This window comes from Apium graveolens, chromosome 2, assembly GCF_009905375.1.
Source record: "Apium graveolens cultivar Ventura chromosome 2, ASM990537v1, whole genome shotgun sequence".
NCBI lineage: Eukaryota > Viridiplantae > Streptophyta > Magnoliopsida > Apiales > Apiaceae > Apium > Apium graveolens.
In genome coordinates, this window is record NC_133648.1 from 243,908,339 (window position 1) to 243,980,427 (window position 72,089).

A 72,089-nucleotide genomic window follows, 5' to 3' on the forward strand; every position below is an offset into this window, starting at 1 on the left:
CAGCCTCAGCTGTAGAAGTAGAGACTGAATTTTGCTTTTTGCTAAACCATGATACAAGCTTGTTTCCCAGGAATTGGCAGGAGCCTGTTGTACTTTTCCTGTCTATTTTGCAACCTGCATAGTCTGCATCTGAGTAGCCAATTAGATTAAAACCAGACTCTCTAGGGTACCAAATTCCTAGATTTGGAGTCCCCTTGAGATATCTGAAAATTCTTTTAATAGCTACTAAGTGAGATTCTTTAGGGTCAGCTTGAAATCTAGCACAGAGACATGTAGAAAACATTATATCTGGTCTACTGGCAGTTAAATATAAAAGTGAACCAACCATGCCTCTATAACTTGTAATGTCCACAGACCTTTCAGTCTTATTTAATTCAAGTTTGGTGGCAGTGGCCATGGGAGTTTTTGCAGATGAACATTCTATTAAGTCAAACTTCTTTAAAAGATCATAAATATATTTAGTTTGACTAATGAAAATTCCATCACTAACTTGTTTAACTTGTAAACCAAGAAAATAGGTTAGTTCTCCCATCAGGCTCATTTCATAATTACTTTGCATTAGCTTAGCAAACTTTTTACAAAACTTATCATCTGTAGATCCAAATATTATGTCATCTACATAAATTTGAACAAGTATACTAGAGCCATTAACATTCCTAAAGAAGAGAGTTTTATCAACAGTACCTCTAGTGAAGTGATTCTCCAAAAGGAATTTTGATAAGGTTTCATACCAGGCTCTAGGTGCTTGCTTCAGTCCATAGAGTGCTTTCAACAGATAATACACATAGTCTGGAAAATTTGGATCTTCAAACCCTGGAGGTTGACTTACATAAACTTCTTCCTCCAATTTCCCATTTAGAAATGCACTCTTGACATCCATTTGATAGACTTTGAAATTGGCATGGGCTGCATAGGCTAGAAAAATTCTGATGGCTTCAAGTCTTGCAACAGGAGCATATGTCTCATCAAAATCTATTCCCTCTTGTTGAGAATAGCCTTTAGCAACCAATCTAGCTTTATTCCTTATGATAATGCCATTTTCATCCATCTTGTTTCTGAATACCCATTTTGTGTCAATAGGACTCTTGTTCTTTGGTTTGGGTACCAGCTTCCAAACTTTGTTTCTCTCAAATTGGTTCAGCTCTTCCTGCATAGCTAATATCCAATCTGGATCCAATAAAGCTTCTTCCACTTTCTTAGGTTCCTCTTGAGATAGAAAACTACTATACAGACATTCATCTTGAGTAGCTTTTCTTGTTTGCACTTTAGATGATGCATCACCAATGATCAGTTCAAAGGGATGATTCTTGGTCCATTTCCTTTGAGGTGGAAGATATACTCTAGATGAGGTGGCCTCAGTATTGTCATGATGTGAGACAGAGTGTTGATTAGTTGAAACTCCCCCTGAGTTGTTGGTCCTTTGCAGGGAACTTGGAGTTCTATCAACTGATGATGTAAATCGATTATCCGTTGATGAACTATGATCAACGGATGTTTCATTTTGTACTTCAACGGATGATGCACTATGTCTTTCAACGGATACTGCATTGCCTCTATCAACTGATGCAGAATTTTGTGCATTATCCAAGGGCATGTTTTGAATCCCTTTTGAAGTGTCATCTCCATCAGTCTCCTCTTCACTATCATCACAATATATCTCAATGTTGTCAAATTTGAGTCTCTCATTGTGTCCCTCATCTGTTAGTCCATCAATCTTTTTATCATCAAACACAACATGCACAGATTCCATAACAATGTTGGTTCTTAGATTGTAGACCCTATAAGATTTTCCAGCTGAGTAACCAACAAATATCCCTTCATCAGCCTTTGCATCAAACTTCCCTTTATGGTCAGATTGATTTCTCAGTGTAAAGCATTTACATCCAAAGACATGAAGAAAGTTTAGAGTTGGTTTTCTTCTCTTGAACAACTGATAAGGAGTCATGCCTTTAGCTTGATTGATCAAAGAAATATTCTGCGTGTAGCAGGCACAATTAACAGCTTCAGCCCAGAAATATGTTGGTAACTTTGATTCTTCAAGCATTGTTCTAGCAGCCTCAATTAAAGATCTGTTCTTTCTTTCAACTACCCCATTTTGCTGAGGTGTTCTTGGAGCTGAGAACTCATGCATGATTTCATTTTCTTCACAGAACAGCCTCATTGTCAAATTCTTGAACTCAGTTCCATTGTCACTCCTGATATTCCTAACCTTCAAGTCAGGATGATTATTGACTTGCCTGATGTGATTGATAATGATTTCACTTGCTTCATCCTTTGATCCAAGAAAATAGACCCATGAAAACTTTGAGAAATCATCTACAATCACTAAGCAATATCTTTTTCTTGCAATTGACAATACATTGACTGGTCCAAATAAATCTATATGTAGCAGCTGTAATGGTTCATCAATTGTTGTTTCAAGCTTCTTTTTGAATGATGCTTTCCTTTGTTTGCCTTTCTGACAAGCATCACACAAACCATCCCTTGAGAATTCAACAAGAGGAATTCCTCTAACTAAGTCCTTTTTGACTAGATCATTCATTGTCTTGAAATTCAAATGGGATAGCTTCTTGTGCCATAACCAACTTTCAACTGGACTTGCTTTGCTGAAGAGACAAGTAATAGATTCTGCATCAGTAGAGTTGAAGTCAGCTAAGTACACATTTCCTTTTAACTCCGGTTAGAACCACTTTGTTGTCTTTCTTACTGGTGACAACACAGGCTTCAGAATTGAAGGAAATTGTATTCCCTCTATCACATAGTTGACTGATGCTCAGTAAGTTGTGCTTGAGACCATCAACTAATGCAACTTCATTAATGATGACATTCCTTGTTGAAATCAAGCCATATCCTATAGTAAACCCTTTGCTGTCATCTCCAAAGGTTATGCTAGGGCCAGCTCTCTCCTTAAACTCTGTGAGCAGGGAGAAATCTCCTGTCATGTGTCTTGAACAGCCACTGTCCAAGTACCATAGATTTCTTCTGTTTCCCTACACACCATAAAATCAATCAAGTTGATTTTGGTACCCAAGTTTCCTTGGATCCATTCATGTTAGCCTTTCTCCTAGACTTCATTCCTCCTGCATCTTTAGACTTAGGTAACTTTGAGTCAACCTTGATCTTAGATGTAGTTGGTTGAGGTGTAGGGTTAGTCACAGAATCATTTAGCACATTTGGAATTTGATAAGGCATGGATTGTGCAAACATGTTATTCCACATAGGCATATTGTATGGCATTTGAGGCATACTAAATGCAGCAAGATAAGGATTGTTAAAATATGGCATATTTGCAAAATGTGCATAAGGATTCTGTTGAGACATAACAGGCATAGCATGCAGAGGTGATGCAGACATATTAGGCAAGGAAGAGGGCACAGGTATGGGAGTTTTCTTAATAGATTTGCAATTAGCAGATAGATGATTAACACTACTACAATGCACACAGCTTTTTCTAGGAGCATACTTATCAGGTGTGTAATTGTTATGTTTGTTAACCCCTACCTTCCCATTTCTATTAGATTTCCTTTTAGTTTCCTTTTTATCCTCAACCACTTTGAGCCTATTCTTTAACTGTTCTCAGGTCATGTGTCCTATATTCACCTTACTGAAATCTTTGGATGTGCTTGCTTCTTCTTTGACAAAGTTCTTGGAAGTTGAACCAAACTTTTTGTTGAGTTTCTTTAGATTTTCACTTTTAGAAACATCTGCCTATTTTAATTGAGGAACCTTCAACGGATGCTCCTTTTCTTCCTTCAACAGATAATTTTCATCATCCATTGATTCCACATCCGTTGACAGCCCATCAATTAATTCCATTTTCTTTTTGTTTTTATCCCAGGCAGTCTCACAAAATGATTCAATTCCTTGGACCTTGACAATTTGAGCACTAACATCCCTAGATGTCTTCCAGGCTTTAATCACCTCTTGCTCTCTCTCTAATTGATTAGAAAGTATTTCTACTTTCTTAACAGATTCAGCTAGTTCATTTTCAACAGATATACAATGTAGCTTAGTTTTCTCTAGGTCAATCAACTTATCTTCTAACACAGCATTTCTATTACTTAAAAACAGATTGTTCTCTTTAATCCTACTATTTTCTTTAGCAAGAGATTTAAGAGACACACGCAAGTGATACAACTCAGTAGACATGTCATTAAAAGCATCATTGCACTCTTCTTTAGTAAGCTGTGTTAAATCAGTTGTGATTACCTGGTTGCTTGATGAACTAACTTCATTTTCCTCAGAATCAGCCATGAGAGCCAAGTTGACATATTCCACATCTTCATCCTCTTCTTCTCCATCAGCTGCCCAGTCTTTTTCTTGAGTAATGAAAGCCCTCTCCTTTTGCTTGAGCAGATCAAAATATTTCTTTTGGTAATCTACTTGGTCAAATTTCTTCTTTTCAGAAGTTGGCTTTCTGCACTCACTTGCAAAGTGTCCACTTATACCACAATTGAAACACTTGAACTTGGATTTGTCCACCATGTTCTTATGAGGTTTAGTGGCTCTAGTGTTTTTCTTAAATTTCATCTTTGCAAATCTTCTGGACAGAAATGTAAGATGCTCATCAATACCATCAGAGTCATCTTGGCTGGAGTTGTCTTCATTCTCAGCAACTTGCTCCTTACCCTTGCTTGATTCTGATTTGCTTGTGCCATCTTTGGAGTTTAATGTTGATCTCACAGTTTCTTGTCTGCATTCTTTCTCATTTCAGCTACCAAGGAAACTGAACCTCCTTTCTTTCTTCCCTTCTCCAATACCTCATCCTGTTCCAGCTCTAGTTCATAAGTCTTCAAGATTCCATATAATCTTTCAAGAGTGAAGTCCTTATAATCTTGAGAGTTTCTCAAGGAGACAGTCATGGGTTTCCATTCCTTTGGCAAGGATCTTAAAAATTTCAGATTTGAATCCTTCACCTGGTACACTCTACCATACAGCTTCAGTCCATTCAACAGCTTTTGGAATCTATTGAATGTGTCATTTAAAGATTCATTTTCTTCAAAATGAAAATACTCATACTGTTGAATGAGAAGTTGTATTTTGTTTTCTTTTACTTGTTCTGTACCTTCACACAGTAGCTGAACTGTGTCCCAAACCTCTTTGGCAGTTGTGCAATTTATCACATTATCAAACATATCCTTGTCAAGACCATTAAACAAAATGTTCATAGCCTTCTTATCCTTGTGGACTTCTTCTGTGTCTTCTATTGTCCATTCTGCTCTAGGTTTTGGAATGGATTGACCAACAACAATTGTGGCTGTAGCAACTGTGGCTACTTTGTGGGGAATGTGAGGACCATTCTCAATGCAGTTTACATAATCTTCATCTTGGGAGAGTAGATGAAGGTGCATTTTCACCTTCCAATGGTGATAACTGTCTTTGTCAAGAACTGGGATTTTTACTCCAATATCCTTCTTACTCATCTTTGTTAGTTTCCAAGAACTTTAAACTCTTTGTGTGTCAAGAGCCTGCTCTGATACCAATTGTTATTCCTAGTGAACTAACAATGAGATTTACAGAAGGGGGGTTGAATGTAAATCTCAAAACTTTTTCAAGTTTTGAGCAGTTTCAAAGGCTGTGTGTTTAAGATAAACAAGTGTGTGAATTGCTTTAAGCTAATACAGATAGATATATATTCAAACACAAAAGTACAGAACACAACAGACCTTAAAAACTTTTCTGGTGGATTTGTTGTTCCACCAGAGATGGTATTTCAGAAAATCTGTGATTCAAGAAGTTGATCACAGTTGCATCCTAGTACAAACTAGATAATTTTTCTCTCAAAATTTTTCTAAACAGCTCTTGAAAAACTCTGTTCTAATTACTAGCTGCTACTTGGTTTATATAACACCAAGTTTACAAGTGAAGACAAAGATAAAAAGTACAATAATAAAATAAGTTCTCCACTTGTTTCTTCTCCATTTTACTCCAGTGCATTGTTGACTATTGCCTCTTTATACTAGAGTAGAACGGCTGCTTTTTCTGATGTTCCTGAAATAGGCTACCACATCTCAGTTGTCTCTGTCAACCCATGTGCCTCTGTTTGTAGGTACAACTACCACTTGTCAACTGCTATTTAACAGAACATCCGTTGAAGCCTTCATCCGTTGATGGCTTTATCCGTTGATGTGTTAGCAGTTGAAGCTCTATCCGTTGATGCACTCATCCGTTGAAGGATGTTATCCGTTGAAGCTTTAGAGACATCCGTTGAAGCTTTGTTTCTCATCCGTTGAAGGTCTTTAAGTTATCCGTTGACACCATTTCATTTATACAAAATTACAAGGCATGAGATATTTACAATTGGCCTTCCTATCTGCATATCCTTTAGTAGTCAACATGACTTATAATTTCCCTCAACATTTAAGAATTATATCTCAAATTCAGAGACTGAAATGTGCTACAACACTAGACTTATTTCTAAGTAAAGCTACACCATCAACGGATAGCCAAAGTGGTCTTATCCGTTGAGGCTACAAACACTAGATTTCTACTTAAGTGTTTTGTTAAACATATCATCAAACTAATGCACATATATTCTTAACAGCTGCCAAAATTAAATCAGTTCGAAAGCCATATTTATTTATATGGACTACCATAATCAGCATAACATGATAAACTTGGCACAGTAAATAAGCTAATAAAAGAATTCATATGATATTACATAAAAAAAAATCTATTTCCTACAGAGAAAAGGGCATGGATGTATACGTAACAATTATGTAGTCCATATTTTGTTGTCACTTCCCTCATGTCCACAACATGACTAATTTCACGCACCACTCATGTCTCTTTCTAGATTGGATCTAGCTAGCTAAGGGCTGTTATTTCACATTGTCTACCTCCCCTCAAATACATTACCCTGTCATCTCCTATTAAAGTAATGGAATCTTGTATTTCATCACAACATGTAAAATTATCTATAACAAGCTTGCATAATACTACTCTATTAAACAAAGATTTTATGACAGAAATAGTTATATTAGTAAAACAAACTACCATGAAAACAAGATTGTAAAGACACAATAACAATTTGTACATTCCATTTTAATTAAGTTCACTTACATCTCATAGTACAAAAAGATTGAAGTATAATCTACATATGGAAGTCAACTCTTACTTTCACCAAATAACTTTTTAATTGCAAGTGTCTACAAATATATAGCTAGGCCTAGGCAATATAAAAATATATAAAAACACTGCTAATTCATAACAATTATTTATTACAGCAGATTGTGTAGACAAATAAGCAATGACAATTACTTATGCAGAGCAATAAATGCTGATTTTTGACAACTGGGAGTATCTTTGCTATTGAACAGATTGAATTATTATTCTAAATTTAAGAGAATCTGGAGTATCTAATTAAGTATATTGAGTATTATAAAGTATCTTGCACGTGTCATTACTCAATAATGTACAGGACCAAGCAGTTAGAAAGTATCTTGCACGTTGTCCCTCATATGCTTTCTAAAATAAACATAGATATTACACTTGAGCCCTTTTTGATTAATTTAAAATATTTACAACTAAAATCTCTTAAACCTAAATTTTTTATAGGCTATACGGGAATGTGACATATTTTAATTTACTTGATAATAATAAGCGAAATGACTTGACCTATATTGTATCAACAAATCAACTCTAGGGAATTGATAAAATTGAGATAATGGGTATGAAAAGTCCAAAATAGTACGTTTTCGCTTTTATGTAGTATGGTAAAATATTCTCAACATTTGAGAAATTATACTAGCTTATAGTATATACCTTAGCCTAAAACTAGCTTTGTAAAAAATATACCATTAATGGACCAGTGCGGATAATTGTGTACCCTCGGCTTGATATTCTCAATGAATCTTCCCCAACCTTCATATAATTGAAGAGTATCAATTTTCTGGAGACATATATAGTCTTCTAGAAAATATAATAATGGAGAATGATAAACCTTTTTGGCTTTTAAAACTTGCTCCCTCCTGTTCGGTTCTATCATGGAACCTGTACATGAGACTAACATTAAAATCTGTTTCTTTTCTGGTATGTAAATATTTGATTAACGCAATATTATCATGCACGCAATAAGGTACACAATTACAAATGTAAGGTGTAAACTAACTCACATTACCGAAATTTTCCTAGTTGTAGTTAATCTAATATAAGGTACGCAATTACAAATGTAAGGTGTGAACTAACTCACGTTACCAAAATTTTCTTGGTTGTAGTCAATCTAATGGTACTAAACATAAATTGAACTTGTCACCTATTACATATATCTCTATCAGATATATCTTATGGTATTAAAAAAGATAAGCAACTTTAATTTGCAGTATTATTAACATGTGAAAGATATATGCTTGACTGTTTACTAGTCATCCTATGAATATTTTTTAGCAGAATTGCCTCAATTGAAATCTCTATTCCATATTTTTGTAACACTACTATACAAATTCATTCAAGAATCTCTGCAAGAGACTAAAATTTCTGATGTTTATTTAATATATTTCTAGAATATGGAGTAGAAAATGAAAAGTTCACTATTATTGTGTTAAGGTGTGTTAGTTTTATGTTTACATTTACATAGTAAGGACAACTAGAAGTGGTAGATGCATATTGTATAAATATTCCTGAGCTGCACAGATGCATATTGCAGGCACAAAATACGAATTGAGAACGCTAATTATAAAATCGGTATAATTAGAACAATCATAATTAAACAACATACTTGCAATGCTTTTATATTAGCTGAAAGTTTCTCAAGTCATGAAACATGCATACACACATAAAACAAACATACATGTAGTTTAATAATACAATCATAGTCAAAAGTATTTGATGACACCTAATATTATTATTGATTGGTATAAAAAAAATTTAAAAGTCATGATTATATTAAATACCTACTTTTTCAAGTGTTTATTAAATAGTTTATCAATGTAAAAGTTGAGTTATAGATATCTGATAGGCTAGGTACTAGTTGTACTCTTTATCAATTATAATATATAGCTGAATCATGATACACACATACCCTCAAAAGCGATTACATTATTTCATTTATTAATATTAATATTAATATCCTATCAAGGTTAACATATATTTTATCAAGGGCAGACTATATTTTTCTACTATTTGGAATCGTACAAGTTATTTATTTAAAGAAGTTATTGATTTATCAAACTTTTTTCTACTAAACTTCATTTAAAAAGGGTAAAATTTAATAAATTGTAAAAATTTATAAATATCAATTGAAAAATTATAAAAAAAAAACTTTAAAAACAAGTTAAGTTAGTGTTCTTGGTCTCACACGAACTTTTAATATTTAAAGAAAATTTTCTCAACGAAGCATACCTCTATAAGGCTCACTAATGATAACGTTAAACTCATCATAATTGTTGAGTTATCTATTCACTTTAGTTAGTGAATATACTCCTGTATACAAAATTGTATTTGACAAAAGAAATGATGAATTTATTCTCAAATCACATGCAAAAGATAGTGAAGCAATTTTAACTTATGGTACTGTAACCACAAAAAATATTATTCAACTATAAGTGATGAATTATCAAGTCTAAAGGTGAAACGAGTGATATTTTTGCCACAAAAGTTAGATTCACTCGTTCAATTACTGATAATTTAATTATTTGATATTTTCAAATATGAAAAATATGGAGGAAGAGAACGAAAAACAAAGAATACTTAAAAAATCTTAAAGATCAGAATAAAAGATACATAAGAGTTAAAAATAGTATCTACAGACCTAGAGGCGCAAGGCCTTGGAAAAATTTCTAGAAAACTTACAAAGGCTTGTGATTAAAATCTGAATGAGAACCTAAACTCTCAAAATGGAACATTTTGAAGGCTATTTAGTTTCAATATTGAAAATTATTATTAATTAATAAGCTAAAGGTCTTTTAACATCATTGTTGAAGAATTGAAAATAAATGTTTGGTTTGCAAGTGTTCTGTTTTAAGATCAACAACATTAAAAATTACCATTATTAATATGAAAAATACTCGAATCAGACTATAAATTATCAAAAGATTTAACAAATTTGATCATACAAGTTTGATTAATTATGAAAATGTAATTTTTAACGAGTGTTGGTAGTCTAAGATTAAACGGGGAATGGGGAATATAAAAAGACTGAGTTAATTTTTTTATGATAAAGGTTAAGATTGAGTATTTGTTTTTATATTAAAGTGGTTCTCACTTAAGCTCTTGCCTAATCTAAGAGAATTTAACATAAAAAAGTAACTAGAAACCTAATTTATAAGTATTACTAATATTTACTTTTTTAATTTACATTAAAATAAGTGCTAGGATTTACGTAGCGCCACATGGCAGGTGCTCCTCACACAATAGTGGACATACTAACGTGGAATTGATATGGCAATGGGGACATGCTGACGCGACTGTGGGACCTGCTAACGGTGACAATGTGCCTCATATAGAAGGGGCACCACGTGGCATGTTGGTCCCACATGATAGTTCCCCCTATGATAGAGTGACGATGATGTGGCATGGGCTCCATGTCAACAGGGTGACATGGCACTGACGTGGTAGTATGACTACGCCATTTTTCAAGAGACAACATTCTTATATGGATATTTGTGAATAAACCCTTAATTTTATTATAGAATTTTATAAAATTGTAAATTTTTTATTTTTTAAATATAAAATTCGATAATAATGTAGAATAATAGTTATATTTGAATATAATAAAAAAACTAAAAAATAAAATTTGAAAAATAAAATTAATTTTAAATTTGATTATACTATTAAATACTTTTTGATAAGTGTGATTCTATTGCGATTCTACTACAGAACTACTTTAAACTTTTTCTTCAAATTTTAATGATTTTTAATAAAAAAAATTATGCAACTTCAATTTTTAATTTGATAATTAAAATTTGTAACTATATATGATAAAAAATGAAATAAATTATATATTTTAAAATTTTTAAATAATGGTTCTCTATGAAACTTTATATATTGGAGTCCTTTATGAATTGCCACATAATATAACTATTATATTAAAAATGAAATAGTGTAAGTTTCTCTATTAGTATGGTCACTCCATTCCTAATTGTTGGATTATTTTTAAATCAAATTAATAATACTCGTTAGATATAATACTAAAAATTAGTTTATGTAATAGTCCAACTTCAAATCTTATAATAACCTAGGTAATAATACATGACCTATTTATTTGGGCGCGTTATATATTTTTCAGAATATGTTTACTTTGACGAGTTTATCAACCTACTTATACTAAAATCTAATTTAGTGGTTTTAATTGTTTAAAAAAAGACTTATTGACATTTTGGCCCCTTAAAAAATATGTGTTTGTACCGATGAACACCTGAACTCTGCATGCGTATCCTTTGACTCCCAAATTATGTATTTTCGTACCCTTTAGCCATTTATACCGTGACAGTAAAAAATCGGAGGGGCAAAAAAGATATTTGATCCTCGAGTTGTACCGTTATAAGGGTTAAAAAGGTACATATCTCGTACCTTGAGGGTGAAAAGGTACATCATAACATACTTCAAGGGCTAACAATTATTTATCTGTCATATAGATGATTTTGTACCGGATTCAAACAAGAAATTTCCAGATACACAGAGATCATTGTAAGTATTGTTATTACAATTGTTGATGACCAAAAGAGAGCTAAATAATAGCGTCTTTGAGACATGATGCAGATATCCACCTTGTTTCTTCTTTCCTCAATCCTTTTATAACAGTCCTAAAGTGTGTCTCCCAAGCATACAATTTCAGTATTTTCATGCTTATCACTGCCTCCGTAATAGCCCCGAGCCTTCTGTCCCGTGTTATCATGAGTTCTGTCAGATATTTGTGTTGAAGTTTGACCAATGGAGAATTTCCTATCACTATTAAAATCACTGCAAATAGAGCTGCAAGCGTTGCTTTGCCTACAAAATAGTAAATGATGAGAAGGGCAAGACATAATTGAAGTCTTGTTGCGCACATCTGATGAAAATAGTATGGAAAATCGCCAATTTTATAGGCATCTACAATGACATAATTTATTATCTGGCCCGGAGAATGAAAGGCTTTAGCAGCATTTAATAATCTAAGTTGCTTCTGATAAATAACAACATATAACATAGATCTCACTTGAAGTCCAATTAATCTAGTTCGGAAGTTCTATTGTCTCTCTGATAATGATTCTATACATTTGGCCAAAAAGCCAGTGGATATCCCTCCTACTTAAATTTTTTTTGCCTTGAGCAACCTGAATGAAAGCTTTGAGTAGGAGGGGGGCCTGTAGCAAGTGCAAGTACCTTGGTCAATGCAAAAAGACCTAACATTAAGATATCTTTACGCTGCCAGATAAAAATACTTGACAAAACTAGAGGAGATCCAGAAGTTCCATTTTGTGTCTGGGTTGTCAGATGTTTCATAAACAGGGAGTAACAGGTCTCTATATGATCTGTGTGCTGTAATTTTGGAAGATCTCCGTCCCCAATAACTTTTACTTTTCCCTTCTTCAGGATTGGGTTTAACCACCAAAAGGACATTCTGCTCAAAATTCTTGCACAACTGAAAGGAGTGACATCTTCATCCTCACTGATTTTACTTCCAACATTAACCCCTTCACCTTGCAAAGGTGCATACAGGGTTGTGGCCTTGTCGATGACTATTTCAGGTTGTTCATGTTTAAGTTTTGCCGAAACACATAACAAAATTAAAACTGCTTTAGGTGAAGTTAATATATCAATAATGCTTTTCAAAGATGTTTTGTTGTAAACAATGACTTTACAACCAGATGAGATGCTGGTAATTAACCAATTAATATCTTTCATTTCTTGTGTTCATTGTTTATTGTGGTTCAAGTTTATCATGGCGAGAATGACGCGACCCAAGGTGCAATGTCTCGTCAATCTTTTGATGAATATCTACTTTTTGCGCTAATTTTGATCAATTCTTTTATTTGTCAAACATGTACCTTTTCACCCTTATAACGGTATAACTCGAAAGTCAAATATCTTTTTTGCCTTTTCGATTTTTTACTATGACGGTAAAAAAGGCTAAAGAGTATGAAAATACATACCTTGGGGGTCAAAGAGTACGATCGCAGAGTTCAGGGGTTTATGAGTATAAACGCATATATTTTAAGGGCCAAAATGTTAATAAGCCTTAAAAAAATTATTCATCTATTTTTAAATATCTAATTATTATAATAACTATTTTGACGAAAGATATATTCGGTCGCAGTTATTCAAACATACCAACTCTTCTTAACAAATTCAATTAACAAAAATAATTATATTAATTAATCGTGCATCACAATTTGAATGTAATCTCACCTTCCCGTTATTTGTAAAACAATACAATTTCAGATTCAAGAAATAAAGTAAAAATAGAAAAAGAAACACACTTTACCGCAACAGTAAAACCCTTTCTCCCCAGATTTAACTTTCTGTATCTCTCCCAGATACACACAACACAACGCACGCACACCCGATTCATATAAAATTAAAAACTTTTATTTATAATATCTTCAAGATTATTATTAATATATTAATTATTATTATTATTATTATTATTTCTTTTTAGTATCTCGACCTTTTTATCGCATACATAATAAACAAAAACCCTCATCTTCGTGCTGCTTAAATTTTCACTTTGAGCTCTGTTTGTTGATCCAAATTCAAGCTTCGCAGATTGTTTTGTAAGCCCTTGTTGCTTATTCATTACGGCTTCTCAGGTAATTTTTTTAATTTTATTTGAATTTTTTTATCAATTAGATGGTGTTGAAACCTAGGGTTTCGTTTCAATTCAGGATGATTCCTTGTGTTAATTATCTAAATTTTCATTTTTTATGTTTTATATTCACTAATCTTGAGACCCCATCTGTGTTTTTCTGTGTGTAAAGATTGTATGTATAGACAATGTTAAGTGTTGGTAATGAGCTGATAGTAGATTTAATTTGTGGGGTTTGTTTGGGATTGATTTGAAGTTGTTGGGTTGTTGAAAGATTGTTTAATTTAGGGGTAGGAGTGAAGGTAAAGGTTTTTTGTGTGTCTCGATTTTAAAGATTGTTAAAAGGTTGGGAAGTAGTATTACATGATTGTGCTAAGATTGCTTGAAAGTTTGGAAAAGTATTTCGAGAAAGGTATTTAGAGAATTGGATGTCTTGGTGGTTAGATTTGGTAAATGTTGGTAGTTGGTATTGGTATTTTATGTGTTTTATGTTTAGCTTATTAATCTGATATAGTAATTGGTTGCAGTGCTTGTGTTCCCATTTCTCTGTTGTTTTAGATAGGCAATAAAGAGGGGTTGAACAACATGGGTAGTCACGAGGGATTGTCTCAGCCAGATGTGTTTTATCCTAATGGTCTTTTAGCGGACGAGGCAGCTTCTGTGACCAGAGTTCTTGATTTGGAGAGATGGTCGATAGCCGAAGAGAGGATTGCGGAGCTCATTGGCAGCATTCAGCCAAACAAGCCCTCAGAAGACAAAAGAAATGCAGTTGCAAATTATGTGCAAAAACTTATTACTAAGTGTTTCTCATGTGAGGTGTGTTTTTTTCACTATTCTCGAAATCTCGGTTCTCCATTTTTCGAAAGCTGTTAGGCATTGTTCTCTGTGAATGTGCCTATTTAATTTGCAGCAACTGTTAGTATCTCCGTTAACGACTAACGTAGGAATTGATAATATGTTTCGAACTTTTACTATATTTTCCCTGTTTTTGTTTTGACTTTATGCGAAATAATTTGCTCTAAGAGGTAGTTTTTGTGCATTGTGTGCTGTTTGATCGTTTTATACTCCCTTTCTCTCACTGAAGTTACCTCCAATTAAATCTGACTGTACTACCTTATTTTGACAAGTACATTTTATACATTCAGAGGATATATAAAATAAAAATGAATATATTTAAGCTGCCTGTTTCCCATAAGTTTGTGCTTATGTGGAAGTGCATCATGAAGGTGTTCAAGGCTTCTATAAATCAAGAATATTATTGAAAACTTCAAATTTTCTTCAATATATTTTATATGATTTAACATAAGGGTAAGACTATACTTTCTGTTTCATCACCTTCATATTCAGCTGGTTCATTTTTCCGATTAAAAAGTGATATGAGCTGTGGATTGAAGTTCAGCTAAAAGTATATGTTAGCCACTGCAGTTACAGGAATTATGACTAAAAAAATACACTAGAGTGAGCAGATAAAAAATATTCATGGCTACGTAGTACAGACCTTGAATTTGTATATATCTCTTGGATTTCTTTCATTAAAGAACATGTTTATATTGAGCTATTCTTTTTCATATGGTTATTTGTTTGTCGATAGCAATGAATTTATGTTTAGCCTGGTTGATGTCATGTTGGATAAGATATACCAGCCATTTGTTTTGAAAGTTCCATATTTAAAGTCACAATTTGAGTAAAATGTTTGCAGATTGCTTCACGTAATTTCTCTGTGATAAGAAGTTTATTTTAACTTTATTTATAATATATTATAGGTATTTACCTTTGGATCGGTCCCTCTCAAGACTTACCTACCTGATGGAGATATTGATTTAACTGCATTCAGTAAGAATCTGGATCTGAAGGACTCTTGGGCTACTGAGGTACGTGATATGCTTCAGAATGAGGAGAAGAACGACAATGCTGAATTTTGTGTGAAGGAGGTTCAGTACATTCAGGCAGAGGTTGGACAAATTTCACACATCTTTTTAAATATCATCTTGCATCAAGTTTATGAACATATTCTGAATATGAGTCGTGGGTTTTATAGATGCATTTTGAATAAATAACACTATCTGTGCAATTACGCTGACAATTTACTTTCTTTATATACATTTGATATATAAATAATTGGCAGGTGAAACTTATAAAATGCCTCGTAGAAAATATTGTTGTGGACATATCTTTCAATCAGCTCGGTGGTTTATGTACACTTTGCTTCCTCGAGGAGGTAAGTCTGTCACCACGTCCAAACAATGCTTTAAAGTATGAAACATATGCACGTGTTAACTGTTATTGTATTACCTTGGTTGGCTTTCTCACATAGTTCTCATTCTGTTAGGTTGATAGTTTGATAAACCAAAATCATCTATTCAAGCGCAGTATCATATTAATAAAAGCTTGGTGTTACTATGAGAGCCGAATACTCGGTGCTCATCATGGACTAATTTCGACTTATGCTTTGGAAACATTAGTGTTGTACATATTTCATGTCTACAACAGTAACTTTACAGGACCACTTGAGGTAAATGTAATAAAGATTTGCAGTCTTTAGTAGTTTTGCTTTATCTTTTTGACAGAAAAAACTTACTTGAGAATGAACCTGTAGGTACTTTTTCGTTTCTTGGAGTTCTTCAGTAAATTTGACTGGGAGCACTTTTGTGTTAGTCTCTGGGGTCCAGTACCAATTGTTTCACTTCCTGAAGTAATAGGTAAGAGATTAGGATGTTACTCATCTAATATGATATTTATTTTGTAAGACAACAGCTATGATATGACAGATACATTCTATGTTTTCAAGAAGATAGTTGCCTCTGATGTGTTCTTTTTGTCAATTTCTTACAGCTGATCCTCCTCGAAAAGATGGTGGAAATTTATTACTCAACAAAGTATTTCTACGTGCTTGCAGCACTGTATACTCTGTTTTTCCTGGAGGTCAAGAAAACAACGAGCTACCCTTCATCCCCAAGCATTTTAATGTCATCGATCCTTTACGTGCAAATAATAACCTTGGACGTAGTGTGAGTAAAGGTATTCATATTACTAACTCAAGATATAATTGCTAGAGTGTTATTATTTACTCTGTGTGTGTGTGTGGCTGTGCACACACACACAAGTGGTTATGTATTAACAATTTTTCTTGCAAGAAGGTTCCACTTTTATCAAATTTTTATTTATATTTATATTTTGGCGAGATATTGAAAGTAGTGGCCAATCGAGAAGTCATTTTACTGCTGATCGTGTTACTATGATGTAGTAGCCAAATCATGCTTGCAGATTTTTCTTGAAAGATCTCATTGCTTTTCCATCTATGCATAGTGCAACGCTGAAACTGCAAAAACTTTTAGTTGTCTTCTTGCGGCCTTTTCTTTTAAGGTTCTGCCTATTTTGTATTAATGTTGAGTTCTGGTATGCTTGTTGCTTATCATAATTGATTACTCTTTGTCTAAGTTTTGAATGTTATATGAGCAATAAGGGTTCTATTATGTTGATATGCAATGTATGAGTTTAGAAGTTAGTTTTTCCTTTCGTTGATCCATTATCATATATCTGCTATTAAATTAGCAAGAGCTGAATTTAAGTTGGTTAGAAATATAGGTTTGATAAGCCACCAATAACGTACTGCTGTATAATTATTTTGTTTGTACCTTCTACAGAACTGAATGTTGGTCTTCATGTATATTATGTTTTACATGTTACTTGATGAGCACTGTGTCACTTAAGTATGCTTCTATCTGTTGGTAGGTAACCTGTTTCTTCTTGTTTTTGACAGGTAATTTCTTTAGGATTCGTAGTGCCTTTGCTTTTGGGGCCGAAAAACTAGCAAGATTGCTTGATTGTCCTAGGGAGAGTGTGATAGCAGAAGTCAATCAGTTTTTCCTGAATACATGGCATAGACATGGCAAAGGCCATCGCCCTGATGCACTGAATTCTGGTCTTCGTAGTCTACGACCTCTTAATCTGAATCAGGTTAATGGTTCTAGTGATGTTACAAATCCTTTAAACATCAAAAAATTTCAATCTGCAGGACGTGAAGTTAAGCTTCAGAAAAGTTCTCATCCATCTAATGGCATACTTCCGCAAAAAGGAAATCACCTCTTCAAGACCAACTCTAGGACGATTAATAATACTGCTGGGCTACAGAGCCAGAAGACATCCCCTAACTCAACTTACTCGGTCTCATCTAATCAGAGCCATCATACACCACCAGAGTACAATGGTAAACATAATGCACATATTGACAATGGGAGAAATAACAAATTAGATCACATGGGAAACAAAGTGAATTCAAGGTATCAGTATGAAAGGACAAACTCAAACACAGAGTCTGTAGGAAGAGAGAGCGAAAGTTTATATCGATCCAGGCATAACAGAACGTCAGAATCGATAAAAGAGCAAGCTGCTGCATCAAGATTAGATTATGGCAGGAAATATTCTAGTCATGAAGCCTCAATAGACAACAGTGCAAGATCCAATACTTCCGTTTCTTCAAACACTTTTCCAAATAAATATCGCAGTCAATCTGCTTCAAATGCCAGGCAAGAAGACGAAAACTCTGCTACTGAGACACTGCAAATGCATCAGGAAGAACAAGATCTTGTAAACATGATGGCATCGTCAAGGGTTCATAGTCTTGAGGGAAATTATCAAATGCCAATAAAGTTCGCTTCAAATCATATGCCTCTTCCATTTCCACATTCATATTTAGCTTCAATGGGATATCCTAATAGAATCCCGAGTGGCATGGGTCCCAATGGCTTTAATCCGTATGAGATGCCTTGGGCAATGCATGCACACTATGCTCAAGGTTTAGTGCCTATGCCACAATTTACTTCAAGCATAAGAACTGCTTCACATCATCATGAGGAGATTGTTGAACCAATTGAGGATTACTTGTCATACAGGGACATTCGTAACGATGATGTTGATCATAGTCCATGGTCAGAGCAGAACGAGAGTTCTGTGCAAGGATGTGACCCTGATGATGAAAGTCGTCAAGTGCAACAGCTGGAAAATAAGAAACTGCCATTATCTGGAGGATCTATGGGTGTTAATGCAACTCACCTACCAAGTCCTGAGAATAATTTGATGGAAGGCCACGGGTCAATATATGAAGAACGAAGTTCGATGGAAAATTTAGGTGATAATCATCGACATCATAGACGAAGTGAGGTTTATTCTTCAAGCCAAGGATCTCTGCCGCCCGCACGTACAACTTCCTCAAGATCTAAACTATCTTCTGAAGGTTCATGCGAGGGGTCATCTTTGAAGAGTTCTAGGTCCGTAAGGGAAATGCGCGAAAGGGCGGACAGGAAATCTGTTCAACCTGTTGACCATTCTCATATTTATAAGAATGAATTGCAACACGAAAGCGATACCGTTGACTTTCTTTCTCCGCGGGATGCTAATGACACTCGAGATTGGATCCCACTGTCAACTGTCGATTCTGAAGTTGCAGAGGACATGGTACCTAGAAATGTTGCTCCTTTTCTCCGCTTTCATCAAATGCCTAGTTACGGAACAGCACAGTTGAGTGGGGCAAATTCATTATCTTCTGGCGCTCCAGTTCCTGTAGTTAATGAATCATGGCAAAGACCATCTGATGACAATGGTTCTCTGCCCTTTGCATTTTATCCTGCAGGACCACCTGTACCTTTTGTAACTATGCTTCCATTCTATGGCTTTCCATCTGAGACGGAAGCCTCAGATGGATCTGGAAATCATTTTGAGAGGGACGAGGAGTTCGATTTATCCAACATTAATCAATCTGGGCAAAGGTTGACCGAAAACCGTGATCATATACAAAATTCTGGTCAATCAAATAAGAAGTGGGCTACCTCGGAGGAGCTTGCTCCAGAGAAGTCTGATTTTCTAAATGGTGACTTCATCAGCCACTGGCACAATCTCCAGTATGGACGTTCATGCCAGAGTCCATCTGACCAGGAGCCCGTGTTCTGTCCTCCTCCAGCTGCACCTCCAATGTATGTTCAGGGCCATATGCCCTCAGATGGCCCTGGAAGACCTTTATCTGCTAATGCCAGCCTTTTTACCCAGCTTATGGGTTACGGTCCTGGTACTGTTCATGTCTCACCTGTCCAGCCTGGTCCTAATCGACATGGAGGTGCTTATCAAACCTCTGGTGATGAAATTCCTAGATATCGTGGTGGAACTGGAACATACCTTCCTAATATGGTAATCTAGCTTTTTTGGTGTAAGAAAGTTGTTTCAAATGCATTTACATCTGATCTGAATCCACATCAACCAAATTTAATAGGCTAAAGCATTTGAAATGATAGATACTGTATATGAATTGTTTATACCCATTTAAAGGCTAGATTATGCGTAGATGTTTAGGAGGTATTTATTTGTCACCATTGCATGTTACAAAGTAACACTGTTACTTAAATAACTTTATACACTGCTCACTCGACCATCTTTGGTGCAACGATTATTTCTTAAGACTCCTAGGTACAAACTTAGTTATATTTGAAGGCTGCACTGGCAGTTCTCAAATATGTACTACTGCATACTCCCATGAAACATTTTAGCACACTAGGAAAATTGATGAACCCAGACAAAAGTTTATTTACTACCTTTATCTTCTTGTATATGGCCGGTGAAATTCGGCCATCAAAGATAGTTTGTTTCTTTTCGAGGAATTTGTTATTCCATAGTGTTTCAGATGAAAAGGTTACTTACTTCAGTGGCCACCTTGTTGCTAGTGTTTACAGAATTTGGTTGAACTTGCAATGTTTCGTTTTTCCTTTGTGTATTTACTATATCTGTTCCTACTTTTTTCAGAAAGTTCCGTTGGACCGACAGTCTTCAAAGGCCAGGAACAACAAAGGGAACTACTGCAATGATCGCAAGAATCAAAATGCTGATAGAGACCCGATCTGGAATGTTGACTCAAAACAACAATTCGCTGGTCGTGGCCAAAGTCGAAACCAAGCTGAGATGTCAAATACAAGAATAGATCGACATGTTGCAAACAATAGTCGACCTGATAAGAAGTTGTATACAGTTACCCCTTACTCAATGCGTTCAAACCATCTACAGAATGGCCAAATCAGCTCTTCCCAATCATTTGTGCAAGCTTCTAAAAATGTTCCATATGGAATGTATCCTGTGCCAGTAATTAATCCAAACGGAGCTGCTCCCTCAGGAACCTCCGTTGTTATGTTATACCCTTATGACCAAAACATGGGTAGTGATTCTCCTGCTGAACGACAACTCAAGTTTGGTTCAATTGCGCCTATGCAATTCTCTAATTTAAAAGATGCAGCACAGCTGGGTAGAAATTCATCCATGGATGCCAGACAGCAGCGGAATTATTCAGTAGGTTCTGGCCATTCTTCACCAGACCTACCCTCTTCACCAATGCATCGCAGGTAAAATCTTTGCTGCATTTGTACCTACTACTTCTAAGATTTCAAATAATTTTATCTTAGTTTTCACATCTTGTAGAATTAATTGATTTACCTGGATTTTGTTGTAAGATTGATTTGTTTTTACTTACCATGCCTTTGGAATTTTATAAATGAAGCTGTTACAGTAAAAGTAAACCATCCCAGTTCAATACTATAAAATATAAATTCTTTCTAGATTTTAAAGGCTTAGCCTGGCGGTTGCCCCTCCACTCTTGGCAGCAAGAGGTTGAGGGTCCAAGTTCCGGTCTAGGCATATGTGTTTGTGGTTATTTGAATTTCTGTGATTGGCCAAAGAAAAAAACTATTTACCAGCATCTTTAATCAATTAATCTTTGGTGATGAGCTCTAATGATAGCAATTGTTGCTTAAATTGACTTGATTTTTACTTTTATGCTTAACAGGGGAGTATGAACATAATCCCAGATTTACAAGGCAAAAGCACCAGTGAAGCGATGCATCTTTCCTTCTCTTTGAAGATGAACCAGAAAGATCACTACCATGGCAAATTATTACGGTGCCATGATCGATAAACATATCCACAGGGTGCTATGTTTTTGACCAGTGAAGTATCAATGTTCTTGTGGTCTGTGTATTCCTGTTTAGCATGCATGTTTTGAAACTCTGTAATAGTCGTGTTCATCGGCGGCAGGAGTCCTTCCGCTCGGACAAGGTACAAGATGCTTGGGAATATGCTGGGATCTTGTTTGGGCTTTTGGGGGTGGGGGAGGGGAAGAGAGAGGAGTTGTACCTTGTAAGTTTTATGCTTGCGAATTTCTAAATGTTTTAGGGATTCTCTGCGGAGATCATTTTGTTAGGCCTACCTTTGTATATAATACATACAACGTAGTCCAGAAATTTATTAGTTCACTATATTTTTTAGTGACTATGTTAGTTTACTATATTTTTTAGTGACTTTAGTTTGAGGAGCTCTTGTTAACGTAATTCGCTTTTGCCTAATAGGCGGTTTTAACTTGGTTGACATCTTTCACCTGGTTATACAGCTTTGACAGACCCTGGGATTTTTATGCACTGTAGTCGATAATATTTCAGGGAGGATTTGCCAATCTATGGGATTGGGACCTGATAATATTGTCCGGGAGGATTTACTTTTGAATATGATTTTTTTTATGCAAATACATAAAAGCTATTCCTGTGTTGTTTCTATATTTGAGTTTTTTGCATTTATATTTCTTATACATCCAATATAGTTGCTCGACTACAAACGAGTTAATTCTTAAACTCGAATTAGCAAACGAAGATTGAAAAGAAACTGTACAATGTATTATTCTTAGGCTAAACAATGATATTGGCGATCAAGGGCCTAGAAGATGTAGATATTGCATAAGTATAGATTGGTTAAGAACCCAAGTACTAGTAGTAATGGGCAGATTTCCATCTTGCCAGTCGTATCAAGAACGATAGAACTTCTGTTGGATCGCGCAAGGAGTACGAGGCTGCAGTTTCCCTTGCCTTGGATGTTACTATAATCGGAAATCCTGCACATCTGCTCTTTAAAACCTGCACATATCCACATCTCTCCGTTAATAACTACAAAATTTCCTACTATATTCTGTGAATCGCACGGTATTAGATGGTACCTTGAAAGCATCTTCATCAGTTTTATCATCGCCGATGTAGAGTGGTACAACATCATCTCTTCCTTTGGGGCTGGGGCTTGTAAAACCAAGTGTTTCCAGTAGATATTCAAGAGCATGACCTTTGTTCCACTTTATCGATGGCCTGATTTCTAATACCTTTTTACCCCTTGTCATGTGAAATTTCGGATACTCTTTTAACACCCTCTCCACTTGTTTTTCCAGCATCTCATAATCCTACGCACAATTATATAAACTGTTCAGTTCATGTTAAAAGAAAAAGAATAAATAGAAATCTGCATGTAGATTGGCCTTGTAAAGACATTGTATACCTGTTCTTTGACATGGCGGTAGTGCACAGAGATGCAGAACCTGTTATCCTCGATCATTACTCCTTCGATTTGAAAAGTTTTCTTCTCCAGCTTCTTCAACATCTGCATTAGTTTACAAACAATACATTTTGTAACTTCTTGAGCAGAGATGCAGAACCTGTTATCCTCGATCATCTATATTTGTTCACAAACAATATATATGAAAGATAATTAGGTTTTCTTACCTTCTCGATTTCAGGCAGAAACTCTTGAGCAGGCTGGAATGTCACGAATTCTTGATCCTAAAAGATTAGATAATCGATTATTGTACGAAATATTTCCAAATGGAATATTAAAAATAAACGCTAGCTTACGTTTTCATCGACGGTTCTGGTCTGATACTTTCCAGCATAGGAAGAGTTGGCTTGTTGCCGGGGTGCCATAATGTCCATCCCATGGCTTCCCGCATATAGTACCTCCTTCAACTTGACAAATTCGAACACCTTCATTTTAAACCAAACATTAGTTAATAGATGACATTCAATTGGCTTATCAGATTTATAATTACCTTCAGTGATGATTGTGAAAAATATAGCAATTCAGATACTAATTTTATCGGATGATCATTGATGTGCTACATACCTTGCTCCGGCTTCTGCCACTAATTATAGCTGTTGGAAAGTGCCTGGAGACTTCCTGGACTGCAGAACGCATCTGCGTAGTAGTTATTGTTTAATGTGAATGTGGTCAGTGTGCAGTATGCACTTGCCACCAAATCAGATACAAAATAAAATTTATATGGTACCGGATTCGACATAAAGGCACGATCAGGATCACTAACTATAGGGGAAAGAGTTCCGTCATAATCCAGAAATACAACGATACTCTTCCCTCTTGCAGCGTTCATGATTTCTTTAAAGGATGACAATGCAGAAGGATGTTCACCCTGTTGCAATGTACGTAACAGACAATGAGGAGAAAAACAAATATATAATCTTTCAAATATATATATGAAAAATTAACTCACCAGCCAAGAAATATTATAATCTGCATCCGCAATGCTACCAGAAGAATTTTGAGTGATCGGGACGTCACGGCTGCTACTGCTATGATCATGTTTTGCTTTCGAGATAAATTCAGCATCCTGTTGATGTTTTTCCTTGAGGCAGTTGTTTAGTGTCACCACCTGGTGAAGTTTTGCACAGTTTTGCTCTCTTAATGTCTGTACCCATATAATTCAGAGTAGATTTTAGAAATAAGGTAATACAAAAATATTAGTAGAGGAAGCTGAGGAAGGTATGTCATCAGTCGAGAAACATAAGATGGGATAAAACAAGAAAATTTGAGCTCGCGGACCAGAATAATACGCTTCTCAAATCAAAAACTGTATAGAAGATTTTGCCAACTGCCAAGCCCATAGCACTTTGGCATTTCCAACATATATAACAATATATTACAATTACAAATATCATCATTAAAATATTTGAATCAATATAATTTGATACAGTATTCAAATTTTTTTCCCTTCAAATCTGTTGTCCTGTTAATTTTTCCAACAAATATCATTGCTTTTCTTTACTTCTACTTTGATAACCTTATTTGTTAAGGTTTGACAAATATATGGGTAAAATAATGAGATGATTCATACAAACTTAATATACAAGAACAATACTCGTAAATTTGAAACATGAAATCAAAAACAAAAGGATGTTGCCGATAATTTTTCTATAACATTTAAACTACTAACAAGTATTGGATTTTTAAGTTAATTAAGTATAAGAAATGAGCGAGAATTGAATTAAAAAATTACGATGACGACAGTGAAAAAAAGGTTACCACTTAGATTGTTTTATCAGCCCGAGTGACAAATAATTTAACAAATATATTGTTTGTTCTCCGGTTATTGAATTTCCATGGCATGCCATGCAGGGTCCATTAGATCACACAGATATGACAAGTGTGAAGTGTGAAAAATAAAGTAGAGATAAAAAGGGGTCAATTCAGAAGTCAGTTGAACGTGTAACAGAGGTAAACTGAAAGGAGACAAAATATGAACAAGGGAACGAAAAGACCAGTGATGTTATACAAGTAAATAGAATAAGGGCAAAAAATACAAATATCTAAAAGACTTTAATAGTATATGAGTCAAATTCCATGACTCAACATTGCATGGCCAACTTTAAAATTCTTTTTCTTTATTAATAATAATAAAAGGGTTTCCTGTCAGACCTAGTCTAGATTGTCACTCAACACCGACACCCATGATACATTTATTCTAACTACTTCAACTGACTTTAACCGCTTCATTTATACTACTATTTTATTCTACATCAATGCGTGTCTTAGTTTTTTTGTAGGAGAATAATATCCGAGTGAATTACTACTCATTCGATTGAAAATCAATAGAAAATGAAATTAGTTGTGATTAATGGCGTAAGTGAGTTAAATTGTTTGTGACTTACTCGAATTAGTTATTTGAATTAAGTTCGATAACAATTAACGAGCTCCAACTATTCAATTTATTTAATTTATTTAAGGGGAGTTCGAGTTTTAAATTATTTCCTAGCTAGTTGTGATATCCATGGTAGAAGAAATCAAAAATCATGATTAAAATTTTAACAAATTAGTGCTTACAGTTGTATAAAGATAAAGAATTAGCTCATCGAAAGCTATAAAGTATTAAAAAGAGTAAATTTTCAATTCGATCTTAAATTATTAAATTATCCCATCAATCATACAATACATTTTATATACAGACTGAACAAAACAATATATGTAACTTGACGTCTCATCATAATAAATAAGTAACTCATTTAGAATCTTATTCAAAAAAAAGTAACTCATTTAAAATGTTACGAAGAAAACTCGAGCTATATCATGGTTAACTAAGAATTAATATAATTAAAACTATTTGGCGCAAACATGGGAGAAGCTGCGTCGAATTATTGAAGAATATAAAATAATAGTTTTGCTGGTTAGCCTCCGGTGGCGGGTTCCGCTCCAAAATTAATGAGGTTGTTATAATTTCTATTAAAAAAAATGACAAATAATAGTTAGATCTTAACTTATCGACTCGAATACGTTCAAATCTAATTTTTCAACTTTCTAATTTTTCACCTTTGGTAGCATTATTTAGAATACTAGCAATTTGCTATTTTTGCCCCACATCAAACTAAAAAGGCTATTATTATCAGAAAAAGTGCATGACTTATCAATTTTTACTCCTAATTATTATATTTTTGTTCCCGATTTAAAATTTATTACTATAAATTAAATAACGAGGGAGTCATTTTAAAGATATATATCTTATAAATATATAAATAAATAAATAAATAGGCACATGATCAAATGGAAACTAAAATTAAAATAAAAACTAAAAATTAATCTAAGCCATTATAATCTAATTAATGGTACCCCTAAAAGCACCGTACACAACTAATCTGCACCTTCACAAAATCTCGGTTTTTCCCCTCCGTTTAATTTGATTTTCCCCTTCAATCGATAAGTTTTTTTAAATCCGACTTCATTTTATTTTTCTGCATCTCTCAATGATCGATTTATATATCATATATAATATATTTTGAAGTAATTTTTAGAAAAAAAATTGATTTCTAATTTCTATTCTAAAATTAATTTATATTAGAGTAGTCTATATATATATATAATCAAGAAAGTTTTTTTAAGGGATCGTCTCAGACCCCTCCTACCCTTTATAAAATCCGTCTAGGAGCACACGTCAAGATTTGATTCAGTTTCAACATAAATAATTGAAATATTGATTTTGACAAAGAAATTATTGATTTTGACAGAGCAATTAAATTAACAAGCTACCACTCCAACCTAACTGCCTAACAAAAGCGTAGCCGCTCTTGACTTTTGCATGTAAAGCAATTCACTGTCGTCCTTGTGAACATGTAGAAAATTATAATGACTTTCTAATTATTAAAAAGTATTTATTTTTTAACTTACACCTTGATTAATTATAACTAAACCAAGTGCAAAAAGACAAATATTCACGTGTCGATCAGTCATCAGAACGTCGACTTGATTAAATTATTAGTGTTAGATGTCATTAGTTGTCTAAGACGTACATGACACTACTTGGAAGTTGGAAGTGAAGACTATGTTGAAAGATTCATGTGTTAGCGTGCTTGAGAACATGTTTTTACCAACAAACAGTAGTAACCTAAGATGCATGTATGTAATTCCAGTTCAGAGGTCAAGGGAAGGGCAGTTTAGAAGTTTACGTAAGAGATGCTATATTGCAAATATCATCAATTTTTAAAGTTCTAAAAATTATCGATTTTAATCCCCCGATATTATCGTTATAATTAAGGCACTCTATCAATTCAATTTTAAAATTTTATGAATCACTACATATTTTTTAAAATTAATACCTTAAGTTTAATAAATTAATTATTATAACATTTTTTTAAATACATCTAATTAGTATGTCGATTAATCATTTAGATTAATTAACGATATAGATAAATAATAATATAAATATTTGTTTGGTGGTATTTGAACTTTAGAACTCTGTATTCTTTTAATATTATGATTTAATAATTCTGATTATTTAATTAAGAAGATTTAACGGATATAATTAAAAAAATAACCAAAAAAATAAGAATACAAAATTATATCTCATTCTTATTATTATAGTCTAGTATTGATGTAGATACGGCCTATTTCCTAGGTATAACATGTCATTAACATTACCTGATACCGGAGTTAAAAAAATTAAATAAAAGTTAAGAAAAGTGAAGAGAGCGATATTAAGTTAAGAAAGTGATTCTAAAGAGTACTTTAGAAAATATTAAGAACCTATTAAAACATCAAAAAAATTGAGATCGCTAAGAATGTATTTGAACGGAAAAATATATATGAATGGAAGAGTACAATAAACAATATTAAATAGAAAAATATTTATATACACATACATATCATGTAAAATACATAGCAAAAATATAATACATATTTCGAATACCCTTCAATTCCTCAATTAATATAACAAGCATTCCACTTTTTAAAGTACTAATAAACAAAATAAAAAAAAATAAAAAAATTAGGGTTATCAGATAGTAGAAACTAACCAGGAAGCAGCAGCGTAGCAGAGCAGTATATTGAAATCCAGGTTTGGGGGTGGGATTGGTAAAGCGCACAAAGTTTTGTAGTTTGAAAGTGTTGTCAACGTCCGACGTCCAAGTGCTGTCACACCCATCCTACCTACTTGTTTCTAACTATATTAACACCCCCCACCCCCCCTTTTTATCTGCTTGGTCGGCGGCGAGTCCAGTCTCGTCAATCTATCTTCCCACCACCATTTTCCATGGGCCCAGAACTCTAACGTGTCCGATAAGCGGGTGGAGTGTGTGATTTTCTAGATTTTTATCATATAGTAAGAATGATATATTTATAAAGGGATATCATATCTGTTTTCTTATCTGATACATAAGTATATATAATTTCTTCTGTTTAGACGATTAACTAAAACAAAAATGTGACATTATGAAATGTTGCAGCAGGATCCAACAATCTCCTACAAGGAACTGAACTTAGGTAAATTGCTCATAGTTCAATCATAACTAAGAAACTGTGCATATATGCAATGAAAAATGAACTATAAAAAAAAGGTCGGCGCACATGTTTTAAACAAAGTGATAGTAAGAGCTACTGACCTTTAGGTCCTCAGCCATAATGCTAGCAAGCTCCTATTATATGCTGAGAGAAAATGAAGACGAGAAGATAAAAGAGAAAGGGAGAAAACCAGTTGTGGCAAGACCTCCTATTTATAGATGCAAAGTGATATATCGAGGGCCTAGCCCTTCCTTTTCCCCCTTGTCATTACTCTTCTCATTCGTGCTTTATTTTATTAATAATTAATTGACTGATTCACACTATAATAACCATAGAGTATATGCGCTCACAAGTTGTAATTCATAGATTAACAACGGCCGAATTAGCAATTAGGAATAAATAAATAAATGTACAGTGTACTTTGCTTAGTCGTAATGAACACGTTATCTTCCCCCGAAACACTAAAACATACAGTCCCCGTATCATTGTATATATATTATAATTGTACGTGTGACAAATCTTGGGTTTCATCGTCAAATACTTGTCGTAATTACTTCCGGATCTTCCACATCTTTGTGCTCAATGCTGCAGTTCCAGTAAATTTCCTTCTATTTCTTATTAGTCCTTTAACTCCATATTAACGGTAATACAATATTGTGAGAAGGTTGAGCTCATGTCCCTATTACACAATATATATTACGGAGTACATGAGTCCGACTTCTAATTTATGCATATTTAATTAATTATATAAAATAGGGTAATTGTCGAATATATGTGATAAGCGTAATAATGATACTTCGTAATAATGATACTTGCCCCCCGAAAAAAATACTAATATTTTTCTCATAAAACAACTAAAAATTCGGAATATTTTTAAAAAGTTACGACATTTCTCAAACAATAAAAGTCCGGTTCGAATGATGCAATGACTGGACTTTTTGGAGATCAATGTTTATACCATAATTCATAATCATGTGCACTTGGTGCATATTATATGCATGATTATGTTTAAGAAGATGTTAGTTAGCATAGTAAATTAGGTAACTTACTAGAGGCGGACCTAATTAATTTTAAACTTAATAACTAGTTAGCATAATAAATTAAGTAATGTATATACTAGAGGCTGGACCTAATTAATCTTAAACTTAATAACTTATCTCGGTGTACAAGGCGATGACAAATTTCATTGCCATTAATCGGCTTAAATTTGTGTACGTCCATTCCACGTTTGCAGAATGAGACATATTATTATCTTTTCCCCCTTTTTTTAATATTATCGATTGCTAACTTTTTGTGTGAAGATTTGAGCAGGCTTAATATATATCGAAGGGGGCCGGTCTCTAGCAAGCAGTTGCTAGAGACACTTAGACAACAAATAGCTTTTGAACCGTTGGATGGTTGATCCAACGGCTGGTTTAAAAAACAAATTACAACGGACCGCGAAAATTTTCAGCGGTACGAGGAAATTACGAAAAAACCCTAGCCCACGGACTGCGGAAATTTTCCGCGGTTGGTGTCGTTTGTTTGCACAATACCTAGCAAACAGAAACTCTAAACAGACATACAAACTCTATACATACATGAAAACAACAGCCGCAACAGAAGAAAAAAACACAGCAGCCGCAGCAGAAGAGCACAAGCAAAAAACACAGCAACGAAACCTTAAATCATTCTCCTTTTTTGTTATTAAGGTATATAATCGATTCCTTTATATTATTTACAGTTTTATTGATATAAATTTATATTTTTCTCTTGTTGTAGATCTTATTTTGTGTATGTAATTCAAATTTTTAGGGTTAATTAATGTCACCTATTGCCGATACACCGATTGCCGATACTAAGTAGCAGTCAAAAATTTGTATCCATTTTTCATGATATTATGCATGTATTAGATATATCCTGTCGAATTCTTCAGAAAAAATTGGGTCTTCCACAACGGAATCCGATACGTAAGATTTCGAGTAAGTGTGAATTGTAGTATGATTAAATTTGACTTTTTTGAATTTTTAGGGTTCATAATTTGGACTTGATTTAATTCGATTTTTAGGATAAATTAGTGTTAATTTAGAAATAATTTAGTGTATATAAATCGAATTTACAATTTTAATTCGAATTTTTAATAATTGTGTATTAAATTAGATTTTTTTATTATAATTCGAATTTGAATGTAATGAAAAATCTGTGAATTCGAATAATAGTGCTAAATTTAGTGTTAAATTTAGTGATAATTTAGTGATAATTCGAATATTTAGGATTAAATTTAGGATTATTCGTGATAATTTTAGTGCTAAATAGTAAAATCGATTTTTTAGGATAATTTTTAGGATAATTCGAATTATTAACCCTAAATTCATTTATAATTCGAATTTTAGTTTTACAATTTTAGGATAATTCGAATATTTAGGATTAATTTTAGGATTATTCGTGATAATTTTAGTGCTAAATAGTAAATTCGAATTTTTAGTAAATTTATTTATAATTCGAATTTTAGTTTTAAAATTTTAGGATAATTCATCATAATTTTGTCAAAGTTCGAATTTGTTATGTTAGTGTAAATTGGAGTTATGTTAGTGTAAAAGTATGGATGTAATTAACATATGATTTTGTTGCAAATTATGGGTAATTATTTCGAATGTATTGTGAACTTGGTGTTTATATATGTGGTGATTGTTTTTATTGTGTACGTTGTGGTGTTTTTATTTTGGTGATTGATGAATTATGTTGACAATATTTTCAGGTATGGATAATTTTGGTGATTTCGGGAATATGTTGTCGGGTCCGAATGCGCGTAATATTATTTGGGATAATCAGTATCATGTTAGTGAGGATGTTTGGGATGGTACAGGGATAGATGAGTTGCAGAGTTATTCGAGTAACAAGTCATTGCACTTGTGGAAGTTAAGGAGGCCACAACGAGAATTGCTACACATGCTTGGGTTAGGGATTTTTGCAGACCCTGTTGTTGTCTTGGCTACTGACACTCGGTCGATATCTGCTTTGGTAGAGCGTTGGAGACCTGAGACCAACACTTTCTTCATGAGGCAGGGGGAGATGACTGTTACACTGGAGGATGTAGGGTTTATTCTAGGGTTGCCAGTTTAGGGGGATGCACTGACTTGTGGGGTGATAGAGAACAAGGTTGCGTATTTTGCTAATAACTGGTTTGAGCCTTTGACCGAGGAGGAGGTGAAGAAGGCTTTGTATCGGAATAACATCAAGTTAGGGTGGTTGTTTGAGAGATACGGTGCATAGAAGCCTGAGAAGAATAATATGAGGGCCACAGTTGTACATACTAAGGCGTATCTGCTATTCCTTATAGGCTGTATCCTCTTCCCCAGCATCAACCGGTCTTTTGTTCATGTTCGGTATATGCACCCATTGATTAATATGCGGGAGATTTCTTATTATGCTTGGGGTGCAGCTGTGTTAGCTCATATATGGAGGGTGCGGTCGAGTGGCAGCATCCGGACAGGGTGTCGAGACAGTTTGGTTCTAGTCCCAAGATTCCACGGGCACCGGTGAACATGGTTGGTTACAGGGGGGCTAAGGATGCCACGTTTGCAGGGGAGGATTGGCTGGTGCGGTGGTTTATTGATATTGGCAAATGGGTCAGGTTCTGTTCAGATTTGGATGGACTTGTTGATGACTCGGTAGACATAGCTTCGGAGGCTGATTACATGGCGTGGTATGCTGATATATCTCATATGCGCATAGGGAAGCCCGATCCACAGCCTCAGCAGCAGTACAAGACGAGGGAGTTGTATGATAGCCTCGAGGGATATGAAGTTGTAAGTGTTTTATAAATATGTATATTTCACATTACACCCCCACACACTATAAAATTTGCATTCACACGTATTTCATCTTGATGATATGATATCCTTGTGGAATTAATGAAAAAATGTTTGCTTATTTTTGTTTGTAGATGGTTGTCGGGCTTAATATGTTGAAACAACTGGATGCTCGGGTTCCCCCTGAGTTTTTGGAGGAGTTTGGGAGGATTTCTGGTACCTTCCTCACACCATTCTCTCGGTTGATGAAGAAGATCAAAGGACCCGCCTACAGACCTCCCATATTTCAGAACATAAAATCATATTTCATTGCACCTTTGGCTGACAACTTTGACATTCCAACCATTCCTGCCCAGGATGTCGTTGACATGACACAGCCATCCCAGCATGTGTCTCAGCCACCCCAGGCTATTGCCTCATCTAGTAGGCCCGCGAAGCTTGCATCCCGCAGGATGAAAGAGGAGAAGTGGAGTATCACTAAGAGTCTCAGCATGACAAAGAAGAATGTTATATATTTAGATTGGGGATGGGGCTTTGGGATGGCGCCGAGGAATCCCGGTGGTCTTAGTGTTCAGGACTATCACGTCCATGCATCAGCTATGCAGAGTCTGGCTCCAGGAACATGGGTTGATGACATGATCATATACACTTATATGGTATTGTTCGTTGCTCGTTGCTAATACATTTTAGTTGTCTAATACATTTTAGTTGTCTAATATATTTTAGTTGTCTAATATATTTTAGTTTTTGCATTCATTTTAGTTGTTGCATTCCTTTTAGTTGTTGCATTCATTTTACTTGTTGCATTTATTTTACTTGTTGCATTCATATATATTTTCAGGGATTGCTAAGGAGTCGGGAGGAGGAGATTCACACTGGAGGTATATGGGAGAGGAAACCCGTCTATTATTTTATGGATCCCTACTTCATGGTTCTTGGGAAAGGACATGTGAAGAAAATCAGAAAAGCATCGAGGGTCGGTGGAGATACATTGCAGAGGGCATGGAATAAAGCATTACGTAGTTTTACTGGTTTTCCAGTGCTACTTGTAACACCCCCAAATCCGGGGTCGGGGATCCGGGTTGTCACGAGTTCCATTTCCCTTAACAACACCCAATCTTAATAAATAATCAACTACTCTGTACTGTGACCCCACAATAAACACACACACCACAAATTATAGTCTCAGAGATGAATATCCAAAAATAATCACAAGTCGTTTTATTCCACAATTATATGCCAATACACCTTAAACAGGTTTCTGAATAAATTTACATTTCTTTGCCATTATTACAATTCATAAATATACATAATCTGATACATCAAAAGTTGAAAGCCTAGCCTATTGGTAGTTCCTACCTCAGCTATGGCGACATCAGTGCTTCTAGAAAACTGCGGAACGTCTCCTAACCTCTTGCGAATCGGGAGCTTGGTCCGGTTCATCTTGTCTATCTGATGTTGTGTGATGAAAGAAGAAAGCAAGGGTGAGCAGCAAGCCCACCAAAATAATATGTATAATGATTAACAATATACGAGCCTTCTCATAGTACTCATGAAAGTCTTGGTCAAAAAAAATGAACCAAGTTGATATCTTAATGCCATGAAGTCGCAAAATATTCAGTATATATATATATACATATATACTTTTCAAAATATTGGAAGTCCTCTTCCATGCACAATATACACAAAGTCCCAGTGTATAACTGTATAAAAAAAATATCGTTGCAAGGTGATCTCATATATCTAACCTTGTCTCAACATTTTTCTGAAAATCTTTGTCATTCATAAGACAATTATTAATTAGATATAAGTTTAAAAGATGAAGTTACAAGATACCCCAATATACTTATATCTTTCCCAAATACTACTTGAACTACCACCGTTCAAGTTATAATTAGCTTCAAAAGTTCATCACATAGATGAGACTATAAGACAAGATTTGAATAGATTAAATCTTTAAAATATTATCAAAATAAAATGAAGTTACGAGATACTTCATTTGATGTAAACATCATTTTGAAAACTTGATCCTGCCAACACTCAACAATCGCCCAACCGTAGCCTTTCTATCGAAGTGCTCTGGGTAGTGTTGCAGAAATTATCCAATTGGATGATGAACTCATTACGGGAGTTTGCCGCGCCAGGAAGACCACTTACGATGATCAGTCGTAGTAGTACAACCCCACCATTTTCTACATGTAGAGGAGAACCTGTCGGATTTACTTGTCAACCGAACACTGAACTCCTAAGGAATGGACCGCCTTAGCGGAACTTCCAGGCCATTTGGGCCAATATAATAAGGCTGGGCCGGCGCTACTCGGCCACTTACGCCACTCCTAGTTTAGATGAAATCCATGACTCTGAAACGTAAAGCTTGTCCCCACTTTCCCCAAGTAGAAACTTGTTGATACGGCTCCACCAAGAAGTCGTATCTATTTGGAAAGGAGAACTCACCGATATTTCCCAGGCGATGCCTGTTAATGGATTAACTTGTTCCAAGAATTTTACTTCCCGAGTGTTGGGTAAGTAATCAATTCATTTACCAAAACAGCAACCTTGTTGCGAATATAAAATACACCACAGAGCCGGATCCCTCAGGTTTTGAGCGAGTATTTAAATCCCCTTCGAAAGGATGATCTTAAAAAAATGAGTTTTGGGATCCGCTCTAACTTTTAAAAAAATCATTTTGAAGACTCGCAAAACATTTTTAAGAATGTTTGGAGTGAAGCTGATTTAATGAAGTAAATCAGTCCCCAGAATATTTAGAAAATGTCTGAATATTATTATTTAAATAATATTCGCATAAAGAATAATCTTTATAAAATAATTGAAGTAGAAGTATTAAAACTTATACTTGAAATGAATAGCAAATAATCAAAGATATACTTATACGAAAGTAATATCTTTATTTGAATAATCAAAAGTAAGTTTGATTATCGACACCTTATTCTTTAATACAATAAAGAATATTATTAAGTAATAAGCGGAGTCATAATACCTCGAATGAATACTATAAATAATATTCATAAAATAAAGGAGTCATACATCCTCAAATGAATATCCAAGTAATATTCAATAATAATATAAACTGAGTCATAAGCCCTCGAATGAATATTCAAATAATATTCAAATAATAAAATAAACTGAGTCATAAGCCCTCGAATGAATACTCAAATTAATATTCAATTAAGTAAAATAAAGGTATCGAATAAACCTTATTCGATCCATAGTTTTAAAAACTATATCCATATATATATAAATATATATATATAATATACTCGGGAACATCGACTCCCGGTTTAGAAATATGTTCACCTTTTATCCCCTATACTAAGGGTATACGCAACTACTTGCTTATTTCTAGCATAGGTATTATGCAACTATAAGCATTGAAATCAACAGATAGATAACCAGATTACGAAACAGACATGCATATATACCATATCAGCATGCTCCAATATATCGCAAAATTTGCTAATAACAATCATGCACTATCACAAGATAATGCATATACATATATTTACATCACAACAACAGTATATCGGGTAGAAAACTTGCCTGAGCGACTGGGGGTTACGAATGGCTCGGGACGAGTCTGGTAACCTATAAACAACAAGTAAGTTGGAATTAAACCAAACTCACTTGTAAATCTATACTCTAACCAACTCAGACTCTAACGCTCGTTTTGCGCTTACTGATTCTCTTAAGTCACTCGAGTACCCTCGGCTCCACCATTTTTAATAATTTAACCTTTACGAGTTTTAAGGCGATTCCTTCGCGAGTCTTACCAACTACCTAACACACTTACCATAAATGTTTCATGCATTAATTAACCCTTTTTGGTCTTTAACCTATGTTTCAAAGTAAGGCGAGGGGAAAAGTTTCGTTCGCGAAACGCCGTTACTTGAAACGGTCGTTTCTCCTAAACCGTGCATCGGAATCGAACGAACTACATATCAAAACGAAGCTCGTAACATGAGCTATCTAAACATGGCAGTGGTCATAATCTAGCAGGGGGTTCTTGGGTCCTAATGTTATGCACAAAAACAGTCCAAAGAAAATCGGACGTTACGACGGCTATGTTTACGCGATTACCAATGTTTAAACTACTCCAATTAACCACCAACCAACTCATAACCATCAATACAATAAAACTTCACCTAAACCATACCACATCAGTCCATAATCTCCAAGGTTTTCAACTCAAACAACCACAATCAAGACCTATGAACTATAATCAAGCTTCAATTACCAAAAACACTTCCAAATCAAACCAAACTACTAATAATCACAATCCATGCTTCTCATTTCACAACACCAACCATTAAACTTACTAACAAATAAATTAAAGTCTAGGGTTTGAAGTTTATACCTTCCTTAGGAGGTGTTAAGTTGCTAGGAAGCCTTAGGGAGCCTCCTACAAGCTTGATCTTTCCAAAGAAATCAAGAACACAAAGTTAGGCTTTGAAGTTTCTAAAAGTACGATTTAAAGAACTGTAAAAATGAGGGTCTTACCATGATTATTTGGACGAGACTTGTGAACAAGAGTTGTAGGCCATCTCAATACCTTTCCAATGAGCTATAGAACACAATATTTGAGTGAGAAATGAAGGAGATACAGCAGTTTTAGTGTTCTGGTTCTGTTTTGGCCGAGAGCATGAAGAACAATGCCTTGGTTTCTTTTTGATTTTGATGAAAAATGATTTGCTTGGCTTGGTTGGTTTGATTTTTGTGTTTGTTTTAGTAAATTACCTAGTTGCCCTTGATTTTGTGTGGTTAAAAAGCCACCACATCTCCTTCCTTCCCATGTCATGCTTGTGTCATCCTCATGATGTCATCCTCCCCTCCTTGTCCTCTTCTCATTGGTTGGGTGACATCATCCTCTCTAATCCCTTTAATTAACTTCCTAATTATTTGCCTAATGACCGCTGATCTGTTATACGGTTCGCTTAACTTTCGTTTTCGTTTATCGTTTGAAGGATCATACCCGGGATCTTATTACTTAGGTTCCCTTAACCTTTCTCAATATATTATATTTTCCTTTTATGATCCTCTCCTATAATTCTTTAATTTAAATCCTTTTTATCCTGTTACCTTTTTCTCAAATCTTTCTGTATCTAGTGTATTTCCGGGAAAAATCAAAGTGTTCGGATTTGGATTCTGACGATCTTTACATACACTTATATCCCATATAAAGTACTAATAAAATCTCAGAATATCCATATCAGAACCCCTACATAGTGTGGCATAAAAAGTTTTCTCATTCAGCAAAAACACTATTCATAAGGGTTTCAAAAATTTCCCAAAAATTGGGGTTATTACAGTCTCCCCTCCTTAAAAGGATTCCGTCCCGGAATCAGATAGAAAATGAATAGGGATACTCTCTTAGCATTGCACTTTCTAACTCTCGAGTAAATTTTCCCACATTGTGGTTCTACCATCAAACTCTTACTAGTTTGATAACCCTTCTCCTAAGCACTCATTCCTTTTTACTCTATACCCTTCCTGGTTGCTCCATATAGGTTACGTCTGGTTGCATGTCTATGCGCTCATATGCCCCTATTTGTCTGGCATCCGAATTACACTTCCTTAACATTGATACATGGAACACGTTATGAACTTGCTACAGGTTCGGGGGTAGGGCTAGCTCATATGCTAACTTCCCAAACGTCTTAATATATCCAAGGGTCCAACAAATTATAGACTTAGCTTTCCTTTCTTTCCGAACCTCATCAATCCTTTTTCAAGGGTTTCCAAGGGGATACCTATAACATTACTAGGCCCCCTATTTCATACTCTTTGTCCTTTTTGAGTCAAATCAGCATACCTCTTATGTCCATCTTGGGTTACTACCAGCCGTCCTCTGATTAGATCTATTATATCCCTGGTCCTTTGGACTACTGCGGGTCCGAGCATCTTGCGCTCTACAACTTCATCCTAACATAAGGGAGATCGACATTATCTTCCCTCAAGGATCTCATAAGGTGACACCTCGATAATGACATATGATCTATTGTCGTGATATAACTAAATCCGCGTTAAGTGATCATTCCAAATTTTTTCAAGTCTATTGCACAGACTCTCATTATAGCGTTTAGCATTAGAGCTTTTGCTTCTCAATACCCATTCTTTTCGAGTTCGTAATCGCTACTACCTTCCGTTCCTAATATTATACTGGTTATACTTTTGCTCGTTAGCGTTCTATAACCTTTTAATAACCACGTCAACCTTAGTATTACGAATGTGTTCCCATTCTGAATACCACCATAACTTTACTACTCCTTTTTCAGCTGTTTCTATTTTCGAAAGCTTAATCCTTCATATAGAAGTAAAAGAATTTATTGAGAGATCACTATGATCATGAACACTTGTTATCTCGCATAGTTAGTACAGAAGGTGGCCAGCCTTTAGTACTTGACAAGCAATTAAACAATAGTTGGTATCCTACTAGGCTTCTATCACACAGATAGACAGTCATTCGGCAATACCTCCCCTTCTGGAAGGGTTGTTCTTCTCAATTTACATGAAATGAAAAGAAGAGAAAAGAACGAACTGAAGAGAATTGTATATATAAAAAAAATATACTGCCACAAAATATCTGGCTTGGAACCTACCTCTGAACTATAGAGGTTTGTCATAGGAGAACAAAACATATACGTATTTATATCAGCATCAAGTATTATAGCATCGTATTTCCCATGCCTAAATATTTCTATTCCGTCCATCATTCTATGGACCCATGCTCTTCCTCGAGCTTATACACAATCACCTTTGAAACTCCCTCGATTTCGAAAATCGAACCTGGGATCTCATTTTAGACATCACCGTTACTAGAGTTCTATGCTTGCACCGCAACCTTCCTCATATAGTAATACGACTCTCTTTTCATAAGAGGGAATAAATATTCAATAGGTAGATACTCTACTTAATTAGTCTATCAATGATAACTTATACACTACCACGACCCGTTTAGTGGTACTCAATCTCAACATCCATTCCAATACAACTCTCACGGTTGTAATCAGCTCGTTACTCGCAGAATCATTGCTGCCTTACTATGGTCCACCACTGACCCACTATCATCATTCACTTTCCATGAAATCTTAATAGCTAACCATACGGAGTCCATACATGTCGTATCAAATCCTTCTAAGGAGGTAACATAATCACCATTTCTGATTCATGAAGAACACTCCTGATCTCAAAGGTTCGTTTAGTCCTTTTGAAACATGGTCCAGGTTCATTCTCAAGATAGTACCTTCTAAGATAGATAGCCCGCTCATGGCGATTACACGAATTAAACCTTTACCAGCTACTATTACGGATGGGTATTCCACAGTCATCAGAAGGAATGTCAATCTTCCAAACCATAATACAACCTTCACAGTTTTAACCATCATCACTGTATTCTTTTGGCACAAGCACCTATAATTATCCTCTTACCTTTAAAGTGTCGGCCACCTCTTTGGCCTTTCCTGATAGTAAAATTTCCTTACAGTCAATGTCACTTTAACCATCTCCAAATAAATTTTCTACCTTATTTCAATCACAACTTATGTGAAAATGCTTTCCTTAAAATCTGATGAGTAAAAAAAAATCACCATTTTTCCATAAGTTATTGCCTCAGTCTTTAGAGGTTAATCACTGTCATGACTGACTCTCAATCATAATTAGAACATCTTTTATCTTAAGTCCTAATTGCCCTGAATAATTTCGACCATTACTGGTTCGATCCATACTTTCTCGTGGTTTAACACGTGCCCCACTTGGCAACATTATAATTACGTCATATTTCCTTTATCAACATTTCTATTCTTGAAAATTTTGAATATTACCTTTCTCCTTGTAAAACCTCTAAGGTTATCCTTCAATCGTTCCTCCTGTATTCCCTAGATACAGGGCATATTAAAATACCATTTACTATTACTAGAACCATTATCTATATACTTCTGAAAAATTTCTCCACTGATTCTTAAAGGTTGTTGCTACATTAACCCTTTCCAAATCATACTGTCAAAACTCATACTGTCCCTATTAAGGGTGAAATTCCAACCTTTATGCATTCCCCTAGGATTCATTTTAAGTTACCGATGTTCTATCCTTAATTCCACCTTTAAAAGGTACCTGCATCCTTCCATGGATAAATCAAGTCATATATCCCTGATAAGGGTGTCTTATTCAATCATTCCCACCTCGATAGTCTATACCTAACTTCATAATAGCATCCTTATTCAAATTGAGGTCAATCCATATGGCCTCCAAAAGATAACAATGGTCATCCACTTTTCTTTCTTGATTTGGTAATGATAACATGGATGTTCTGGAAGATATTGGTCATGTTCAACGTGAACTTCTTCTTAATAATTCCTTATTTACTTTTGTTGTTTATCTCAACAGTCATCTCAATGTTGGGATATCTTTCATATCCGGCGTCTCCCTTTCTGGGTATCATGCCACCGGTCTTACACTTTACCTTCTTGAAGGTCACTTCCTTCACCCAATTTTCTTAATTTCTTACTTTCTTGTCTCCTCAGTCTATCCGCGTCTCATTATTTATCCTTCGAATTATCTCAAGGTTTCCTCGAATCTTCCCAACTTACAGGGGATAAAATATATGTATCTCTTATACCTTCAACCATCAATTTAACTCATGGTGAATCACTCTCATCCGGACGATTACCTACTTTTCTATTTCTATTTCTACGAGTCTTTAGGGTTTCCTCATACCCAACTCCCTTATCATTCCTCAAACTCTCTTGCCTTTATATTCCTTTCTCTTATCATTATTTCATGAACCAACACAACATAAGCATTGATTTCAAACATCCCGTCATTCTGGATTCGTGTCTTCAGAATGAATCTTGATAACTTTTACAACTTAGATTCATAATTCATCATACTCGTCTGCCTTTGTTCTGGCTCTTAAGCTTTTACACTATCTCCATAACCTTGGGAAGTACTTTCCTGAAAATAATTGACTGAACTTAAATCAGTTTATTATAATCTCTTGCTCCGTGCCTTCCTTGGCCTTTCACCAGCGGGTGGTCTCTCTCTTAGGAGGGTAAGTGACAAAACAGTCTTTTGTGGTTCGTCAATCATTTAGAATCTCAAATGATTCATCTATTTCCTTTAGCCAGGCTCTTGCCTCGACTGGGTCAGCTTGTTCCTTGGAACTCTGAGAGCTTAGCGACTTAAAGGTCATGAAAGAATTTCCCACCGCACTGTCTCCTCAGGGTGGTGGTTGGGGATAATAGTCTAAGTTCTCTTTAGACAGGTCCATGAATTGCCGTATAGGGGTACCATCTCGGGTCTCCTGTCCTTACTCGACTTTTGTTTCCTCAGTCTAAATATTTCTTCCTACTCCCCATAATTGGGGTCATCTTACATAATTTAAATCCTCATTTTCCACTTCATCATGTTATGGGTTCCTTTTGTCTTGGTGGCAACCTCCCTGACTATCACGTTCAGGGTTTGCTCTAACTCTTATTCCTCAAACTAGCTTTCATCTAAGATTTCATCTTTAAGCTCTTAAACCTTTGGAACCCAAATTCTATAGGAATACCTCATTATTCCCTTATCATCACTCTCGGTATTAATCTCATACCTATTTGTTGGCTCTCTGCCTTCATTCATCACTTTTACTGGCACAATATGTTCTTTTCCAATACTTCGGGCTATATTGCTATCTCAAACAGCTTTTCGGTACCGGCTCCGGTTACCTTCACTACTATTTCCATTTTCTCAAAATCTCTTATAAACTCTCCAAAAGACATTATCATCTTGAGTCTCTCCTTTTTACTAAGGGCATCAGCCACCATATTGGCTTTCCCCGAATGATAAAGAATCTCCCAATCATAATTCTTGATTAGCTCTAACCGCCTCCTCTGGCGTATGTTGAGCTCTTTCTACGTAAGAATGTACTAGAGCTCCTATGGTTTGTGAATCTCACACTTCTCTCCATACAAGTAGTGCCTCAAATCTTTAGGGCAAAACTATTGCCACGAGCCCAAGCTCATGGGTGGGGATATCGAATTTTAAATTTCCTTAATTGTCTTGACGCAGACGCGATTATCTTGCTGTGCTATATAAGAAGCACCCTAATTCCTTATGCGAAGCGTCACTTACAAATCACAAAATCTCATTTTCCATCCGGCAACGCCAACATATGGAACGTCACCAACCTTTGCTTCGGTTCTTAAAAGTTGTTCTCGCATTTCTCTGTCCATTCGAACTTCTCAGTCTTACGAGTAAGCCGCGTTAAAGGGGCTACTATCTTTACAAACTTGAACGAACCTCTGGTAGTGACCGGCCAATCCTACCTCTGGTAGTCGACCTAACCATGGTCATCAATTCATCAGTGGTCCTTTATCCAATCTTGTCAGGATCCTCCATGGAATCCTCATCAACAACTATCCCTTCTAGGACAACATCCTCAACCGCTACATCCTCAATATCAACATCATCCGGTCCTGCGTTAGGACGCTCTATTGGATCCACAATCTGATCTCCAATTAGTAATAAAACATCATCACGCTGTTGCTCCTCAACCTCAGGGTTCGGAGTTCCGCTACCATATACGATAACGAACTACGCTCCTATCACGATATTTATAAGGGTTCCCATAAGGGTTTTAACTGTCAGTACTACGTTAGGTAGCCCGACTATGAACTTGGCAAGAGTTCTTATTATCTTAGTGAACTTATTATCTTAACGTCCCATCATCTCTGAGGTTTATAACGCTTGGCTCTGATACCATTTCTGTAACACCCCCAAATCCGGGGTCGGGGATCCGGGTTGTCACGAGTTCCATTTCCCTTAATGTAATAACCCCAAAATTTTTCAACTTTTTGTAACCCTTGTGAATAGTGTTTTAGCTGAATGAGAAAACTTTTCGCGCCACACTATGTAGGGGTTCTGTTATGGATATTCTGGGATTTTATTAGTACTCTATGAAGTATATAAGTGTATGTAAATATCGTCAGAATCCAATTCCGAACACTTTGGTTTTTCCCGGAAATCCACAAGATACAGAGAGAATTGAGTATAAGGTAACAGGATAAAAAGGATTTAAATTTAAGGATTATATTAGAGGATCATAAAAAGGAATATAATGTATTGAGAAAGGTTAAGGGAACCTAAGTAATAAGATCTCGGGTATGATCCTTCAAACGATAAACGAGAACGAAAGTTAAGCGAACCGTATAACAGATCAGCGATCATTAGGCAAACGATTAGGAAGTTAATCAAAGGGATTAGTGGGAATGATGTCATCCAACCAATAGAAAGAAGACAAGGAAGGAAGGATGACATCATGAGGATGAGGTAAGCATGACATGGGAAGGAAGGAGGTGTGGTTGAATAAGGACCACACAAATTCAAGGGCAAGGTAGTAATTTACTAAATCAAATACAAATCAAGCCAACCAAGCTAGCAAAATCATTTCATCAAAAAATCAAAAACAACCAAGGCATTTGTTCTTAGGAGCTCTCGGCTTTTTACATTTTAAAGGCATAGATTTTTCAAAAATCAAGATCCAAGCATCCTAAATTGGTAAGAAAATTCCCTAATCATCTTTATGCTTAGTTATGGCTATATCATGAGTTTAAGCCATTAATTCTTTCTCTAACTTCTTCATTTAATCAAGGAAGAAGACAATGAATAGTGTTTTCAAGTTTTTTAACTTGAACTTTTTCTTGTTTTTCTTGAAGATCCAAGCTTTCCTAAGGCTTCTCAAAGCTTCTTAAGGCTTCTTAGCTCCACCCACCACTTCAAGGAAGGTATACCATTTCCAAACCCTAGGTTCATATATATTATAAGGTGATTTTGAGTAGTGGGTTGATATTGTATCTTGTTGTTATGATTTAGAGTTTGAGATTTGGTATGGTAGTGAATGGAATGGTAATTATTGTGGTTTTGATTTAAAAGAACTTAAGAATGATTAAAGTTAAGTTTAAGCATAAGTATGAAAGATTAAATTGAATTGGTTGGGGTGGTTATGATGTGATAAGGATGGAGGATGGTTGTATGTTGGATTTGAGGTTGATTTGGGTTGATTGTGGATGGTTTAAAAAATGGGAAATCGCGTAAACATAGCCGTCGTAACGTCCGATTTTCTTTGGACTGTTTTTGTGCATAGCATTAGGACCCGAGAACCCCCTGCTAGATTGTGACCACTGCCATGTTTAGATAGCTCATGTTACGAGCTTCGTTTTGATATGTAGTTCGTTCGATTCCGATTTACGGTTTAGGAGAAACGACCGTTTCAAGTAACGGCGTTTCGCGAACGAAACTTTTTCCCTCGCCTTACTTTGGAATGTAGGTTAAAGACCAAAAAGGGTTAATTAATGTGTGAAACATTTATGGTAAGTGTGTTAGGCAGTTGGTAAGTCATTCGCGAGGGAATTGCTTTAAAACTCGTAAAGGTTAAATTATTAAAAATGGTGGAGCCGAGGGTACCCGAGTGACTTAAGCAAATCGGTGAGCGCAAAACTAGCATTAGAGTCTAAGTTAGTTAAAGCATAGATTTACAAGTGATTTTGGTTTAATTCCAACTTACTTGTTGTTTATAGGTTATCAGACTCGTCCCGAGCCTTTCTCAACCCCAAGTCGCTCAGGCAAGTATTCTATCCGATATACTGTTGTTGTGATGTATACATTTGTATATGCATGATCTTGCGATAAATGCCTATTGGTTATTTAGCAAACTTTTGCGATATATTGTAGCATGTGATATGGTATATATGCATGCCTGTTTCATATTCTTGAAATATATATCTGTTGGTTCATTTGATAATACCTATGCTAGAGGATAGCGGTAACTTGCATATACCCTTAGTATAGGGACCCAAAGGTGAAAATATTTTCAAAAACCGGGAGTCGAGGATCCCGAGTAGATTTTATATATATGGATATGGATATATATATATATATTTATATATTTATATATATATGGTTATAGTTTTCCAAACTATTAATCGAATAAGGTTTATTCGATAACTTGAAACTTTATTTTATTATTGAATATTATTTCGAATATTATTCGAGGGCTTATGACTCTTTTATTTATTTATCTGAATATTATTTGAATATTCATTCGAGGACTTATGACTCTTTTATATTATTATGAATATTATTTGAATATTCATTTGAGGATCTATGACTCCGATTATGTGCTGTAATATATTCTTTATTTTATTAAAGAGTAAGGTGTTAATAATCAAACTTATTTTCGATTATTCAAATAAAGATAATACTTTCATATAAGTATATCTTTGGTTATTTAATGTTTATTTCAAGTATAAGTTTTAATACTTCTACTTCAATTATTTTTATAAAGATTATTCTTTATGGGAATATTATATTAAATAATAATATTCAGTCATTTTCTAAATATTCTGGGGACTGATTTACTTCATTAAATCAGCCTTACTCCAAACACTCTTTAAAGTGTTTTCGAGTCTTCAAAATGATTTTTAAAAGTCAGAGCGGATCCCAAAACTCATTTTTATATTTAAGATCTTCCTTTTTAAGGGGATTTAAATACTCGCTCAAAACCTGGGGAATCCGGCTCTGTGGTGTATTTTATATTCGCAACGAGGTTGCAGTTTTGGTAAATGAATTGATTACTTGCCCAACGTTCGGGAAGTAAGCCCATCTCATTGAGTCGGCATAAGCGACAGGCCGGGGTACGGTCTATTATTGTGTAAGTGGCTGGGTGGCAGTCCATCAACGCGTGAGGGGCCGGGGTACGGTCTAGCGCGAGGTCCTAATGCGGCCAGGGTGATGACCGGTGAGGAATTCATCCATCTACAGTAGAAAAGGTTACTTATTGGTATCTTTGCCTGATCAGCAAGATATCTGGTTTATGCCAAAATTCTTTTCCTTTCCAAAATTCATTGGATGTTTCAAACTCTGTTCATACTTTACATAACAGAGGTTCCAGGAAATGTTTAAAGGGATATATATATGTGGATATATATATATCGGGACTAAATAAAGTATCTCATAACTTTTTCATTCAATAATATTTCAAAGATTGAATCTATTCAAGTCTTAACTTGTGGTCTCATCTATGGGGTGTTTTTCTTAAAACTTATAATACTTCGAACGGTGGCAGTTCAAGTAACTTTATATATGATATAAGTGTGGTGAAGTATTGGTAACTTCATTCCTTGTTTTTACTTATATCTAGTAAGTAATTATCTTGCATATGATAGAGATGCTATTAAGTATCCATTTAGATACTTATATTATTGTTATCACTATATATATTATCTTGCGAGCTGTAAGGCTCACTCTTGCTTTATTTCTTCATCACACAACAACAGTTAGGAGAGATGGCCAGACTCCAGCAGACCCAGCGCAAGCGCGTGGGAAGCGTCCCGCGTCTTCCCGATGATGTTGTAGCTGCTATAGCTGCAGAGGTAGATCCATTGTAGTTTAGACCATCTACTTTTGAGAATCAAATTATGTATAATTATAACTTGTGGCAGATAATGGCAATTAACTGTAAATTATCAAGTAATCGTTTTGGGTTGTAATAATTTTAAAATTGTGGATTCAAAGACTTGTACTTATTTCAATTTCATCTCTGAGACTATAACGGGTTGTGGTGTGTGTTAGTGTGGGGTCACAGTATGAGGTTATTTATTATTAATTAAGTGAAGTGATATTGTGGAAAGAAAGACCGTGACAACCCGGATCCCCGACCCCGGATCTGGGGGTGTTACAGAAATGGTATCAGAGCTAAGCGTTATAAACCTCAGAGATGATGCGACGATATAATAATAAACTCACAAAGATAATAAGAACTCTTGCCAAGTTCATGGTCGGACTACTTAAAGTAGTGCTGACAGTTAAAACCCTTACGGGAACCCTTATAAGTATCATGATAGTAACTTAGCTCGTTTAATGTGTAGGCGCCTGAGATGGAGGACCCTGAGATGTTCGAGCGTGAGCATGATGAGGCACTGCTAGATGTTGAGGATCAGGAGGAGCCTGAGATGGAGGAGGATGAGGAGGACCCCTCAGAGGAGTCAGAGACGGAGGTCATTGCTATTTCAGATGAGGAGGACCCGGATGAGGTCCCAGTAGCTGAGGAGCGTGTTGGACCTATGGTAGTGTATGCTGGTATCCCTTTACCCACACTTCCGGTGGTCAGAGCCCCTACCCCTCCACCACTATCTTGGATTCCTGATGATGACAGCTCAGAGACCCATACTTCCGAGCCTAGGCAGACCGAGGAGGCACCCTCAGCGGCTCCGGATTCACCACCTCTTGACCCTGCCCACAGGCAGTCTTCGTTAGCTCATGGATATGTTCAGGATGTTTTGAGGACCCGAGTGGCTGTTGCCGAGGCCCGACTGGATGAGGCCAGGAGGGAGTTGGATGCAGAGAGGGCGGGTAGGCGTACCCGAGCTTATGAGACCAGGGCTTCTATACCCCGATCCTTGAGGAGGGAGCTTACGGGGATAGAGCTCACGTCCCGAGCGAGACTCAGATCTCTCCAGGGGGACAGGCATGGTAGGATCTCCAGGCGGCAGGCTGACTATATCTTCTGTCGTGTGATGGAAAGGGTTTGGGAGCTGACCCGCTCCGGTGTGTGATTCAGGATTGATGATGGAATAGTCTAGTTGTCTAGTTAGCCGAGGCCTTAGTAAGAGCCAATTTTCCGGGATAGTTGACTTGTATATAGCATCCCTTTTTCTGACTAGACAGATAGACTCTTGTGTATCACTTTTGGGACAGATGACTGTAGCACTGTTGTACTTTTGACCAGATCAAACTATGTATTCTCGTATTATGTATATATTTGTTTCCTTTCGGTTCAGTTCCATAGTGACGGGATCACTGTTTTATTATTATTATTACTGCACTTCGTATTAGAACTTTCTTAAAATAATAGAATTGCGATATACGTTCTCCCCATTATAAGAGCTGTGCAAGGCACAATGTTGTATATGATTGTGACCTAACGTTGAATTTTCCCAATAATTGTTTTTATTATTATCAGAATCATGCCGCCAAGAAAGATTGGAACTAGGGCGAACCCTGGGTCTGAGGACCAGGGAAGCCATAATCAGGACAATAGAAACCAAGAACACAGTGAAGAGGAAGATGAGGATTATGTGGAACAGGATGACTCCCTGTATGAAGAAGAAGAGGAAACATATGATGTTGAGGGATTTGAGATAGAGGCTGAAGAAGGAGAAACCGAGGTTGAGCAACCAGTACCAAACCCAGGCATGGATCCCATGGGTCAGTTTATGCAACTCCTAAGACAGAATTTGGAACGTCAACCCAACCCACCCCCTCAAGGAAGTAACAATGCAGTGGCAAACTCTTTCAGGGCTTTTAAGTCCCTTAAGCCCCCTGAGTTCCACGGATCAGCCGACCCAGTTGAGGCAAGAGCATGGTTAAAGGAAATGGAGAAATCTTTTGAGATTTTGAGTATCGATGAGGCACAGAAAACTGTATTTGCTACCTACCTTCTGAAAGGAGAAGCTAACTACTGGTGGGAGGCCAAGAAAAACATGGAGACAGATGCTATAATAACCTGGGAGAGATTTAGTCAGTTGTTTCTGGGAAAGTATTTCCCGAGGTTTATGGAAAACCAGATGGAGCTCAAGTTCTTGGAGCTAAAGCAGAATAACTTGTCTGTAGCAGAGTACGAAGCGAAATTTACTGAATTATCAAGGTTTGTGCCGGAGTTTGTAAGCACTGAGGAAAAGAAAGCTAGGAGGTTTCAGCAGGGACTGAAACCATGGATTCAGAATAGGGTGGTAATCCTTGAGCTTACGGACTATGCCACTCTGGTGCAAAAGGCAACGATTGTAGAAGTCGGAAGTGAACAGATGCAGAAGGAAAGAGAGAAGAAAGGAATAAAAAGGAAAAGTATGAGCATGGGTGGAGGTTCCGCAGGAAGGAGCTTCCCAACTAGATTTAATCGAGGAGCAGTGTCCCTACCAGGAAGGAACACTGGGTTTAAGCGACCAATGAGTGTGAGTGTGAGCCAGGGCGGTTAGAAGTCAAGAACATCCTATTCCAACCAGTCTCGGCCCCCATTGCCAGCCTGTAACATATGTGGAAAGAATCACACTGGGGAGTGTAAGAAAAGGCCAGTAACCTATTTTAAGTGCGGTCGGGAGGGCCACTATGCAAATAAGTGCCCATCATCAACCCCTGCCGTCGTTCCAACCACCAATTGTCATCAGTGTGGACGCCCGGGTCATTGGAAGAAGGAATGCCCAATGAACAAACCAGCAGCTTCGGGAGCAAGCAGGGCTGCTTCTAATAAGCCACCTACTGCGAGGACTTTCAACATGACAGTCCAGGATGCTATGAAAGATTCAGATGTGATAGCAGGTACCCTTTCTCTAAATTCAGTCAGTGCAAATGTTTTATTTGATTCGGGAGCAACTAAATCTTTTATATCAAAGGACTTTGCGCGTAAGTTAAGACTTAAGGCTAAACCCTTGATAGAACCCTTACAAGTAGAAATAGCCAATCATGAAATTATTCCTGTTAACCAGATTCACCCCGCCTGTGAGATAGGCATAGGGGAGCAATCTTTCAGTGTTGATCTGATTCCTTTTAAATTAGGGGAGTTTGATGTGATTTTGGGGATGGACTGGCTATCTAGCAACGATGCTCAGATAGACTGTAAAGGGAAGAAAGTTAAGTTAAATATCCCCGGGAAGAAAGAAGTTATATTTAGAGGAAAGAGGCAGACGCATAAATTTTTGACCATGGCTCAGGCCAAAAGGATGCTACGAAAAGGAAGTGAGGCCTACCTAGCCTATGTGGTGGACACGCAGAAGGAGGTGCCCAACTTACAAGATATTCCAGTAGTCAACGAATTTGAAGATGTATTCCCCCAAGACCTTCCGGGATTACCACCCGATAGAGTGATTGAATTTGCTATTGAGTTGGCCCCAGGGACGGCGCCAGTTTCAAAAGCACCTTACCGGTTAGCCCCGTTAGAAATGAAGGAATTAGCTATCCAATTGCAGGAACTCTTGGATAAGGGTATGATAAGACCCAGTGTGTCTCCGTGGGGAGCACCAGTTTTATTTGTTAAGAAGAAAGATGGGAGCATGAGGTTGTGCATAGACTATCGAGAGTTGAACAAGCTAACCATAAAGAACAGGTACCCATTACCTAGAATAGACGATCTGTTCGACCAGCTAAAGGATGCTGTTTATTTTTCCAAGATCGACCTGAGAACTGGATATCACCAACTAAAGATTAAACCTGAAGATATTTCCAAGACAGCGTTCCGTACCAGGTATGGGCATTATGAGTTCTTGGTAATGTCCTTTGGACTAACCAACGCCCCAGCGGCTTTCATGGATTTAATGAATAGAGTATTTAAGAAGTACTTGGACAAGTGTGTGATAGTTTTTATCGATGATATTTTGATCTACTCAAGGACTGAGGCAGAACATGCAGAGCATTTGAGGATAGCTCTAGGAATACTCAGAGAGGAGCAGTTATATGCCAAATTCTCGAAGTGTGAATTCTGGCGGAATGAAGTACAGTTTTTAGGACATGTGATCAATAAAGAAGGAGTATTGGTCGACCCCTCCAAGATAGAGGCGGTCTCAAATTGGGAAAGGCCAACCACACCCACAGAGGTGAGGAATTTCATAGGATTGGCCGGCTACTATCGTAGATTTGTACAGGACTTTGCGAAGATCGCAGCCCCTTTGACACGACTTACTCGTAAGACAGAGAAGTTTGAATGGACGGAGAAATGCGAGAACAGTTTTCAGGAATTAAAGAAAAGGTTGATAACGGCTCCGGTATTGGCATTGCCGGATGGAAAAGGAGATTTTGTGATATATAGTGACGCGTCGCACAAAGGATTAGGATGTGTGCTTATGCAGCACGGTAAAGTTATCGCGTATGCATCGAGACAACTGAAGGAATACGAGATTAGATATCCTACTCATGACCTTGAGCTCGCGGCAATAGTATTTGCTTTAAAAATTTGGAGGCACTACTTGTATGGAGAGAAGTGCGAGATTTTCACAGACCATAAGAGCCTCAAGTACATATTTACGCAGAAAGAGCTCAACATGCGCCAGAGGAGATGGTTAGAACTAATCAAGGACTATGATTGTGAGATTCTCTATCATCCAGGGAAAGCCAATGTGGTGGCTGATGCCCTTAGTAGAAAGGAAAGACTCAGAATGATAACGACTTCAGAAGAGTTGATAAGGGATTTTGAGAAAATGGAAATAGAAGTAAAGGTAACCGGAACCGAAACTGAAAAGCTTTTTGAGATCTCAATGCAGCCAGAATTATTGGAAAAGATCAGATTATGCCAGGAGAAAACAATGAATGAAGACAGAGAGTCAATGACTGGAGAGGAGATCCATACTGAGAAAGATGATAAAGGGATAATGAGGTACTCCTACCGAATTTGGGTTCCGAATGTTCAAGAACTTAAAAATGAGATTTTGGATGAAAGCCATAGTTCAAGGTATTCCATTCACCCGGGAAGTACCAAGATGTATAGGGATTTGAAGGAATATTACTGGTGGCCCAACATGAAGATGGGCGTAGCAGAATGGGTAAACAAGTGTTTGACTTGCCAAAGAGTAAAGGCAGAGCACCAGAGACCCAGTGGGCTTTTGCGACCCCTGGAGATTCCCGAATGGAAATGGGAACAGATAGCGATGGATTTTGTTGTAGGCTTGCCAAGGACGAAAGCCAATCACGACGCCATTTGGGTAATTATAGACCGACTGACAAAATCAGCTCATTTCATTCCTATCAACGAGAGATACACAGTCAATAGACTGGTGGACATTTACCTTAAGGAAATAGTAACGCGACATGGAGTCCCAGCGTCCATTGTCTCAGACCGAGACCCAAGGTTCAACTCCAGATTTTGGAGGAGCTTTCAGGAATGTGCGGGGACCAAGTTAAATATGAGTACCGCGTACCATCCCCAAACGGATGGACAGAGTGAAAGGACCATCCAGACACTAGAGGATATGTTGAGAGTCTGTGCAATAGACCTTAAAGGAAGTTGGGATGATCACCTGCCGTTGATCGAGTTTTCTTATAACAATAGCTTTCATGCTAGCATCGGAATGCCGCCTTATGAGGCCTTGTACGGAAGAAGGTGTCGATCTCCCTTATACTGGGATGAAGTAGGAGAGCGGAAGATGCTCGGACCCGAAGTGGTCCAAAGGACCAAAGATATAGTGGATCTTATCAGAGGGCGACTTGTAGCAGCCCAAGACAGACAGAAGAAATATGCAGACCTAGCCCGAAAGGACAAGGAATATGAAGTAGGGGACTTAGTACTGTTGAAAGTATCCCCTTGGAAGGGATTAATGAGGTTCGGAAAGAAAGGAAAACTAAGCCCAAGATATATTGGACCTTTTGAGATATTAAGACGGATTGGAAAGTTAGCTTACGAGCTAGCCCTACCCCCTAATTTGCAACAAGTTCATAATGTGTTCCATGTGTCAATGCTAAGGAGGTATCATCGGGATGCCAGGCACATAGTGGAGTACGAGCAGGTGGATATGCAGCCAGATCTAACTTACATGGAGAAGCCAGTAAGGATTATAGATAAGAAGGAGCAGGTGCTTCAGAACAAGGTGATCAAGCTAGTCAGAGTACTATGGCAGAATCATAATGTGGAAGAATCGACTTGGGAACTAGAGAGCGCAATGCTAGAAAAGTACCCCCATTTGTTTTCTGTTTGATTCCGGGACGGAATCCTTTTAAGGAGGGGAGACTGTAATAACCCCAAAATTTTTCAACTTTTTGTAACCCTTGTGAATAGTGTTTTAGCTGAATGAGAAAACTTTTCGCGCCACACTATGTAGGGGTTCTGTTATGGATATTCTGGGATTTTATTAGTACTCTATGAAGTATATAAGTGTATGTAAATATCGTCAGAATCCAATTCCGAACACTTTGGTTTTTCCCGGAAATCCACAAGATACGGAGAGAATTGAGTATAAGGTAACAGGATAAAAAGGATTTAAATTTAAGGATTATATTAGAGGATCATAAAAAGGAATATAATGTATTGAGAAAGGTTAAGGGAACCTAAGTAATAAGATCCCGGGTATGATCCTTCAAACGATAAACGAGAACGAAAGTTAAGCGAACCGTATAACAGATCAGCGGTCATTAGGCAAACGATTAGGAAGTTAATCAAAGGGATTAGTGGGAATGATGTCATCCAACCAATAGAAAGAAGACAAGGAAGGAAGGATGACATCATGAGGATGAGGTAAGCATGACATGGGAAGGAAGGAGGTGTGGTTGAATAAGGACCACACAAATTCAAGGGCAAGGTAGTAATTTACTAAATCAAATACAAATCAAGCCAACCAAGCTAGCAAAATCATTTCATCAAAAAATCAAAAACAACCAAGGCATTTGTTCTTAGGAGCTCTCGGCTTTTTACATTTTAAAGGCATAGATTTTTCAAAAATCAAGATCCAAGCATCCTAAATTGGTAAGAAAATTCCCTAATCATCTTTATGCTTAGTTATGGCTATATCATGAGTTTAAGCCATTAATTCTTTCTCTAACTTCTTCATTTAATCAAGGAAGAAGACAATGAATAGTGTTTTCAAGTTTTTTAACTTGAACTTTTTCTTGTTTTTCTTGAAGATCCAAGCTTTCCTAAGGCTTCTCAAAGCTTCTTAAGGCTTCTTAGCTCCACCCACCACTTCAAGGAAGGTATACCATTTCCAAACCCTAGGTTCATATATATTATAAGGTGATTTTGAGTAGTGGGTTGATATTGTATCTTGTTGTTATGATTTAGAGTTTGAGATTTGGTATGGTAGTGAATGGAATGGTAATTATTGTGGTTTTGATTTAAAAGAACTTAAGAATGATTAAAGTTAAGTTTAAGCATAAGTATGAAAGATTAAATTGAATTGGTTGGGGTGGTTATGATGTGATAAGGATGGAGGATGGTTGTATGTTGGATTTGAGGTTGATTTGGGTTGATTGTGGATGGTTTAAAAAATGGGAAATCGCGTAAACATAGCCGTCGTAACGTCCGATTTTCTTTGGACTGTTTTTGTGCATAGCATTAGGACCCGAGAACCCCCTGCTAGATTGTGACCACTGCCATGTTTAGATAGCTCATGTTACGAGCTTCGTTTTGATATGTAGTTCGTTCGATTCCGATTTACGGTTTAGGAGAAACGACCGTTTCAAGTAACGGCATTTCGCGAACGAAACTTTTTCCCTCGCCTTACTTTGGAATGTAGGTTAAAGACCAAAAAGGGTTAATTAATGTGTGAAACATTTATGGTAAGTGTGTTAGGCAGTTGGTAAGTCATTCGCGAGGGAATTGCTTTAAAACTCGTAAAGGTTAAATTATTAAAAATGGTGGAGCCGAGGGTACCCGAGTGACTTAAGCAAATCGGTGAGCGCAAAACTAGCATTAGAGTCTAAGTTAGTTAAAGCATAGATTTACAAGTGATTTTGGTTTAATTCCAACTTACTTGTTGTTTATAGGTTATCAGACTCGTCCCGAGCCTTTCTCAACCCCAAGTCGCTCAGGCAAGTATTCTATCCGATATACTGTTGTTGTGATGTATACATTTGTATATGCATGATCTTGCGATAAATGCCTATTGGTTATTTAGCAAACTTTTGCGATATATTGTAGCATGTGATATGGTATATATGCATGCCTGTTTCATATTCTTGAAATATATATCTGTTGGTTCATTTGATAATACCTATGCTAGAGGATAGCGGTAACTTGCATATACCCTTAGTATAGGGACCCAAAGGTGAAAATATTTTCAAAAACCGGGAGTCGAGGATCCCGAGTAGATTTTATATATATGGATATGGATATATATATATATATATTTATATATTTATATATATATGGTTATAGTTTTCCAAACTATTAATCGAATAAGGTTTATTCGATAACTTGAAACTTTATTTTATTATTGAATATTATTTCGAATATTATTCGAGGGCTTATGACTCTTTTATTTATTTATCTGAATATTATTTGAATATTCATTCGAGGACTTATGACTCTTTTATATTATTATGAATATTATTTGAATATTCATTTGAGGATCTATGACTCCGATTATGTGCTGTAATATATTCTTTATTTTATTAAAGAGTAAGGTGTTAATAATCAAACTTATTTTCGATTATTCAAATAAAGATAATACTTTCATATAAGTATATCTTTGGTTATTTAATGTTTATTTCAAGTATAAGTTTTAATACTTCTACTTCAATTATTTTTATAAAGATTATTCTTTATGGGAATATTATATTAAATAATAATATTCAGTCATTTTCTAAATATTCTGGGGACTGATTTACTTCATTAAATCAGCCTTACTCCAAACACTCTTTAAAGTGTTTTCGAGTCTTCAAAATGATTTTTAAAAGTCAGAGCGGATCCCAAAACTCATTTTTATATTTAAGATCTTCCTTTTTAAGGGGATTTAAATACTCGCTCAAAACCTGGGGAATCCGGCTCTGTGGTGTATTTTATATTCGCAACGAGGTTGCAGTTTTGGTAAATGAATTGATTACTTGCCCAACGTTCGGGAAGTAAGCCCATCTCATTGAGTCGGCATAAGCGACAGGCCGGGGTACGGTCTATTATTGTGTAAGTGGCTGGGTGGCAGTCCATCAACGCGTGAGGGGCCGGGGTACGGTCTAGCGCGAGGTCCTAATGCGGCCAGGGTGATGACCGGTGAGGAATTCATCCATCTACAGTAGAAAAGGTTACTTATTGGTATCTTTTCCTGATCAGCAAGATATCTGGTTTATGCCAAAATTCTTTTCCTTTCCAAAATTCATTGGATGTTTCAAACTCTGTTCATACTTTACATAACAGAGGTTCCAGGAAATGTTTAAAGGGATATATATATGTGGATATATATATATATATATCGGGACTAAATAAAGTATCTCATAACTTTTTCATTCAATAATATTTCAAAGATTGAATCTATTCAAGTCTTAACTTGTGGTCTCATCTATGGGGTGTTTTTCTTAAAACTTATAATACTTCGAACGGTGGCAGTTCAAGTAACTTTATATATGATATAAGTGTGGTGAAGTATTGGTAACTTCATTCCTTGTTTTTACTTATATCTAGTAAGTAATTATCTTGCATATGATAGAGATGCTATTAAGTATCCATTTAGATACTTATATTATTGTTATCACTATATATATTATCTTGCGAGCTGTAAGGCTCACTCTTGCTTTATTTCTTCATCACACAACAACAGTTAGGAGAGATGGCCAGACTCCAGCAGACCCAGCGCAAGCGCGTGGGAAGCGTCCCGCGTCTTCCCGATGATGTTGTAGCTGCTATAGCTGCAGAGGTAGATCCATTGTAGTTTAGACCATCTACTTTTGAGAATCAAATTATGTATAATTATAACTTGTGGCAGATAATGGCAATTAACTGTAAATTATCAAGTAATCGTTTTGGGTTGTAATAATTTTAAAATTGTGGATTCAAAGACTTGTACTTATTTCAATTTCATCTCTGAGACTATAACGGGTTGTGGTGTGTGTTAGTGTGGGGTCACAGTATGAGGTTATTTATTATTAATTAAGTGAAGTGATATTGTGGAAAGAAAGACCGTGACAACCCGGATCCCCGACCCCGGATCTGGGGGTGTTACAGAAATGGTATCAGAGCTAAGCGTTATAAACCTCAGAGATGATGCGACGATATAATAATAAACTCACAAAGATAATAAGAACTCTTGCCAAGTTCATGGTCGGACTACTTAAAGTAGTGCTGACAGTTAAAACCCTTACGGGAACCCTTATAAGTATCATGATAGTAACTTAGCTCGTTTAACCGTAGCCTTTCTATCGAAGTGCTCTGGGTAGTGTTGCAGAAATTATCCAATTGGATGATGAACTCATTACGGGAGTTTGCCGCGCCAGGAAGACCACTTACGATGATCAGTCGTAGTAGTACAACCCCACCATTTTCTACATGTAGAGGAGAACCTGTCGGATTTACTTGTCAACCGAACACTGAACTCCTAAGGAATGGACCGCCTTAGCGGAACTTCCAGGCCATTTGGGCCAATATAATAAGGCTGGGCCGGCGCTACTCGGCCACTTACGCCACTCCTAGTTCAGATGAAATCCATGACTCTGAAACGTAAAGCTTGTCCCCACTTTCCCCAAGTAGAAACTTGTTGATACGGCTCCACCAAGAAGTCGTATCTATTTGAAAAGGAGAACTCACCGATATTTCCCAGGCGATGCCTGTTAATGGATTAACTTGTTCCAAGAATTTTACTTCCCGAGTGTTGGGTAAGTAATCAATTCATTTATCAAAACAGCAACCTTGTTGCGAATATAAAACACACCACAGAGCCGGATCCCTCAGGTTTTGAGCGAGTATTTAAATCCCCTTCGAAAGGATGATCTTAAAAAAATGAGTTTTGGGATCCGCTCTAACTTTTAAAAAAATCATTTTGAAGACTCGCAAAACATTTTTAAGAATGTTTGGAGTGAAGCTGATTTAATGAAGTAAATCAGTCCCCAGAATATTTAGAAAATGTCTGAATATTATTATTTAAATAATATTCGCATAAAGAATAATCTTTATAAAATAATTGAAGTAGAAGTATTAAAACTTATACTTGAAATGAATAGCAAATAATCAAAGATATACTTATACGAAAGTAATATCTTTATTTGAATAATCAAAAGTAAGTTTGATTATCGACACCTTATTCTTTAATACAATAAAGAATATTATTAAGTAATAAGCGGAGTCATAATACCTCGAATGAATACTATAAATAATATTCATAAAATAAAGGAGTCATACATCCTCAAATGAATATCCAAGTAATATTCAATAATAATATAAACTGAGTCATAAGCCCTCGAATGAATATTCAAATAATATTCAAATAATAAAATAAACTGAGTCATAAGCCCTCGAATGAATACTCAAATTAATATTCAATTAAGTAAAATAAAGGTATCGAATAAACCTTATTCGATCCATAGTTTTAAAAACTATATCCATATATATATAAATATATATATATATAATATACTCGGGAACATCGACTCCCGGTTTAGAAATATGTTCACCTTTTATCCCCTATACTAAGGGTATACGCAACTACTTGCTTATTTCTAGCATAGGTATTATGCAACTATAAGCATTGAAATCAACAGATAGATAACCAGATTACGAAACAGACATGCATATATACCATATCAGCATGCTCCAATATATCGCAAAATTTGCTAATAACAATCATGCACTATCACAAGATAATGCATATACATATATTTACATCACAACAACAGTATATCGGGTAGAAAACTTGCCTGAGCGACTGGGGGTTACGAATGGCTCGGGACGAGTCTGGTAACCTATAAACAACAAGTAAGTTGGAATTAAACCAAAGTTACTTGTAAATCTATACTCTAACCAACTCAGACTCTAACGCTCATTTTGCGCTTACTGATTCTCTTAAGTCACTCGAGTACCCTCGGCTCCACCATTTTTAATAATTTAACCTTTACGAGTTTTAAGGCGATTCCTTCGCGAGTCTTACCAACTGCCTAACACACTTACCATAAATGTTTCATGCATTAATTAACCCTTTTTGGTCTTTAACCTATGTTTCAAAGTAAGGCGAGGGAAAAAGTTTCGTTCGCGAAACGCCGTTACTTGAAACGGTCGTTTCTCCTAAACCGTGCATCGGAATCGAACGAACTACATATCAAAACGAAGCTCGTAACATGAGCTATCTAAACATGGCAGTGGTCATAATCTAGCAGGGGGTTCTTGGGTCCTAATGTTATGCACAAAAATAGTCCAAAGAAAATCGGACGTTACGACGGCTATGTTTACGCGATTACCAATGTTTAAACTACTCCAATTAACCACCAACCAACTCATAACCATCAATACAATAAAACTTCACCTAAACCATACCACATCAGTCCATAATCTCCAAGGTTTTCAACTCAAACAACCACAATCAAGACCTATGAACTATACTCAAGCTTCAATTACCAAAAACACTTCCAAATCAAACCAAACTACTAATAATCACAATCCATGCTTCTCATTTCACAACACCAACCATTAAACTTACTAACAAATAAAGTAAAGTCTAGGGTTTGAAGTTTATACCTTCCTTAAGAGGTGTTAAGTTGCTAGGAAGCCTTAGGGATCCTCCTACAAGCTTGATCTTTCCAAAGAAATCAAGAACACAAAGTTAGGCTTTGAAGTTTCTAAAAGTCCGATTTAAATAACTGTAAAAATGAGGGTCTTACCATGATTATTTGGACGAGACTTGTGAACAATAGTTGTAGGCCATCTCAATACCTTTCCAATGAGCTATAGAACACAATATTTGAGTGAGAAATGAAGGAGATACAGCAGTTTTAGTGTTCTGGTTCTGTTTTGGCCGAGAGCATGAAGAACAATGCCTTGGTTTCTTTTTGATTTTGATGAAAAATGATTTGCTTGGCTTGGTTGGTTTGATTTTTGTGTTTGTTTTAGTAAATTACCTAGTTGCCCTTGATTTTGTGTGGTTAAAAAGCCACCACATCTCCTTCCTTCCCATGTCATGCTTGTGTCATCCTCATGATGTCATCCTCCCCTCCTTGTCCTCTTCTCATTGGTTGGGTGACATCATCCTCTCTAATCCCTTTAATTAACTTCCTAATTATTTGCCTAATGACCGCTGATCTGTTATACGGTTCGCTTAACTTTCGTTTTCGTTTATCGTTTGAAGGATCATACCCGGGATCTTATTACTTAGGTTCCCTTAACCTTTCTCAATATATTATATTCCTTTTATGATCCTCTCCTATAATTCTTTAATTTAAATCCTTTTTATCCTGTTACCTTTTTCTCAAATCTTTCTGTATCTAGTGTATTTCCGGGAAAAATCAAAGTGTTCGGATTTGGATTCTGACGATCTTTACATACACTTATATCCCATATAAAGTACTAATAAAATCTCAGAATATCCATATCAGAACCCCTACATAGTGTGGCATAAAAAGTTTTCTCATTCAGCAAAAACACTATTCATAAGGGTTTCAAAAATTTCCCAAAAATTGGGGTTATTACACTACTGTTGGTCCTTCTGTTCTCGAGGCGGACTATATATTCATCCCATGTTGTGTCGGAGATGTGCATTGGCTTTTGTTCATGTTCGGTACTAGACGATTTGAAGGTCTTATCATAGATTCAATGAATGACGAGCCAGATTATCATGAGGATATACGAGTGGTGGTATGTTCCTCTACTATTACTGTCTTCTATATAGTCCTTACCAATTGTATATTATATTCATTCTCGGATCATAATTTCATTGCAGTCATGGTTGTTGCCGAGGCTATCACATATGATACACCCAGTCGAGGGGCATGGCCCTACTTCAGCCGAGGTCCTAGCTCTACCGTCCAGGCCAAAGCAACAAAACTCTAATTGTTAGATATATTTGATAATGTCATGGCTAATATGTTTTATGTTTAGATTTCAGATCTTATTTGAACAGGACAAATCAGTACTTAACTGATCAGTACTTATACTGGACGTCAGGACTTAAGAGATATCAGTACTTATGTTATCAGGAGATAAGCATCAGGAGATAGATATCAGAACTTAAGTGCTAAAGGACGATCAGATAAGGACAGCAGCTGATTAAAGTTAAGAAGATCAAGATAAACATAAGAAGAGATATGCATGAAGAAGGAATTCCATAAAGAATGGAATACTTGGAATAAAAGATATCTGATTGATATATATTAGGAAGCATAATTATATTCCATATCAATTAGCGATTATCTTGTAACTGTGTAATATATAAACACAGACATAGGGTTTACACTATAAGTGTTATCATAATCGAGAATATTATTTACTTAACCCTAGCAGCTCTCGTGATATTTTGTTCATCACTGAGAGATAACAGTTCCAGATTGTAACAGAGTTTATTGTTTCAATAAAGTTTGTTTTCTGTTACATAAGTTCTTGAAGTTTGATTTGATTGTAATAAACACTGTATTCACCCCCTCTACAGTGAAAGTGTGACCTAACAAGTGGTATCAGAGCTTGCTGTTAACACACATACAGTTAAAGATCCAAACACAATCATGTCTGACACAGAAACTCCAACTAAGCCTGCCAAAACTGAGGAATCATCAAAGACATTAATTCAGAGTCGATATGAGACCATCAGAGTTCCCATACTGAGACCATCTGAATATCCCATATGGAAGGTAAAGATGACCATGTTTCTGGAAGCAACAGATCCAGAATACCTTGATAGAATCAAGGAAGGGCCTCACAAACCTACCAAGCTCGCTGTTGTAGTTGCAGGTGAAGCAGCAATGACTGTACCAAAGGAAAAGAGTGATTACACTGCTGAAGATATAGCATCTATTGCTAAGGATGCCAAGGTACGACACTTACTGCATAGTGCCATTGATAATGTAATGTCAAACAGGGTAATCAACTGCAAGACTGCCAAGGAGATATGGGATGCACTGGAGACAAGGTGTCAAGGAACTGAAACAGTTAAGAAGAACAGGAAGATAATACTCACTCAAGAGTATGAACATTTTGATTCAAAATCTAATGAGTCATTGAATGATTTATATGATAGATTTGTCAAACTTTTGAATGATTTGTCATTGGTTGATAAAGAGTATGATCTTGAAGATACCAACCTAAAATTCCTGTTAGCTCTTCCTGAATGCTGGGATTTGAAGGCAACAACAATAAGAGACAACTACAATCTTGATGAAACAACTCTTGATGAAATCTATGGAATGCTCAAGACTCATGAACTTGAGATGGAACAAAGAAGCAAGAGGAAAGGAGGAAAGTCAAGGACGGTTGCTCTCAAGGCTGAAGAGGAATCCCCCAAAGCACCTTCCTCAAAGAAAGACAAGGGTAAAGCTCTTTTCATAAAGTCTGATACTGAGTCATCAAGTTCTAAGAGTGATGATGACTCAGATTCTGAAAGCTTGCCTGAAACTGATGCTGATGAGGAGATGATGAAGCTGTGTGCTCTTATGGTGAAAGGAATCACAAAAATTGCATACAGGAAGTTCAGGAAGGGAAAGAAGTTTTCCAGGAAAGGCATAAGTTCTGATAAGAAGAATTTCAGAAGATCTGAAGGAAGAGGAGGAAAGTCTGACAGAGGAGATTACGCCAATGTTAAATGTTATAATTGTAGTGAGAAAGGCCACATATCTCCTGATTGCAAGAAGACCAAGAGTGACAAAGGCAAAGCTCTTGTCACAAAGCAGAAAAGCTGGACAGACACCTCAGACTCTGAAAGTGAGGAGAACTATGCATTGATGGCAAATGCTGATAAATCAAGTTCTGAGAGCAGTTCTGAAGCTGCTGAAACAAAGGTACCTCAGACTACTTATGCTTTTCATACTGATGATATTAATGAGTTGAGAAGATATCTTAAAACCATGTTTGTTAGTTATAGAGATCAAACTTTAACATGTGAAAGATTAACTTCTGAAAATCTTGCTTTTAGGAAAAGAAATGATTTCTTAGAAAAAGAGTTAGTCATGTTCCATCAAACTCAGAAGGATAGAGATGATGCTTTTTATGTTAGGGATGAAGTGCTAAAAATGAATGAATCTCTAAAAACTGAGTTAGAAAAGGAGAGAGAGATTATTAGGACTTGGACTAACTCTGGCAAAATAACTCAAAATTTGCTAAGCAGTGGAAACTGGAAAGAGGACTTAGGTTATGGAGAAAATAAAAATGAAATAGGAACTGTAGAAATTAAGCCTGTTGATAAGCAAAAGCCGAAGTTAAAACCTGTTAAGTTTGTAACTGAAAAATCTGAAAATGAGAAATCAGAAGTTAAAAAGGAATTAGCTTCTGACAAACTAAAACAGGAAAAGACAACTGAAGTTAACATAGGCTTAATGACAAAGAAGCAGCTTAAGCATAAGCTGAAAGATGTTAAGAATGCAAACAAGGTAAAATCACCTAGGAAAAACAGGAATGGAAAGGAAGGTGTGAATAAAAGCAATAACTATAAATCTGTTCCTGATGCTCCTAGGAAAGCATGTCATAACTGTGGAAGTTCTAACCATCTGGCTTCTTTTTGCAGGAAGAATAAGAATATTAACTCCTTATCTTCAAAATCAGGAGTTAAGAGTCAGTCTGTTAGATACAAACCACAAAATCCTTGTTTTCATTGTGGTAGTTTATGGCATTCCATTTATACTTGTAAGGAATATCATAGTTTGTACTATGATTATTATCAAATAAAACCTTCTTTAAAGAAAGTTTCTGTTGTTCCTTCTAGTGTAAGTTCTGATTCAAAGTCTGGTAGTATAAGTTCTGATAAGAAAACTGTTAACATAAAATCTGATGCTAAATCCGCTGCAAATGTTAACAAACCTAAAAAGGCCAAAGGATCCAAGCAAGTCTGGGTCCTTAAAACTAATAATTAGTGGTCTTTTTGATTGCAGGGCAACAAGAAAAATATTTTAGTTCTGGACAGTGGATGTTCAGGACATATGACTGGAAATAAGGCCCTGCTATCAGACTTTATGGAGAAAGCTGGCCCAAGTGTTTCTTATGGAGATGGCAACATTGGAAAAACTTTGGGATATGGCAATATCAATCTTGGGAATGTCATCATTAAAGATGTAGCTCTGGTCTCAGGACTTAAACACAACCTACTGAGTATAAGTCAAATCTGTGACAGAGGTTATCATGTTGATTTCTTTGCAGAACATTGTGAAATAGTTAGTAAATCTAAAGGAAAAGTTGTTCTGAAGGGATTCAGGCGTGGTAACATTTATGAAGCTAAGCTTTCAACAAGTTTTGATGGTTCTGCAATCTGTTTGATGAGTAGAGCCTCAATTGAAGAAAGCTGGAATTGGCACAAGAAACTCTCTCATTTAAATTTCAACAAGATAAATGAGCTAATCAAGAAGGATCTTGTGAGAGGACTGCCAAAATCAGTGTTTGCTCCTGATGGTCTTAGTGACTCATGTCAGAAGGCCAAACAAAGAAAATCTTCATTCAAGAGCAAGACTGAATCATCAATTCTTGAGCCTTATTATCTACTTCATGTTGATCTATTTGGTCCAGTGAATGTCATGTCTATTGCAAAGAAGAAATATGTGTTGGTCATAGTAGATGAGTTCACCAGATACACATGGGTGTATTTCTTGCACACAAAAAGTGAAACTGCATCTATCCTGATTGATCATGTCAAACATCTGGATAAATTGATCAAAGATTCTGTGAAAATTTTGAGGAGTGATAATGGCACTGAATTCAAGAATCTGATAATGGAAGAGTTCTGCAAAAATCATGGAATAAAGCAGGAATTTTCTGCTCCTGGAACTCCACAGCAAAATGGAGTTGTTGAAAGGAAGAATAGAACTCTCATTGAAGCTGCACGAACAATGCTTGAAGAAGCAAAGCTTCCAACCTATTTCTGGGCTGAAGCTGTGCAGACTGCTTGTTTTACTCAAAATGCAATACTCATTAACAAGCATGGAAAAACACCATATGAGATGGTGAAAAACAAGAAGCCAAATCTGAAATACTTTCATGTATTTGGATGTAAGTGTTTTGTTCTCAAGACTCATCCTGAACAGCTATCCAAATTTGATCTAAAAGCTGATGAGGGAATCTTTGTTGGATATCCACTTTCCACAAAAGCCTTCAGAGTCTATAATTTGAGAACAAAAGTGGTTATGGAATCTATCAATATCTCTTTTGATGACAAGAAGATCACTGGACTTGAAGATTGCATTGATCATGATCAGCTGAGATTTGAAAATGAAGATTCATATTCTGATACCTTAAGTCCTGACAGTCTAAGTCCTGATACTGTAAACTCTGATGGATTAAACTCTGATGTTATTGAAACTGTGGTGACTACGTTAAAGGAAGATGCACCAATGCAGGGGGAGCATACTCAAGATATTATCACATCTCAAGAAGCATCAGAACACAAATCTGGCTCTTCAAGTTCTGATTCGTCAAGTTCTGATAAGCCAAGTACTGAAAGTGCTGAAAATCTAAATGCTGAAGAATCCAACTCAGAGAGCATAGTTTCAGGGGGAGCATCAGAAAATGAAAACGAAGACAGCATGAATCATGGGGGAGCATCCAGTTCTAGAGAAAACCTTCCATCTGCAAGGAAGTGGACAAAATCACATACACCTGATTTGATAATTGGAAATCCTGATGCAGGTGTCAGAACTAGAACAGGTACTTCTAATGAATGTCTTTACAATTCTTTTCTCTCTCAGTCTGAGCCAAAGAAAGTGGAAGAAGCTCTTCAAGATGCTGATTGGGTGCAAGCAATGCAGGAAGAGTTGAATGAATTTGAAAGAAACAAAGTCTGGACCATAGTGCCAAGACCTAAGAATAGATCTGTTGTTGGTACAAAATGGGTATTCAGAAATAAAACTGATAGTGATGGCATAATTACAAGGAACAAGGCAAGGCTGGTTGCAAAAGGATATTCTCAACAGGAAGGAAGTGACTATGATGAAACATTTGCACCAGTTGCTAGGTTAGAAGCCATAAGGATATTCATGGCTTATGCTGCTCACAAAAAGTTTACTGTCTTTCAAATGGATGTGAAAAGTGCTTTTCTCAATGGAGAATTGGAGGAGGAAGTATATGTTGAACAACCTCCAGGCTTTGTAGATTCCAAACATTCAGATTATGTCTACAGGCTTGATAAAGCACTTTATGGACTTAAGCAAGCTCCTAGAGCATGGTATGAGACTTTAGCTCAGTTTCTTCTGGAAAGTGGATTCAACAGAGGAACTATTGACAAAACACTATTCTATCTCAACCATGGCAAGGACTTACTTTTGGTTCAGATTTATGTTGATGATATCATTTTTGGGTCTCCAAATGACAAACTTTGCAAAAAGTTTGCCAAACTAATGCAGTCAAGATATCAGATGAGTATGATGGGAGAACTTAGTTATTTTCTGGGCCTTTAAGTCAAGCAGAGTGAAGAAGGCACTTTTATTTGTCAATCTAAGTACACCAGAAACTTGCTGAAGAAATTTGGAATGCAAGACTGTCCAAGTGCATCCACTCCCATGGCCACTGCAACAAAACTGGATAAGGATACTGGTAATTCAGTAGATATTACTGATTACAGAGGTATGATTGGCTCACTTCTCTATCTAACTGCTAGTAGACCAGATATCATGTTTGCTACCTGTCTTTGTGCAAGATTTCAAGCAGATCCAAGAGAACCTCACTTAACAGCTGTAAAAAGAATCTTTAAGTATCTTAAAGGAACAGCTGATCTAGGATTATGGTATCCTAGAGAATCAGATTTTAAATTAATAGGTTACTCAGATGCAGATTTTGCAGGTTGCAAAATTGACAGGAAAAGCACAAGTGGAAGCTGCCAATTTCTTGGAGGCAGATTGGTTTCTTGGTATAGCAAGAAACAAAAGTCAATTTCCACATCAACTGCAGAAGCAGAGTATATTGCTGTAGGAAGCTGCTGTGCACAGATTCTTTGGATGAAGAATCAGTTACTGGATTATGGGTTAACATATTTCAAAATCCCTATCTATTGTGATAATCAAAGTGCTATTGCTATGACAGGTAATCCGGTTCAACACTCTATGACAAAGCACATCAGCATCATGTACCATTTCATCAGGGAACATGTGGATGAAGGTACAGTGGAATTGCATTTTGTTCCCACAGATCAACAAGTAGCAGATATCTTCACAAAACCACTGTGTGAAGCTACCTTTACAAGATTGGTAAATGAACTTGGAATGATTTCAGGTTCTTTCTCTAAATCTGCTTAAACTTGTTCTATGTTATCAGACTTTATGATCAGTATTTACAGAATTAATCTTTTTGTGTATTCTGTGCTTAATTGATAAATGTTTTTAAGTACTGACTGTTGTCTGATATATATCTCTTAACTCTAATAAGTGATATATCTGTTTAAGTAATCATTCAATCCTATGAGGATAATTGTGCTAGATACTGACCTACTAGTCTTCAATAAACAAATGATCCCATGAAAGAAGTAATTATTTCTGTGGAAATCTTATGACACAAGCAAATTCTGATACTTGAGCTTAGTTTAGTTTACTTTATTCATCTTATTACTAAGTCCCAAATTAGAATAATGCTACTCATCTGTTTAAGTTCTGATTCTAGTAAAACTGCTGAATGTACTAAGTGCTGATAAACCTCACTTATCAAAAGAAGAAGAAAAAGAATCAAAGAATAATATCAGGTACTCCTTTGAGATCTAGAGTAAAAATGTGAATGGGACGACCCAAGTGCATAGCTGATATTAAGTAAATATGCATTAGAAAAGCAAAATATTTTCTTGGTGACTTTTCACACTCTATGATTACTGGAGAAATACTCTGATAATAGCATAAATTCTAATAAGCAGTCGTAACTCACTTACACTGAGAAGCCACTGTAAAATAGAATTTAAAAAGATGCATAAAATTAGCACAAAAACAGTTGAGGTGGACTCATGCATGAACTCATTTATCAGTAGGTTTCAGGATAATGACAGCTTTTTAGCAAAATTTTAATTATGACTTATTTCTAAGATGTACTGAAGTAAATCAGACTTTACTCTTTATTAGTTATTTAGCTTAATGCACACACAAATCACTCCATATGAATGATGAAATTTTTGTGGTGGTCTATGTTCTTTTAGGCAAACAGTCACTGTGTCACCTTGCACAAATTCTGAGGACACGTTCTAGTTATATGTTCTGATGATTAAGTTCTAAAGACTATAACTCAGAACTTGTATGAAAACTTACTAAGATAGATATTCCTTGTTCGAGTTAAGACATTATGTTCTGATGACTGTTAAGTTCTGGTATAGGTCTAAGTTCTGATTTTTTAGTCTAACCCTTTACTTGACTTATCTGTGAGTACAATTTGGTAACAGTCTCAGATTAATTTAGAATATGTTGAAGTGGAAGATTAATAGTCTATGGTTAGAACTAATGGACTCGTCCTTGAACAGTTCACTCTTGTTACATGTGCACATTCCTTTTCAAATGACTGTTATTCTTCTTCAAGTCTAGGGAGACGAGGTAGACTTAACTCTATCTGTCAGCATTAAATATCTTCGCGTCTCCTGGCATTCTCTTGCCTATATAAACAGCCACTTCACATTACCCTTTCCATCAATTTTTCTCACAATCTTAACTTCATATTCTTTTTCAAAAACATTATGGTCCGATTCAACATGTTTTTGAATTACCAAAATTTTCATATGGAGCTAAGCTGCGCCGACTGGCAGCAGGAGTGGCATGTAACTGCCATTCCTGAAGAGATATGGGGCTCTGTCCCACAGGCGGTGCTGAACCGACTTCTGTTCTTCGAGATGGACTACCAGCTTCATCTTGATCGATTGGAGGAGGAAAGGCGGGAAGCTATCCGTCAGCAAGAGCGAATCATTCGACTCGCTATCTTGTTTGTCGAAGATAGGAAGAGGAAGATGACTTAATCTCGTCTTCTTCCTGTTCTTCTTCATCCTCAGCTTTGTCAGGCTTCTTAGCTAGGACTAAAGCTGTTGACGTTAGGTCTAGAAGCTTAGGACAAGATTGTAAAAGTTCTGATGTAATTTCAATTTCATCAATGTATTATTTTGATATATTAATGGAATTTGTTTTTATCTTATGATCTTGTCTCTGAGAAATTTTGATACGCATTGATAAATCCTGATAAATATTCTGATGATCGTATAAATTGTGTCTGACTTTAAGTTCTGATAATGTTTTCTCAGTACTTACTTAACTGATTGATTTTACTCATTCTCACACACAGTTTTTTTCAGAATATTGATATTGCAGAGTAAACTATTTGAATTAGTGGGAACAGTTTCACGTTTAAATTAAAACTGATTCACCTTGATTAATGGAATCTAGGTAAGTGGAACGGTTTTTCCTTGAAAAACTGCAAGTGGGTGGTAATTATTCCTTATTTACCGTGCCCATTACTTTTTGCCTTATCTATGTATAACAGTTGTCAAGGTATTTACCACTACTTTTAAATGCATGTCTGCCATGTGTCCTCAACGGTTACTTTTTATGTATAAGTAAAAGAGAGCAAAGATTGTCAAATCTTTTATTTACCTTTATATTTTATCTCTCTCTTTACTTTTCAACTCTCTCATCTACTGACGATTTTCTTTTAAGAGGCATTTTCTCAAACACATTACAGGTTACCGATTTCTTTCCAAACATAATGGCACCCAAGGACATTCTCTTTGATGGAGCAAAGTTTGTTCCTAATAATTTCTCTGCGATACTTAACACGACAGAGGCACCCTCTGAACTTCATTTTATTCAGGACTTTCTCACTAGTTCCGATATTGGGTTTGCTCTAACTGAGCCTACATTCATTTCTGGAGTTCAAGTACTGGAGTTTTGGAGGAGTGGAGTATATGACAATGGTGGTGCTCAAGGGTCCCCAAGTTTAATATTTTCATCAGGGGAAAATGAGTATGTTGTGACTCTGTCTACAGTTAGACATGCATTACAGCTACCTGAGGACTGTGTTTATTCTACTGTTGATGACTCAGTTCTTCAACACATGATGGTTAGTCTGGGATATGAAGGAACATTGACCAAGCTTGGACAGTTGAAGAGATCTTTTATAAGGAGGGAATGGAGTTTCTTCTTTGATTGCATTACCAAAGCTTTCACCAACAAATGTTCAAATTTTGATGCAATTCCCATATTCAGCCAACAAATCGGGTATGCACTTCTAAATCACACTGATTTTGATTATGCACGAGCAATCTTAGGTTTTATTGGGGATAGGATGACAGAAGATCGCAATACTGTATATTTTGCAAGATTTTGTCAGCTTATTTATAGTTTTTTTGTAATCAGCCCCAAAATTTTGGTGATCTAATTCCATCTTTCAGAATAGCTAAGAGAGCTTTTACTGATTTATTATCTTCTGATAATAAAAAGGCTGTGTTAAGACCCCTCTTAATACCTTTATCTGTCAAACAAGCCTTAATCACCTATGATCCTGTGAAGTACACTGCACTTTATCCTGATGTTCAAACATCAGAACCTGGTTCATCAGCACCTACAACCTCTACTCAGCCACCTCAAACCTCTCATCCATCTCTCAGAACATATCTCAAGTCCTATGTGAAGCCTACATCTTCTAAGTCAAAGAGAACAAAGACTGTTTCTCAAACACCTCAGAAGAAGAGGAGGATTACTTTGAGAGATGAATCAGATTCTGAGGAACAGATTCTTTCTTCATAACCTGTGGTAAATGAAGCTGAGAAAGCAACTTCTCAGAAGGATTCTGATATTGGGGGTTCTAAGCTTCTCAAAAGGCTTAGACGAATGACTGTTCCTGAAACTCCAAAAGAATCCAAAACAAACAAGAAATACAAGAAACAGAGGGCACAAAGGCCAGTTTCGGATGATGAGGAGGAAGCAGCTAAGGAAGGGGATCAGGAATCTCTGATCTCACAAGAAAAAGAATTTGATCCAGTTACTTCTTCTCCATCCACTCCATCACAGGAAACAGTATCTGACAAGGCTAATTCCCCTTCTGTGTCTCTTGGTAATCAAGGCACAAGTGCTGATAATGCTGATCAACACTTCGTTGTGCCTGGAGTAATTTTCTTAGAAGCTCCAACAACAACAAATCTTTTGCCAACACCTGTTACTGATGCTATTCAAACTCCGGAATTATCTAAGTCACCTTCTCTGCATCTAGACACTGATGATCAGACTTTAGGTGAACATCAGGATATGGCTGTTGATCAGAACTTAGCATCAGATCAGCAATTAGAGGATGCTGACGCCTCCATTGCTACTCACACTGCTATTATATCAGATGATACTGATTCTATAAGTTCTGATGCTGCACATGCTGGAGATACTGGTGATGCTGCTCCAACTGCAGATGCTGCTGCAGCAGGTCCTTCAGGACATATTCCTCTTTCTAAGTCTGAACTAGTAAAGAAGTTTGTTACAGAGGAACCACCAGTGCCTTGGAGTGAAACTCCTGCAGGACAGGAGTGGACTAAGGAATGGAACTCAGTTTCATGTATTCCATCTGCGTTACATCTTACTGAGCACTTGACTAAAGCTGATGAAATGTTAAATTCTGATGATTTATCAAGATTCAGGAGAACTTTATCAAGCAGGAACAAGTTTGGAAACTTGATAAGAAAAAGTTCTTTCAACCTTCTATTGACATGATTGCTTATATTGAGAAGACTCAAGATAGTCAACAAGCACAGATTGATCAAATTCTGCAAAATCAAGCTTCTCAGCAATCACAATTGACTGAAATCCAATCTTCAGTGGAATTGCTTATCTCTCTTCTACTTCCTGCTGATGCAAAAAAGGGGGAGAAAGTAATTAAGTCCAAATGCAAGGATGACAAGACACTGCAAGGAAAGGATGATGAAAAAGATGACCAAGGAAACTCTGGAATGGGTGGAGGTCATAGTCAAGGTAAAAGATTCTCATCAAGAAATGCTGAATTTGCAAGTCACATGATAAGTTCTGATACTGGGAAGAGAATAAGTTCTGATACTGGTAAAAGAATAAATTCTGATGAACTTCTAGATCTTGATGAAGAAATGTCAAGACAGTTATTT

At 36.2% G+C, this 72,089-nt stretch overlaps 2 protein-coding genes across 4 annotated transcripts; one reads left to right on the forward strand and one right to left on the reverse strand.

The window, feature by feature from the left end:
* Window positions 1-13,567: 13,567 nt before the first annotated feature.
* LOC141708265 (uncharacterized) lies at window positions 13,568-22,129 on the forward strand. Of its 3 annotated transcripts, none has more exons than XM_074511785.1 (10): window positions 13,568-13,727; window positions 14,251-14,539; window positions 15,487-15,675; window positions 15,849-15,941; window positions 16,053-16,235; window positions 16,320-16,422; window positions 16,556-16,741; window positions 17,484-19,903; window positions 20,513-21,102; window positions 21,543-22,129. In XM_074511785.1, exons 2-10 carry the CDS (start codon window positions 14,309-14,311, stop codon window positions 21,550-21,552), a joined length of 4,005 nt encoding a protein of 1,334 aa, XP_074367886.1. In that variant the 5' UTR covers window positions 13,568-13,727; window positions 14,251-14,308; the 3' UTR covers window positions 21,553-22,129. The 3 variants fall into 3 exon arrangements, with proteins under 3 accessions (XP_074367886.1, XP_074367885.1, XP_074367887.1); XM_074511784.1 differs by having other exon boundaries at window positions 14,282-14,539; XM_074511786.1 differs by having other exon boundaries at window positions 14,286-14,539.
* Window positions 22,130-22,296: 167 nt separating this feature from the next.
* LOC141708266 (putative trehalose-phosphate phosphatase C) lies at window positions 22,297-28,789 on the reverse strand. The gene is made up of 9 exons (XM_074511787.1): window positions 28,726-28,789; window positions 24,075-24,269; window positions 23,853-23,993; window positions 23,690-23,761; window positions 23,422-23,550; window positions 23,293-23,349; window positions 23,069-23,170; window positions 22,740-22,973; window positions 22,297-22,659 (listed from the first exon to the last, which is right to left on the reverse strand). Exons 1-9 carry the CDS (start codon window positions 28,741-28,743, stop codon window positions 22,513-22,515), a joined length of 1,095 nt encoding a protein of 364 aa, XP_074367888.1. The 5' UTR covers window positions 28,744-28,789; the 3' UTR covers window positions 22,297-22,512.
* Window positions 28,790-72,089: the final 43,300 nt, after the last annotated feature.

Coding starts and splice junctions, on each gene's coding strand:
- LOC141708265 (XM_074511785.1), top strand. CDS start 14,309: ATGGGTAGTCACGAGGGATTGTCTCAGCCAGATGTGTTTTATCCTAAT. Junction 15,676..15,848: donor TTCAGTACATTCAGGCAGAG/GTTGGACAAATT, acceptor AATAATTGGCAG/GTGAAACTTATAAAATGCCT. Junction 16,742..17,483: donor TGGACGTAGTGTGAGTAAAG/GTATTCATATTA, acceptor TGTTTTTGACAG/GTAATTTCTTTAGGATTCGT.
- LOC141708266 (XM_074511787.1), bottom strand. Junction 23,994..24,074: donor ATTATAATATTTCTTGGCTG/GTGAGTTAATTT, acceptor ACATTGCAACAG/GGTGAACATCCTTCTGCATT. Junction 23,350..23,421: donor CCAGAACCGTCGATGAAAAC/GTAAGCTAGCGT, acceptor CTAATCTTTTAG/GATCAAGAATTCGTGACATT.